Genomic DNA, 59,631 nt, shown 5'->3' with positions numbered 1-59,631 from the left:
TGGGTGGTTATCTTCCTACTCCAAACAAGCCAGATCACCCCAAAAAGCGAGCAGCCTATCCAGGCTGCTGCATGTATCTGGTTATAAAGCTGGTGATTGAAGAATTTCAGCCAGTTCGATTGCTGAATAGTTTCCCAGGGAGTTCCAGAGATCCATTTCCGCTATCTTGCGTTTCCACTGCAAGTTAGGTATCAAATTATCTTCAATCGAAAACGTGAACACAGTTCGGTATCAGTTGGCGTCAATACCCCTCGTATTTTTTTAATGGTCTTGCAGGATTCCCATATGTCCTATCTGCATTTGCATCTCCTGGATGGTAAGAGGGGTCTGCGATTCAGGAGGTACTCCAACGAAGCTGATGGAGTGGTTCTCATACATTCAAATGCAGCTATACTTGCAAGGAGTTACAGACTTTGAAGTGGTTTTTTTACTTTGTTTTCAGTTTTTTGTAAAAGATACTTATTTTTTATTTCTCAAATAAGGTATAGCGTAAGGTTTTGTAGTAATTTTCATTTAAATAACTAATTTCTTCTAACAAATAAACCATGTTTTAATTTATTACAAAGCTGGCAATGTGCACTTAAAGATACATACTATATTTCCAAAACTACATACCTAAGATTTTTTTTCGTATTTTTTACATGATTTTTACTCGTCCTAAATCCAATATTTACAGTGTAAATCATAAATATTAACCAAAACCGGCTTTGCCAAGTATAGGGTTAAGGCTCGCAAAACAAGTTACAGTCATATTTAGGCACAGATAATAAATAATCCATAGATTAATCTAAACCGCAACTCTTAACATGTATGCACAGAATGAATTGAAAATTATGAAATAAAGAGGGTAAGTAGTGTTAGTTTAACTTATTTTATGCTTAGTATTTAATGTTATTAAGTGTTATTTAAAGTTTTGTTTTGTTAGGAGTGAAAATAGTGGAAAAATATATTGAATAGTGAAACAGATTGTGATAGATATTGATTAACAAATAGAGCGCCTGGTTATAGAGCCTTTGTTAGAACTCACGCAATGTAGTACTGATTTCGCACATTTTCTGCAGATAAACTCTTACCCTATTTGGTTACGTCGGAGAGCGCATGACATTAATATCTATTAACGTATGAAAGTGCCCCACCCACGTTGCCTATCTTAATCACTAAAGAGAACCGCGGGTTAAGGGTTCACGGCGATACTGGGTCTTATTCCAGGGGGTTAAGGTCGATTATGCTAGCTGCGCACGAGTGGAGGCGATAGGTTAACATCGTATGATGCGCTGGAGTTATAGGCAGCTATTAATACGGCGATAAACACTGGGAAATGGCGATACTGCCAGCATTGTAGTTCTTCTTTATCGATACTGTAAGGCTGCACTCACAAACTTTCTACCTAGTAAGTCGGGGAAGGAAGACGCAAACTGACCCACTCTTGCGTAGCTCTATGTAACACAGTCTTATCATAAGGGGTTAATTGATTTCCTAATAGGATAAGGCCAATCTTTAAATTTGACTGATTTCTCTTTAGATACTATAATTTTCTTTCATTTTGGAGTTTTTAAATTAGAACTTTAACTTTTTGATATAAGTTGTATATATGTTTTAAAAATGGCTTTAGTAATGAAATGGTTTCATTTAATACTCATAGTGGGTATCTACTATGTAAGTTAGTAGTAGGTAAGTTTCGTCGAAATGACAAGTTGATAAATTAAAGAAACAAATTTTAAAATCAAGAATATATTTTATAAATTGTTAATAAATTCTAGTATTACAATACCATTTTATCTAAACTGCCAAACTAAACAATAAATACTATTCTATAATAACAATACTACATTTGTTACATAACTTAGGCTGTGTCTATAATACAGCTAATAATTTAATAACAATATAAAAAATTTACTTCGTAAATCCTTAACACTGTTAATTTACTACATTACAAATGAATACTACAAGTTACGATTAAGTACAGATTACTTCTGTTAGGCGGCGGCCTAATATAGGCCAAGAATACCGAGTCGATACTCGAATAAATAGGAATATTAGTTTCCACAAAAATTAATAGAACGGCTAAGTCCAGTCCTTGTGGTAAATAGGCGTTAGACGTCCGAAGGGTTAACACGGTGACATCTGCGCGAGCCGCTCCAAACAGTTGATGTCCTTTTGTGTGCGCGAATGTTGAAGTATTTAACCCGTCACGGCTATGGGACCCAAACTGCCCCCTCACTGTCGGATCCTGCTGCGTAGCCTCTGCACGCGGTGCGGGTACGTGAGGCTGCAGAGTTTCAGCAGGCATAGCGAAGAACGTTTGTTTTTGTGGGTGCCGATGTAACTCGGTTTTGGGCGAGCTTCGGCCACGAACACCAGCGCCGCCAGGAACACCACCAGAATATGCAGCAGACGCATCTTGGATCAAAAATAACTTGACTCCTTCTTCGTTAACTTGACGAAACTTAGAAGATGTGCACGTACAGAACGCCGGATTGTTTGTAAATAAACGGAAGCCCCTTCGAGTCTTTGCGGTTTATGGAACTTGTTACTTTATCGTGTGGCGTTTGTAAGTGAACTGATGATTTCGTTAAGAAATCTCGTTTTATATAGAGGCTGGGGTTATCTGGCGCGTGCATGATAACCCGCCGAATTGTGATATCGGCAGGTTCGTTGACTGCGCCTCAATGTCACACATCCACCGCTCATTGTAGTAAAATTATCATAACTAGGTGGGTTAACGTAGCACGTGGCAATAAAAACTTAGAGATACCGGCCATTTCTTTCCGTTTTAAATTAGTGGGCTGTTTGATTAGCATTGCTGTTTATTTAAGATTACAGTCAAATAAGCGAGTAGAAGTGGCTCTATCTCATTGACTTTTTTAATAATAGCATCATATGATGATGCAAAGTTGGTCGGCGTTGTATAATTCTTTAAACTGTTGAGATTGTGACCGCTGACCTATCCCAATTTCAATTATAGCTTAGTATTTCTTTGATTTTGGATCAGATATTAACGTGTTATCATATCACGTAATAGCTACACGCATCTACGTGTGAAGCATACGCCGATGCAAACACCGGGTTTGCTATCATTAAATCGGTAGTAAGTCACCCGTAACAGCGATGGAAGCTTATCTCCGACATATTCATATCGGGAGCGAGTTAAAACTTCTTAATGTCATTCAGAATTGCGACTTACAAAAATCATTCACGTTTTCAGCAAGTGTTATCTGGCAATTTTAAAATTAATTCAGTTCCAATTCGGATGTCTCTTTACAGACATACGATAAACTTTGACGGTAGACAGCGTTTATTTCATAGCACTTATCATTTATTTATATCGTTACCTAACAGTATTAAAGACATCTCTTCTATTAATAACGTGTGGTTAAATCTATAATCGATTACTTTACAGCCAATCTATGATCATGATTAAATTAGTCATCAATAAAATTATGCTCATCGTCCATTATCATGCCTGTCTGGCCGGCTGATCTAACTTGTATCATTAACCTGCTGCCAGACACCTAATTATGCTTATCTCCTCATAATATTGACAAATGTGAGCTAGGTTCGGTACCTCGACCTCCATGCTTGATATCTCACTCACCTAATGGATCCCACAATTAGGTCAATGAAATTTAAAAACCTTGGATCGTTTTACTATAAATAACTCGAGCACGTAAAGATTCCTAGTGTGTTTATCTATCTAGGTTAAATAACGGTACGAGCACAGCCGTATCAGTGAGTTAAGTCTAAGAAATGATTTGCCCTGGGTGGGTCAGATTGACCACCCAACCAGTTTCCGGTTAACAGCCGAATGTAACCTCAATATTGTTCATATCGCTCGATTAGTAAAATTTATCATACCTCTTAGTATCTAGGAATACAATAAACTTATGAAAAATAATGTTAAAAATGTATTTTTAACAAAAAATTCGGTAGTTAAGTAAAACTAAAACTAATGTAAACTACTTGAATTATCCTAGTTAGGTTTTGGAATGCTTTGGTAAAGAAGATAATTACTTACGCATTTTCAAATTATCTACTTCAAATATTAGTTAGTGATGAAATTTCTGTAAAGCTTACACATGTTGCATCTTCGCTTAGTAATAAAAATAAAGTAAACTTCCATTCCCTTGAAACTAGGCCACCAAACGGCGGAGAGCTTGTAAGCTTTATTTGGCTACAGTGACGTAGGTACACGCGGTTTTCCATTGATTTAATAAAATGTGAATCATCGCTACCGTTAATTAATTTAAATTCAATCAAATTATTTAGGGTCATTTTCAAATAGCAGACTTTAAAGAGCAGAATGACGTAAGTAAATGGAGCTTCCAATAGCATTTGTTTGCCTCTTCAATTTAAACTTTCCATCCCTTCCTCCTACCCTCTGAGTTGCAGAGCCATATCAGAATGCATTTTAGTGTATCAATGTGTCATGTTATAAACTTAGGACTTTCTAAGCAAGAGAATGCAACTGTTACAAATTCCACTAGAGCCTGAAGGTGTCAAGCTCTACTTTACTTCTTGAAATGCCTGCTTGCATTCATTTCTATACTAACTCTACCTACTCGTTTTGACTGAGACAAAGAAATGTTTTGATGATTTAATCTACCGCTCAAAGGACAAGTAAGTTACCTACCTACTATTAGAAGGTTTAGATAAAACAACAACAAACACCTGGCACCTGGCACCTGCTCAGTTTAACGTTATACGATTTAGATAAAGGAGATATTTATGATTCATGGATTATCATAAGTATAAGACTATAATCTAAGCACAACTAACCGATCAGTTAAAATACCTGCGTTAGGTCTTCATCTTTCTTTCGTTCGTTTCAGCCAAATAACGTCCACTGCTGGACAAACACATCCCCTAAACATTGTACAGTCGCGGAATGAAAAGGTTCGTCACCTTAGTGTCGGTTTTCGCTTGCACTAGGTACTGTAAGAGTCAAACCTGCCAACATAACAGTGCAAGAAACAGTGCTGCTAACATTTAAATAAATATGACGTTTGCTAACGAATAAGGTTTTGCTTGTTTATTTTTCTATCCCATCAGTGCAATGCAATGATGACATTGACCAATTGACAATAGTTTTTTTTATTTTATAAGAAATAATAATGGCAGGTTGAACCAACAAGAAGGTTTTAGTTTATCAATCATAATAATCTTCTTGACAAGATAAATCGTCAAACAACTTTGATCTGAATAATTTTGAACTTTACTGACGAACAGTTAAAGATATTTTCTCTAACTCGAGATTATTCTGTAACATAGTTTCAAAAGGTAATATGTGCTCGCGATTCGTTGAAGGAATCAATTTGAAAACTGACGAACCTTTTCATTCCGTGACTGTACAACGATACATCCATTGACTCTACATAAATTAGATAATTACTATGTACTTCCAGAGTGAAAAAAGATAAGTACTCGTACCTAGATACTTCTTCAAAAATCATGAGGTAAAAATAATTTTAGTTGGCTGTTCTATTCTAAATATCCACAATTGTCTTTTTTTAAATGAGAGGTCAGAGCTAATTTAATCATTCATAATTGATAAAAAATCGTATATCGTAAAGGAAAAAAACCGTTTCTGCGTCGTAGTATGTCACTTAAAATAAACCCGAAGCCAGACGCGGATTTATTAATACCTACTTTTTTCCAAGATAGCTGACGCAACGACGTCGAGACGTGTGATCAGTGGTGACCCCCCAATCGGTAGATAGTGTAACGCACGCTAGATTAGAATGAACGTGACTAAGCCCATGCACTGTTAGGTAAACCTTAGCCAAAATTCATGAAACCACCACCACTATCAGCAAGGTATTTGCTAACGCCGACGGTTGATAAATGGAATATTATACTAGGATACTGGAATATTATACTAGGATACCTTTTAAGGTTGTTTAAAAATTTATTAGTCTAGACAATGAAGAATGTTCACTAATTTTGTTTTTTAACTTTCTGTATTCTCTGTTAAAAATAAAAAATACACGTGAAAGAATTATTTCGATACGTCAATTAGTTTCCAAGATATTGAATTTTAAAAGTGCGGGCGGCGGCCTGCCCGCCATTTTATGCGCGTGACGTCATATTACAATGACTGGCTCATATTTGTATGGGTGGAATCTTGCAAGCTGAATTAAGACCCACTTCCAGGCAACCGATTAAGCTGAAATTTCGCAAACACATGTGATTTGGATGACCATTCAATATTATGATGACATGGAGCTGATCTGATGATAGAGCTGGAAGGTGGCCATAGGAACTCTATAATAAAACGACTTAAATGCATCGAGTTTGGGCTCGTTCGTTTTGTATTGATGAGTATTTTAATTCTATATAGTAATCGGGGTCTAATGATGGAGCTGGAAGGTAATTCGCAATAAAACGACACAATCGCATCAAGTTTGGGTTTGGTTCAATTTTAATTTCTGTGATGGGTCTGGATGTTAATATGTATAATAAGTGTGTATTTACAAAAAAAAAAATATTTAAGTATGTTTATATCCGTTTTCTAGTGAGCGGACGCTGTGAATGTACGTCACGCGGGGTCACGTGACCGTCGGCGGGACTTAATATTTAAGCGAACTTTGAATGCCTATAAAATCATAACTACTGGGTATTTTTGAATGAAATAAAAACTAATGTATTTGTAAATGTAAAAGCTTAACTGTAACATAGGTTTTAAGTGATTTTGCATACCTAGTAACATTCTCAATTACTCATCAATGCCAAATAAGTATTTTTTGCGGAGCTGAAAAAGCTTTTCATTTTGTTGAGAAATGCTTTTTAGTTTAAATATTACAGAATTTGAACAATAATAAAAAAAATAGTTTTCATAGTGTACCTACATTTTGAGGATTATTTTAAATGAAAATGTGTTATTTTTATAGCAGAATTTCCGTCTATAATTTAGGTTTTGATTCAAGAGGTCAGGACATTAAATCATCTAAGTTTCGACTTCCATTTTCTTAGCAATCCCGCGAAATATTTCATCATTTAAAAATGAATTCTTCAATAAAATAACTAAGTATCTAACGACTAAAGGATTATAATTAATTATTGATTTTTGTTGATTGATAACAAACATTTGCTTAAATTGATCGATGATTACTTAATTGGTTTATCAATTTGAAAATCAGTATAAATATTTACTGCGCAGTACAGTTTTGTGATTATCGCATTGTTAACATAATCCTTTCCAATCAAAGTGACAGTTCCTATATAATGGTGACATCACTCTTTAATTTGATAGATATTAATCAGCTTAAGACGATTAGCATGTCATGCCATGGATTACTTTTTAAGCCACAAGTCCACCGGCGCCCAAGAGTGCCGCTTGTCGTCTTTGTAGAGTCGCGTAAAAATGTTGTTTTATTTTTTGCTACCGAATAAATGTTTTTTCTTTCTTTATTTCTTTCTTTCAACGTGTAAGTATAATTCAAACTGATGTCATAATTTAATAGAATGTAGAGGTCGAATTTATTAATCATCATACTTTTAGTAACGTCTATTTATTATTATCAACATTTCCATACCACCTGACGCTTAGAGCGACTCTACCTTACCTTTACTTAGTGTCAGAAATGTATAAAATACAAACAGTTTGACAAAGCTTTTCTTTCTTTTAAGCTCTTAAATCTTTAACTATAAAAGCGAAAGGTCCCTGATTGACTGACTCACTCATCACAAAATCTCAAAAACTACAAGTGCTAGTAGTTTCAAAATTTGCATGGACCCGGGTTGCTTTTAGAATGTAGGCTCACTAAGACGGGATTTTGCAAAACTCCACCTCTAAGTAAAGGGGTAAAGCCGGATCCACGCGTACGAAGTCGCGAGCGCCAGTTATCTATATTCTGCTCTTGATCATGACATAATTCCTTAATAAGTTGTGATTTTTATGTTTATTATGCAAGTTTTTACTGTTTGTACATAATGAAGTGTGCTTATCTGAGCCCAAGGCACGCCTCCGCCGCGTTGTGGAATCTCTAACAGAGGAATCACTCACATTACTCATGCAAGGTAATTAATTTGTGGGCCGTTATCGAGTAGCCTACATCCGAAGATCCGGTGTCAACCAGTTAGTGTATTTGGGAATTTAGCCAACGATATTTACCCTCTAATATGGTTTCTTAACCTTTTGGACAAACTAGGGAACTTTATGCATACTTTTCTATTTTAGATTTTATTGATGAACCACTTTTTCTGAACTTAGTTTTGCCTAGGATGGGAAATAATTTACTGGTTTAAAAATTGGCCGACTTTGACTAACTCTTTCTCCGCAACCTATTAACTCTTAACTCGGGTTATACTCTTTTTTAGAACCACACTTCTCGAGGGCCGAAGTAAGTTATTTTAAAAGCCAAGGAAACATTAGTACAATGGCAAGTTCTGCGTATAATTAAACTTGTAGCTTTTACAGCACCCACAACTTTTCCACTTCTCTTTCTATGAAAACGTTATGTTTTAACCTAAATGTTTTTATGAAGTGTGGTAGAAGATCCTCGATATAATCTACTCATGATTATACATTTAATTTTAATTTTTCTATTAGGTAGTCAATTCCGGATTATCTTTTAATCTGCCGTTCTCTACCGAGCGTAACATTTGTGGTGAGAATAACGCAAAGAACTATTTTCCCACATCATAAACTTGTAAAATTTAGACGGATCTTGCAGCGGAGTCGTCAACCTCGCTGGCTGACGAAACATCCGCAAACATTGTATCATTTTGCGAGCCATCTGCTAACAGCAGGTAGCTAAAATTAGCGCACGCGCCGCTCGGGTGATATGAGGACTCGTGCGATTACGAGATTGGCAACTAGGGTTGCTAACCCTGCTTTGTTAACCTACTAGATATTATTACGGTTCAAAACACTATTTCTATAAAAGGTTATGCTTTTTCTCTACCATATTCTATCCTAATTGTAAGACGCGTTTGCGCGATTCGATAGGCTTTGATTTATTATTGAGCTTAATGTGGTTCATAATGCAAAGGCGACGGGTTACAGTTTCAAAAGTATTGTATTTTTTTGTGAATTGACAGCCCTGTTGGTATTTTATTTGATATGATAGGGCGTGAGTCGAACTTTAAACGTCTAGACCCCGAGAAGGTTGTTATAGTAATTTGGCTGCTAATCTTCAACACCGTTATCCGAGCCTCGCATCCGCTCGTGCCACTATTTTAGGACTTTGAACGTCTAGATCACGGGAAGGTGGCGCTTATATTGATATTTTCGTTATTTCTTTTTTTGTAATCTTAAAAGTTAGGTCGCAATTTAATGGGGCAGGTCAGCTAGTCAACTACTCTATTGGAGTATAGCCCATTGGATTGCTCTTTTCCAGACAATCTCTTTGGCTTATTCATTGGACAATGACAGTTTGAACTTCCAGGGCAAAGTACTTCCCCTCATGGCAAAGTGGAATTCGTGGCAGATTGAATATGGTCTTTTAGTCAACTCACATAAAATTTTGTTATTTTTAAATTATTATGTTTTTTAAACAACATTCCCTACCAAAATTGCGACCTCAATCCCAATGGGAATGTCCAGGGGCCCTAGCCAGCTTTCCCTATGTGCAGGAATAGGACAACAAGCAGCTTTCCGTAGTCTTCAGTAGATGAACCATGGTCTGAAGCCTTCAGTCCCCGTGGTTTATGTTGACTCTACAAAGTGTCAACGACCAACTTCGGAGTAGATTTTTTAACTATGCATAAAATTGATTATTTTTATGGTATTCTACATACATAAACAGGAACGGAAGTTAGCTAATAAAAGTAAATAAGACCTTATCTGAAAGTCAGGTGATCTTTACTTTATAGCATCCTCTGTCAAAAAATTACAATGTTGCACAATCTTTTTTTTTATCAAATGATGTGTCATAATCATAATTCATAATAAATGTTTTAAAATAGAAATAAAATAACAACCTTTTCTTGCAACAAATTAGTATGTTGCAACACAATCACACCACTAACTGGCCACGAGGGGGCGTGCTGGGCTGATAGGAAGGCTCATCAACAATGCCACTTAATTATAAAAAAATATAGGTAATTTTAAATTAAGTATATTTTCTCATTAGTCGTATCATGATAATTAACCTAGCTAGTTAAAATTATTCGCAAATGAGTAGATATCATTTGTTTTAAATAATTAAAATTTCTCTAGATACAAAGTATGGCTTGTGCTACACATGATTCTTTTAATAAAATTACACTGACTCACTTCTTTTTAATGTTTAATAGAGGATAGGAGAGTGGTAGGAGCGTGACAAAACTTCATGAGGGGAATTTCTGAAGTGTTCATAAATTAGTCAAATATCCATATTAACTATCCATAAGACCTATCGATGATAGAAGTGGCGGATTTAGAGATTTGCCTCCCGGTGTTGTTGGATCTCATTTGACTTTTATCTTCTGAAATCGAGTAGGTAAGCGTCCTCTGAAATCTGCCGCCCCTAGGACGCTGCCGCCTCTAGACCGCGGCCTATTACGGCCTATTGATAAATCCAGGACTGGATGATAGCTAAGCTAAGAGAGTAGAGAGTTTAGGTCCGCTCCGAAGAGTGACTTGACTCTAACGATCCATGGGTCCACAGGTCGCAATTTCCAGTGAAAGACTGATGGTGATCTATAATGAAACCTGTTCTGATCCTGATAATCTTTGCCTAGAGCATTCATAACAGCATTGTAGTCTTTGCTTTGAATAAACAGTTAAATTCGCTTACACGAGTACATTTCGCAAGTTTTATCATGACCTTCGATAAATAAGTTCGTAACGGATCGTTCGTTATATCGTTTAACGAATCGTTACGGACGAAGTGCGTAGGAAAATAATCACTTGATACGCGAGTGAGTGAATAATAATAATTTTGATAAATAATTGCATCACATATGTACCTATAATGTTCATTTAAAGACACCTACCTGTCCCAAACAAAGAAGTAGAGAATAATGTGATTGAATAAGAATACATACATACTCGAGATTCAAATAAATATTTGTCTCAGAAACTGGGGGGTAATGCAACTTGCTACATAATGAAACTTCGAACTGCCTATTTAAATCATTTAGAAATTATGAATACCTACCTACCTAACTACATAAAGCAGCAAATCTTAAGTACCTAGGACTGTTTCCTTATAGTAATAAATGGATAAACACGTGGTAACGTCAGCCGATCGCCAATCGACTCTTGCGCATCTGTTCGATAAAATCTAGATTACGCTAGCATTACCAGCGATAGCTTATCGTGTTTCTATTGTGATGACTCGTAACGCCAATGTCAATAAACATCATTAATACAAGTACCGACAGAAGGAGAAATATCCTTATTTTGACAGGCTTTGTCCTACTTTTTACCATACTAAACTAAAAAAGCCATTTCCATATTGGATATCTTTTGATTTTTTAGATTCTCAGTCTCCTACTTGGAATTTTTAAAGATTTTCCTTTAATTTTGTTGCTGTCTGTACCAAAATGGCGTTATTATCGCTACATATTCAACATGAACACGTGTAACTCATCTCATCGACCCCTCGACCTTCCGATCAAGCCTTAGTTACAGTGGAACCTTCTAGAACAGTGATATCCTATCTGCTGTACACGGAACGCTTCGACTACAAAGAAACGGGATGGAGGTCAAATTGTGCCAATCTTACATCCAGATTCACAATTTTATGCAACAAAGCAACTGCATTTCCACCGCTTATGGTTCAAATTAAGAATCTAGGTAATTTGTAGGTATTTGTATCTCTCTCGTCCACTTGGAAATATCGCCTGATAGTAGTGGCCTGTGCCCGGAATACAATTACTTAGATACGACTTATCGAGAGTTATTCGTGCTAGGGTTACTGTAAGGCTAGCACAAAAATCTTTCGAGTTCGAATCGTTTGCGTATTCGAATCGCCATTTAGTACGAAAAATACAACAGCGCCCTTGTGAACGTGTCGTAAAGTGAACTTAGTATGAGAAATGGTTGCATGAAACTTATTTCGAGGATCAAAATTGTCACGTTATCGTTTAATTCGAAGGTTAAGTATCGAATTTTGTCGAATACGCAAACGATTCGAAGACGAAAGTTGTTCATGCTAGAGGTATTGATCCTGAAACAATGTGCTTTTACCAACATGTCGACTGCGCTTCAGTCTGCACTCAAGAACAGATTGAATTATGTTTTGCTAAATAGCTAATTACAACTACCTATGTAAAGTTTATCGACTCATGCCGTTAGAACTCCGAATAACTCTAGTTAACAATCAGAGGTTACAGTAGTAGATACTTCGGTTTGTCATCGTGGTACAGTAATTCGTTTCACGGCTTCTGCCGCTACTCGCGGGGAGGGCCCGAGCAAAGGAGTCGCTCTACGGGCTCTTGTGGCGGAGTTTTGGGCTGACACTGTGTAGGTTTGTTGTCGACACGAAAAGAAGAAGAAGAAGTAGTAGATACTGCTTCGTCGCTGCTGATATTCATTGTTAATAAGTAGTCGTTATACCAAGACAGGTAACAATATCCTAGTTGTCTGAAAATGAAGTTTAAAAGCTCTACATACAGACACGTTGTTGCATACTTACATACGCCCAATACCCCCATACGCCTTGTGTATGTCGCAGTCGGATTGTATTGTATAAGCCTTAGTACATACATGACATACCTCATAAAGTTAAGTTGAGATCGCTGCTTTATCATCGTCTCTACATCTTATCGGATAATACTTACCACAAAAATGGTATTCAACTTTATCAAAAGTTACTAATTATCAGTGGTACTAAGGTACCACAGAATATTAATAGGTACCTACGGTATTACTTATCGTTATTATTGTAGCTCTTCCTAGACTGAGTCATTCAAAAAGTTCGAAATACACTAGGTCTTTGTAACTATTTATCTACCACCTGAATGATAAAATCAAAATCTCTTTATTACCTGCAACTGGTAAGATAACGATAGCCTACTTACTTAGTTGTTTTGAATAAACTTATCTAACTGTAAATTACTTACGGTCTTATTCATAATAAAATGCTAATATAGGTTTAAAACCTACATTAGCTAAAACGTTTGATAGGCTTAAAACACTCTTATAAACCTCTGATAAAAAACGTTATTCATAATCGTTTATAAACCTTTGATAGCTAAAACAGAGTTTAATATTTTCTTTCCACAGACTATACAAAAAGAATGAACGAAAACAGCTTTTTTGGTGATTTAACTTGATGGACCATGTAAAATCATAGACAAATCGCAGAAAAAAAAAACAAAAAATTGGCAGCTGTGACGTTTTACTTACTGACATTGACATTTGGCACGAAAATTTAATAAAGTTTTCGGTTTTTTCGATCAACTCCCAAGTTTTATCAAACTTTTATAAAACTTGGGATTGTATGTTCTGGATTCTGTACCTCTTACCCTGTACTCTGCAATAAGCTCTTACGACGACCCGGCTAGTTACATCGGATACTAATTATGTCCATGACGAAGGAGAACAGACCGCCTAAAAGGCAACGATCAGAAAACTGGTTGGAGGAAGATAAGGTAGTACTTATTTTTAGCCTGATAAAGTGCCTACTAATTTTTGTAGCATGGTTTTATTTATGTTTGACGCCTAGTGTTTGCTTTTCAGTATTTGCTGAAAGAGTTGGTGAAAGAAAGAGTAAATGCAATCGAAAATAAAAATACAGACACTAACACGAATAAACGGAAGGTTGCGGCTTGGGCTGATTTACAAACAACGTTGGTACATCTTTTGATTTCTGCCTTCAATATAAAATTTTGCCTTTACCTGTAATTCAAAATCCTGTCATTTCTTTTTCAGGTTTAATTCAATGTGCGCTGGTATGAACCGCTCCATTACCCAGTTAAAATCGCAATGGAGCCTCATAAAAATCAGTGCGAAGAAAGACAAGACCATTGCTAGGCAGGCTCAAATTAAAACTGGCGGTGGTCCACCATTATCAGTGCCTGACGATAGGGCTGATGATATAGCATCTTGGTTGCCCAATGAATTTGTAGTCGATGTTAACAGATTTGACTCGGACTCAAATAAAAGTGAATTAATTAACATTCAAGAGGAGGAATCAACTCAAAATACGCAAGATCAGGAATTGATAAATAATGAAGAAATCCAATATGAATTGGTGGTACTTGATGAAGAAATAGAAGATACACATGCTTGTACTACTAGAGGCATATTGGAAGATAAAGAAAATAAAAAAGTAGAGGCAAAAGAAAATAAAGCAAAACCTAATTTTAAAGCACCAGCAATCAAAAAAAAAAGGAAACTGTTAAACAAAGAAGGCTTAATTGATTTAAGCAAAGTTAGGATTTCCGAAATTGCAGAAACAGAATCAAAATGCCGGATTGAACTGCATGAAGTTCAAATGGAAAACGAACGGAAGAAAGGGAGAAACTTGGATCTTGAGCATCAATTATTACAGGAAAAACTTAAATATTACACTCACATTAATAAAGAATAATAAGTCTTTTGATGTTAAAGTTTTTCAAGTACTAACAGATTCTAAATAATAAGTTAGTTCCTCCCTTACTTCTGTTTGTTTTTAATTTGTATTTTATGCAGTTCCAATCCGCATTTTGATTGTGTTTCTGCAATATATTTAGACGGCTATGAATATGTTTACTAGTCATAACTTAATAAGAGTTTGAGATTACTATTAACTAGCTGTTGCCCACGACTCCGCCTGCGTAGACTACTATTTCTGTAACCTACAGGATCTGTGCATTTTTCCAGGATAAAAAGAAGCCTATATGTTATTCGAGACTATATAATCTATCTGTTTTAGCAATTTATTTGTTTATAAGAATTGAACTGTGATTTTTAGTAAGTAAGTTTAATAATTGTACTTAAATTAGTGATATAAAGTAAATACACATATGCCTAGTCACAAACATTCGCCTTTATAATAATAGTGTAAATTATGGTTATTTTGTTTTAAATGTAGAAGGTTGATAACCTCCGAATAGAAACGTTTATACTTAAGCAATTTCTTTGTTTTAAAGAATTGAACTGTGATTTTTAATAAGTAAGTTTGTTGAAACTAATTGTACTTAAATTAGTGATATAAAGTAATTTGTTTTGAATTTTTGCAGAATAATTGCTTTTTTAAAGAGAACTACAGGTTTTGTTTTTGTGATAGTAACAAATTGGACTGAAAATTGAAATACAGGTATTTTTCAATCAAATATTCTTTTTATTTTCATTAAGATGCCAGGAACAGTATCTGAAAAATTAAAATACAACATTTTCATGAACTCAAATGACATTACATAAAAGTAAATCGTTGGAATTTATCAAAATGTATTTTAGTACCATTCAAAAATGTTGATTTATAAAATTTTGTAGTATCAACTGCGACCTACGCCTCAACAATGAAGGTCGGTTGTCGTGAACACTGTTCTCCGTCGAAAGTTGCGGAGTTACAGGGACCTGCTCCATATGTTGTTCTGAAAAATATTATGAATTTGTCAACATTTTGTCATAAAGATTTGTATTCCTTATGTACAGTCAAATTGATAACATTTACCTAACAATGTGTCATTCATATCAATGGCTATATTATGTAATACAGCCAATGCTATGATCACAGCTTTTCCATTTTGGAGGCTTACTGGTAAGCCATGGAGTAGGCATTGGAACCGCTGCTTCCACACCCCAAAACACCTTTCAACAGTGTTCCTAGTTGAGATGTGAGCATTATTGTATGCTTCTTCTTCTGGACGACTAGGCCTTAAAATAGGTGTAAATAGATATGGCAGAAGAGGGTAGCCCGAATCGCCAATAAGGCGTCCTCTAAACTGCCTATCCTCAAATCGTTGTTTTATATTGCTCTCCATAAAAATTCGACTGTCATGTGTACTGCCTCGCCATCTAGCCACTATATCCATTATTTTGAGGTCAGCATCACAGACAACCTAAAATAAAAAAAACAGTATCCTGTAGGTAATCCATCCAATAATATAGTGTTGAATGTTGCTAAAATTTAGATCATACAAAGTAAAAATTATAGACATTATTAAAACAAATCTTTCTCTGTTGTAAACTGTATAAAATCAAAATATATTTTACCTGAACATTCAGGGAATAATAGCCTTTTCTATTAATATAGTACTGGGCCATGTCACCTCCGGTTTTTTTAATTTTAATGTGGGTGCAATCTATGGCTCCTATCACCCCAGGAAAATTTTTAATTGCTCTAAATTTGGCACTAATTCTTTCCTGCTCTCCTATAGTGATAGGCATTTTGATGAAGGAATTTGCCTTATTCGCGATTGCATGCGCGACTCTGGCGCATATCCGGCTCACTGTCGGCTGACTTAGGCCATGGAGGTCACCAGCATCATCTTGTACCTGAAAATGTATGAAAATAATTATAGCAGCCACGACAAAGGGATAAAATAAAACACTTTTTTGTGCTTACCTCACGACGTCCCCAACATCTTATGGCCACTAAAACTTGCAGTTCAGGACACGTGCCACCACCTCTAGCGCTCTGAACCAGATCATCTTCCACCAAATCTATGATGGTGCGCACTGTGTCCTTATTGAACCTATATTTTATTTTAAAATTTAGGTCCCGCAAATCGAATGGGTTGCTTCGTTGGCGGTAGAGCTTTCTACGTCGCGCTGGGTCGGCATTATTGGCTAAATGCACAATTGCATTTATAGCATTCATTTTCACAAGCAAGGATCACAGCAAGGATATTTTGAATAAATAAACCAACGAAGTGACATTCATATGAAATGACATTTATAAAAGTTAGGTTAAAATAGGTTTATTAGAGCTTTAAACAAGGCCCGAGCTCTCGATAACTTATCACACAGTTATAAGAGGATTTTAGCGCTAAATGACGATTATGAATAACAATTTTTATCAAACGTTTTATAAACCTCTAATAAGCATTTGATAAAATGTGAAAAATGATTATGAATAAGACCGTTAAATTATAGTTTTTTATCGTAAAGTGATTTGCGTATTTTTCTACTAGTCACATTTTCGCCAACATGGTCTGAAACTAATGTATCATCACGTGGCGTAATACACATGTAATATTTTTAAATAAATACACGTTTATTATCAACAAAATGAACGCAGCATTTCTAGTGATTTCGCATGTATTCGTAACATACACACGCCAACCAAATACTTCTCTCTTAACGCGTTAAGTACAGCGCTATGAAGCAGCAGCACAATAGAATATTGATTGATCGATTTTAACTTGAGAATTTAAATATAAATATTCCGGGACCATAATTTAAAGTAGTAATAATAGCCCTTCCTTACTCTATACTTAGCGAATCATTTTATTTAATTCAAACTGCTCTATCATAATAAAAGTTCTAAACGCCCATTTGTTGATCACTATAAAATCAATAAAAAAAATTAAACATTCAGATAAGTTTTCAGATTAGTGCTACCAAATCTTCGGGCTGTGTTTACGTCAAAGAAAAACAGGCTGATAGAGCCGCAATACATAATAATACCCAAGATGTTTTGCGGAATACCCACTGGCTTATGAATGAAAACTTTAGTCAAAATATGTTATTAATACTTTTATAAACTTTATGTTGTAAACATTATCGGGTAGGGTCAGTGCGTAATTACTTAGTTGAACGTAAACTAAGAGTATTTATATTTACTAGACTTTTCCATACAATCTAAAGATTAAGTTCTTCATTTGTTTTTGTGATTTTCAGTGGAAATATAAAATGGCGCGAAACGTATAGAGTACTGAAAGGTTATCTTAAAATTGGGAAGCACACTTCAGCAATTGTTCTTCAAGAGGTCAGTCACCCGCGCCATGATACGATTGGCATCGTAACGATAACATTAACGTCAATTCTTAACCATTGACAATTCGAGTAGCCACATTATTAACTGAAACAGATAAGGATGGAAAAGAGAAACTAGACTGGAGCGGTTAAGGGCGGTATGAAAACAAACTTTATATAAAACTTTTCGCTGTGATAATATAATAAAATGCGTGCAGATAAACGCAGTGCCAGTCACTCATCTCAGATAGCTGTTCAGAACCTTACCCGAAAACCTAACAACCTAATTCGCTATTATTTTTCAGGAAAATAACGAAAATAACTTATCATTTTCTTAATGCTACAATCTACTTTTACGTGACGTCGCCCGCCTTTCCTTTCAGCGCGGGTATACGAACACAAACAGCATGAAAGAGTTAACTGCCTACCCTCTAACAACAATCTTGTATTTTCAGCTATCATCCCACCTAGTGTGATTTTATTTTAAGTTATTATCTAGAAATTAAAGCAATAGAAAATTTTAAAAAACCTTTACTTCGGTTATATTTCTCAGGAAACTGAAAATACTATTTTATGTCAGCGCCATCTTGTGTACGAATCAATGCAATTCGTCCACGTGTTGTGTTTACTCGCGCGTCATACTTTTACAACCGTTGACGTAATATTCTATTGTGCTTAAAATAAAACAAATAGTGGAAAATAACGACAAATGTCGTAGGTATAATAATGCATATTGTTTATAAAAGATTCGTATCAATATCGACCTTTTGCGGCTATATCTATGATGTTAAACATAATACAAGCAAACAGTAAGTTATTTTATCAATCACTCTGATTTATCTTATGTTGGCTGTTCGCGATATTTACTAAACTTTCTGGATATTATTACATTGTTTACAATGTCAATGTTTAGTTGATCTTAACACATTATGGTACCTATAGCATGTGGTATCTACCTGCTTTAAGAATAACTTAAATCAAGAGTATGATATCATGATTTATTGTTATTTTATGTCACGGCATAGATTCGCTCAATGTGAGGATCTTTAGGTGTGAAACCCCCTAAGAACTTTATCGACATCACCATAGCGTGCTGACGTTTTTAGAAGTAGGACTCAACTTTTTAACTGTTCAGTGAACATTACCGAGTTTGTGGGATAAATAAAATGCATTTGTAAGTCCTTATTATAATTTATTGCAGACACAAACAGTCCAGTCCAGTGACCCCGCCGAACTGCCCTCGGTGCACCACCCACTCTATAAACCTAACGTATTTACATCCAACTAAAACCCGGTCTCTGAGCACGTAGAATTGTGTCCAATGACCCCAAGCTACCCATCCCTATCGCTCGCGCGTAATTATGTTGCTGTCGCGCTCGCACACTCACTGCGGGCGCCCGTCGCACAGACGCGACAGCAATATAAGGTGTTATTTTTTGTACTGATCATACTTTACCAACGCATCTAATAAAATCATACAAATACAACCCAAGTGTTTTTAAAAAAAAATTCAGGCTAGTTTTTGTTTTTACTTTTCCTAACAAAAAAAAGATATTATTTTTACAACCATCCTGTCTTCACTCACTGCCTCTCTCTCTTTCTTTACTCATTTCATTCATACGAGTACGAACAATGGCCGCGCGCATTCATTCAACGTTCACACACATAAAGGTTAGATTACACTAAACCTACGTTACCAAAAATTATCACTCGTGAGTATGTACGATGTTACGTCATGTTAATAGGTACTACGCGCTGGGAGAAACAAAATCTAGCTACATAAGTAGGTAAATAAGTGTATTTTCATTAGTGTAATAGCGGGGGACTTTTCCAACGAACCGAGGCGAATCATCCGCGTTAAACTAGAAATTTAAAAAAGAATAGAAATTGGTTCAATATCTACGGTTTCGTAATGCCTACGCAATTTATTTAGAGACGTAATAAAAAATTGATAGGTACATACCTATTACTACTTCGCTTCGCTTCAGTGGAAATGCACCCTAATATTGAATATGAATAGGTGTTGTAAATAAAACTCACTGATCAATTTTCCTGGTTTTAATTCCTAAATTATGATTTGCCATCACACTTTAGATTCATTGATTTTACTTATTCACACATTTACCTATTTTGAATGTTGTTATTTAAAGTTCCTAGGTTATTATTACACTAATCACAATACATTTTGAACGTCAAGCCTTTGTTGAATGTTCATGTAAACACTGTCTTGCACTGTCTAATCTAGCCACGATCGAATTGAGGTAATGCTTTCGGGCTGCACACTTGCTTGCTGTTCACTAGACACCACGTCGGATGTTGTATTCACAATTCGCGCACTAACTTTTTTACGGAAAAAGTCCCTTTCGCGTAAACAAGCACTCATCTGTCCAAATCACACTGTAGGTATGTACCTAGGTAGACTTCCGCAATAACCAACGATAGAACTAGGTCGCGGTCGTGGCCCTCTGGCAACAACTCCTTGATAAGGCATTCCGTATTTTTACACAAAAGCCGCCGTCTGCGGCGCTCGCATCTGGGTACCGCCAGCACTGTGCCGGTGATTGAAATTGAAATCCAGAACTTCGTCCTCGAAGCGCACGGAATCTCGTCAAGTCAGGATACGGCTGCGCTCCCTGAAGCGCTGCGCGGCTCCAAACAAGCAAGGTATGAAGGTTTTCGACTCGTCAATGTTTCTCGTCGGCCAGTTAGTGTGCCCGAAACATAATTTCACCTGCGTTTTGTTATTGATCAAGCGCGGCATTGTAATAAATCACACATACACTGCAATACGTTTGGGCGCATTGGACGGACTGGGACGATTATTTATGTTGTTGCGCTCCCGCATGCCGATCGGCGGCTCGGCGCGGGCTGTGGGCGCGGAGCGACTGGCAGCGATATCAATATGGCCGACTCACGCGGCGCGGCACGTGGCAGTGGTCGTTGCCCTCGGCCGGCTACTACGATAGTGCGTACAAACGAATACTCACCGCGCTCAAAGGATGATTTATTTTTTATTTTTTTCGAAACATTCTTTGTCGTTTTACTCGAAAACTAGCCTGAATTTTTTTTTAAAAACACTTGGGTTGTATTTGTATGATTTTATTAGATGCGTTGGTAAAGTATGATCAGTACAAAAAATAACACCTTATATAATTACGCGCGAGCGATAAGGATGGGTAGCTTGGGGTCATTGGACAAAATTCTACGTGCTCACGGACCAGACTATACCCGCCGACGCTTGCCCAAACACCTGAATGAAATTGATCGGTGATGTTGTGATATAGGAATATGTCTTGAAATTAATTGTGAATGGCTCTTTGGATTTAATACAAAATAGTTTTTAACATTAGTAACAATAAATTAATTATAATAAACTTTCCTTGTGCGTGTAAAATGGGGTCTAATCTAACTAAGTTATATGTCCATACATTCCATATAGGTAGTCCATTCAGTCCAAATAGTTAAGGATATGTCCATCCCTCGCTCAAATCGAGAATATGCTGATATACCTATTCTCTATTTGAGCGAGGGATGGGCATACTTTCGGATACGTTACATGAATTAGACCCACCGATTCTGAAGTTCTGAACCACAGCAGTAGTGCGTGGCAATAGAGTTCACAATAATTTAGAAATCAATTTCACGGGTGTCCGAACAAGCAGTGGTGAGCTTAAAAAAATAAATAACCAAATTCCTTCTATTACCAATTAAGACGTTACATCTAAAGGGGATTAAAATTAAATTATAACTTGTTAACATCTTCATGTCACTTTAAAAATATACGAGATCATTTTTATGTGTAAAAAATACATGAATACAATATTATTATATGAACACAGCTGGTGTGATTCACATAGCGCTCAACAAAGTGTTACACATAGTCTGGCTGTAAGCACATAAACTTTATACCAAGCAACCATGTACAATATGTTTCAGATTTTGAAAATACTCAACAAGCTTTATAGCCACAAAGAGTCATTGGTTTTTATCATACTGACATCGGACGAGTTGGGCAAGAATAAGTAAGTTTTATAAAATCTTCTATTTTCAAACAAACACATGTGGAATGTTATACAGCCAAACGTGCTTTTATATTAAACATATTTTATAGTAAACAAAACCACAGATATTGACTATAGGTACTGAGTTTCTGTCGCTACTACTTCTCAGCACTGGCTCACATGTCAAACAGTAGCAGCATACAAATTATGCTTTTTCCACTACAACAATTTGATACGGAGTAACTCCGTACCTCGATCTCCCGGCGACCATTTTATACCATTCTACACCTCCCTCGTCCAATATCGTATGCTCACATACATTTGTATTTAATTTATTAAACAACAATGTTATAACAAAATGGTACATTGCACTATTTGTTTGGGTATATCGAAAAGTTATATAATAAAATAACAGAAATGCTGTATTCGCAACTTCACACATCTATCTGCAGTTGGGTTGACATTTAGTAAGGCTAAGTTTTACTAAAAACACTTGTGATGAAACATAGCAATCGTTTAGGCGGAATCGATAATGCCTCATAGCTTATTTAGTTAGATCAGCGGTAAGAACTCTACTGCTAAAGTTAAACATGCCCTAACGATATTAATTAACATAAAGTTATGTCTATTCGGGTCATTCCATAAAAATCTGTATATTTTCGACGTCATTTTGTCCTAAACTTTTTTAAGATGCTTTTGAATACTTTATTAGTGTAAATTATAGTTTATTTATTAATTATGTTATGTCTAAAAGGGCCAGTCACTTTATGCTTTATTTTAGGAGAAATTATAATTTTCAATTTTTTCATACTACATTACTCCTATATGACTTTTAATAAAGTATAAAACTTATAACCTTAACATTTATAGATAAGTTAATATACATAATGTAGTTTTGTTATTATCACTATATAAAAAACGTCATTCCCTAACTAGTAACTTAGTCCCTAGCGCCGTTTTAAGCTAGGGCCTGACGGTCTAGGGACTGACGATTTGGAGTAAAACTTAACACAAATGCAGATTAACTTTATATTATAAGATGCTTAATACAATGTGCCGAAAATAGCCGAAAAACCACACGTAAATACTATTAAATAATATACAATTTCCTTTTGTAATCAATTAAGCTACTCAACTAGGGACTGACGAAGTGACTGGATCAACACATGTTTCCGAAACAACTGGCACGCTTGCACTAATTCAAAAAACGGCTGCCGCAAAGTCAGTAATGGTCTGAGGATAACTTCCTATCGTACTTTAAACTCAACTAAATGTCATTCACTCTAAATACATATTAAAGCGCAAAATTATAAAATCAGTGCGTGGCGAGGGAATGACGCTAAAAGCTGTGGACTCTTTTTCAACTAAAGAAAATCAAATTATAGTTAATTGAAACCGCAAAATATTAATAGAATTTGGTGTAATATACATTTAAATAGATTATTCGTTAATTAAAACAAAGGATCAAGTTGATGTTTCTATAAATATGGGTTCCAAAACACAAACTTTTGGAGTACGGACATGCCTAGGGAATGACGTTTTGGGTCATTTAAAAGGAATTTAAGATGTTTTAAAAATAGTTTTAAAAATATAAATGGGTGATGAATAAAACACATTGCGAGCTGTTATTTAACAATTTTGGAATAAAATATTAACAAATATTCCATGTGAAATGTGGCGCGGACTAAGAGTTGACATATTTTTGTGGAATGACCCATTCAAGTCGGTAAATTGACTTTGTCACAAAAATGATTATAAAAAAATCCATAAGAAAAGTTAGAAGATATGATTATTCGTTACAAACACACCATGCAAAGTCGTCATTGTCAAAAAATTACAAAATCAAGGTCAAACCATTTGCAAATAGATTCATCAAGTCGGCGAGTAACATCAACCACGTCAAATTTACAGAGCAGCCAAAAAAACTTACATAAATAATTTAAGTGAAATTAAGTTTAACAATAAAAAAAATATAAATAAATTATTCTAATGAATTAAGAGCTATTTACAATCAAGTGCTTAACGTTAAAGTAATATACTTCAGAAATTAAACTAATCGATTTTAAATCATAGTCGTTTGCAAAAAGTGACTAGTATAAGGTCTGTATTTTCATTTACAAGTAAGTGTAAGTATCCAAAAGATACTGACATCTTTTGGATAAGGAGAATGCGATGTCTAATAAAAAACCTTGTCTTTATATTAAAAACGTAAACGTCATTTGAATTTGAACAGAAAAAGACGTTAAACTAGATGTGATATGCTTTATGATTTCTTTATTAGCTTCAGAGTGAATATTGGAAAAAAATTGAATACGATCAACAGCTAAATAACATCTACGACTCAATTTTGTTTGCGCCTGCGCAACTCAATACGTCATTAAGTAGTTACTTTATAGATAGTAAAAGGGTTCAATTATAATCAATTTATGATCTATTCTGTTATTTTTCCCAATACAGTTCATTGACACTGGTAACGTGACAAAAATAAGTCACGCGACCTGACGCAATATCAAACAAACGATCCTATTACATAACTCAATTAATAAAATATTATCGAACATACTTATTTATAGCCAACGATAATAAGTACCTTCAATATTAGTCACTTTTTGCGTAGCACAACTACACTCCGCCAATAGTGTTGTATGAGATGATTACGTATCAACTTAAAGTTTGTGACATACAAAAGTAAGAATATTAAAGTATCAGAATTATTCTAAAGCGGGGTACCTATACCGAAATGCCCATTGTAATTTGACTAATATACTCGTTACTGTTTTACTGCGGGGTTCATTCTGTCCTATATGCATACACAAGGGTACAACTAAATCGTCATGATATAATAATATTATATTGCACAATTGGACAATAACATGTGCCAATAAATAAAACCCGTTCACAAAGCATCCCAGTCTTTGAATCCAAAATCTACCTACAATACGAGTACTACAAAATGTAGTACGCTGCTGTCTGCACATCGATTTGAGAACAGAACCAACCCCGCAGTGCGGCAGCCATTGCTCCGAAATGCTTCGTCTCTCCACTTTTTACACACTTGGTCCTGTATATTTACACAATAGAATTTTAATTTACCTATTATTTACAGAGTATGCACAATATGCGGACGTTGCTTGCGAATAATTCACCACTTTTGTTTATAACTAAGTTCCTTGTTATAACACCCACTCTTTTGCCTTGATCACACGTACCGAATAAACGGGCGAGACAGTGCTCTCGGCCGAGTACTCGGTGTGTGAACATTACGCCGAGTGCTCGGCCGAGCGCTAGAGTATGTGACTCGCTCACCCAACTGTCTCGACCGAGTAAACATTTTACTGTCTCGCCAGTTTACTCGGTACGTGTGATCAAGGCTTTTAGTTTTGTGGTCATCCATATTTGAACAAATATGGGGTGACACGAGACTGGATACACCTGCGTTCATCAGACGTGGATTAAAATTCTTAAGATATAAAAAATACTTAAATGAATGAACTTGATCACATTAAAAATACTCACGTCTGACAAACGCAATTATTTCGGAGTCTAATTACAAAATAATATCATCACGGTAAGAAGAAATCCATAAAAGCGCAATATTTATTATAAATAAAATTATTGTGTGAAATCATTTGAATGTATTCAATTACAGGCATTTTCTATGCGTGTCGTAATTACGTCAAATCTTTGTCAGTTTTAAAATAGCCGTAAATTATTCTTTGAATATCGTGTGTTGTTCAAGTAAAATTAATGAAAAGGAACGTTTTAATGGATTTCCTCAAAATGTCTCACTGTTGAACAATTTACAATGTGCTCCAAACACAAACAGCAGTTACATTGAACGCATCAAACAGTTTTTCAAAAGCTGGCGCGAATAGATAGATAAGAGAGTTCTGATTAGCAAAGGATTATAAACCATAGACAAACATGTTGATTGAACTGACATAAAGATGGTGCTGTGCAATAATTCGCAAGTTAATTTTGTTCGATATATTCCCGCCAATTTAGTTTAAATACTAATCTAGCTAACCGCGAGAGTATGTGGCAGTGTTCTTACACCAACTATACCGCTGGTATTCATTGTACGATCGACCATGACCACCATCACTAGATCTACGATACGTCTTGACATTTGTTCAGAGCCCTTATTTATTATAGTGATGGGACTGATATTATAATGTATAGACAAACGTACAGTCAACGTTTGAATAAAACCACTTTATTATTTACATTTTAGAGTAGTTGTACTGGCTCAATTTCGAAACTATAAATTCATAATTTTATTATTTTCGTGGACTGTACGTATCTGAGACTCTTTTACAGTGTGTAGGTGGTATATTCGTGAACTCTGCAGCTTCACGCCGAGATTCTAACCGCAACATTGCCAATACGAGGCCTAAATTAAAGATATTCAACGTGACGTAGATGTCTATAAGTAGAACTATATTTACAAAGGTAGACTATTGCTTTTCAGTGATTCACAACCGCGGTCGGAAGAATAAAAAATCACATTTAAGCAACATTTACGGGAACGGACCGTGTGTTCGTTACGCAGTCGCTATTTAATTGAAACTGTATCTATTATATGTACTTCCACCCCTCTATAGGCTGGCTGAAACAACAAAATAATAATGGTAGAAAAATACTGTATAACATTAAAACTTAAGAATGCCACCGAAACGTCAACGTTATTTTATTTCGGACGTTTAGTCCAGTCAGGACTATGACATCCCTAATGATCAAAATGACATTTCGACGATTCTTATTGGCTGTTGTCTGATAAAATGTCAATTAACCGACTCAATGTTTTAAAACGAAAACCAGACAAGCGTTAGGGCGCTGTAACACGCGATGGCTTCACGAACTAGAAGTAAATGTAACAAATTACTATTTAAAATATCTATCGAGCTGTAGTCACAACAATTTTAATGGCACTTCGGCATCATGTGCCGCGCAACGAACACGCGGCCCGAAGCTAACGCTACTCGTCTACTCACAACCGAGGTACCTAAACATATTTTGTACGCGAGCGCCTACTCCATGCAAAAGAGTCGTCGAGCTGCGCCAGCGCCGATGGAGCTTGCCGTCAGTACGCCAGAACACCATCCACATTCGTACAAAAAAGAGCTTTAAAACAAGCACCGTTACAATGATTATGGATTTGGCATTTTTATTATGAGGACACTAACATACTTTAAGTAATCCTATCTATGTACATATCTACAGGATGAATTAGAAATCAGTCGACAATTACCCTACTCGTTCGATGGAAGATCGGTTGTGAATAACGCAATATAAAAATCACAACAAATTCCACTCGGGTAAAACGAATATAGAGATTTAGCGTACTAACGACAATCCACCGAGACTTTAAAGCTAGTCAGTCGAACGCAAGCACAACACAAACCACGCGGTAGTCGCCAGAATAATAGGAATACAATACAAACAACATCGAACCTTGCGCACACGGAATAAGGTTCTAAGGTTACTTAAGTAGTCCGTTACTTACACTGCCTCAATTTGAGACAGACGATAAGATCCATATCAATTAAAGTAAATCTAAATCGATCAGTCGTTTATCAATATTAAGTTTTACAGCATTCATCAATTTCAATCATGTAATCTGCCGATACGCATCTGTCTTAAATTACATATTAATCTTTTATCGGTACTTAAAATAAACGTACAATTAATTCGCTAAGAGTCGTAAACTATCCGTCCGTAATGTGACCTCATAATATAATCTTTATAGGCACTTCAAATTCCGTGTGCTCACAAACAAAATGACACGTTACGATCACAAGGGTGAATATAAGATTAAAATTGGTTTCTAACTACGTGCGTCGGGACTACGCCTCGGTGGCGACGGGTTCCCGCGCGTGGTGGATTTTAAGGTGTTTGTTGTGGTTGGATTTGTTGCTGGAGGTTTTTCCGCAGATGTTGCAGGCGAAGGGTCTGGCTCCGCTGTGGACCTTCATATGTTCGGAGAGGTAGTAGCTCCGGTGGAACGACTTACCGCACTCGGGGACTTTGCACACGTACTTTTTGGCGGTCTCGTGTTCTCTGACGTGTCGCTGGCAGTTGTACTTGCGGATGAACTGGCAGCCGCAGTAGTTGCACGTGTAGGGCCGGAACGACTTGTGCGCGTTCATGTGGGATATGTACTCCGCCTGAGATGGGCAAATCAATGTTTTCGCTATTTGATTGCAGTTTAAAATGGGTGTTATATTGATGTTACATTTTAAACCTTATTGCCGGATGTTAAGGTTAATTAATAGACAATGATAACTTGAAGTTGCCATGCCTTTTAAAGTAGGGGGTATGTAAAATGTCATTGTAAGGACTAGGGTATTTGACACTACCTAACCAATAACCACTTTTATTGCAGATTGTGGTGAGGAAGCTAAGGAAAATTTCTGACAATATTGTCAATGATAAATCAATCATAGGTATAGTCTGGTCTGCGAGCACGTAGAATTTTGTCCAATGACCCTAAGCTACCGCGTAATTATGTTGCTATCGCACAGTCGCGACAGCAATATAATTACGCGCGAGCGATAAAGATGGGTAGCTTGGGGTCATTGGACTAAATTCTACGTGCTCACAGACCGGGCTTTAGCGTACCTGTCCGATAAAGGCGTCTTTGCATAGGCTACAGGGTTGTTAGTGGGGCGCGTCATGTATCTTGTGCAAAGTCAAAGAAAATTTCTGGCAATATTGCTAAACATACCTGTCTGATGAAAGCTCCCTTGCACAGGTTACACTTAAATGGTTTAGCAGATCTTGACATGTGTGTCCACCTGTGCAGCTTTAGGTTCCACTTCGTGCTGAAGGACTTGTTGCAGATCACGCATAGATGTGGTCGCTTGCCGCTGTGAGTTAGTAAATGGGCGCGCAGGTTAGACCGGAGGTACATCTGGAAAGAATAAGGGAACTTTTAGATAATAGGCTAGTTTCCTAAAAAAATTTTTTTAGTCCGTCATGTTTAATATCAAAAATATTGGACACATATACTTTTATTTGTCAATCTAACAAATAATTACACAGTTATGGTGCGTTGAAGGTCCGCGCGACGTCACAAAGTGTGGCACTTTTATGCACTCATTGACGTCACAGGCCTCTTCTTATGAACTTTGGCGCGCTTTATCTCTTTAAATTTTCATTAGTTTGAAAAAGTGAAAAATACGTGTAGAGTATTTTTAGATAAGTTAAATGACGGACTAATTAAAACTCTTGCTTTTTGACCCAGGAAACATCCCTATTCTTGAGGTTTGCCAAGGCCAAGCGAAAAGTTCTCTAGGTTGAGCTGGCTATGTTCTACAAGTAGGAATGAGCCATTCCCAAGGTCTGGAATGTTGCCGGTACCGTTCCTCAATATCCCCACACAATGAGAACTAAATGGGAATGCTAGTAATGGAATTGTCACTAATGAGGGCTGCACTGCTGGCGATTGAAATAACCCTCCTCTACAGTAGTGACGTATTCTTGGTGAGTACAAATGCGATAGTCCACCAAACGCTTCAGCGCTTACCAATTGGCGCCATCGTTTTCGCCACTAGCAAAATGACAGTGACCTTACACAACAATGGAACCAATTATTGAGTGCTTAAACGTCGTGCGTCTCCTGGTGCCAGTGCAGCTTGGCCCGCGAGTGGGTTTGGCCGACACTGGTGGGCCAATTTTGGCCGAAATTTTCGCCGACATTGGCCGAATCTTCGCCGACATTGGCCGACATTTTCGCCAACATTGGCCGACATTTTCGCCGACATTGGCCGACTTAGGCCGGCGATTTTGGCCGACAGTTTGGCCGACTAGAAAACTATTTCTACCGGTACAATCAAGCCTTATCTACCACCAACCTGCTTGCAAACAGGACACGGCACGTTCTCTTTCGCCTTGCTCCGGTCGGACAGGAAGAATATGTTGTGCGTGCGTCGTATGTGTCGCGTGAGCGAAGCCGCGTGCACAAACTTGTCGGAGCAGTAGAGGCAGGCCTTGGGCTTGCCGTCGTGCGTCTCCTGGTGCCAGTGCAGCTTGGCTCTGAGTGGGCTTGGCCGACATTTTCGCCGACATTGGCCGACATCTTCGCCGAAATTGGCCGACATCTTCGCCGACAAGTTGGCAGACTAATCAACCGACTGAAAAACTATTTCTACTGGTACATTCAATCTTAATCTACCACCAACCTGCTTGCAAACAGGGCACGGCACGTTCTCCTTCGCCTTGCTCCGGTCGGACAGGAAGAAGATGTTGTGCGTGCGTCGTATGTGTCGCGTGAGCGAAGCCGCGTGCACGAACTTGTCGGAGCAGTAGAGGCAGGCCTTGGGCTTGCCGTCGTGCGTCTCCTGGTGCCAGTGCAGCTTGGCGCGCGAGTGGAACACGGCTCCGCAGTGGCAAACAAAGTCGCGCACTTTGGCCTTCTTTTGGAAGTGGTGGCGGTCCCTGGAAGATGAAGTGACGTTTTTAGTTTTTAACCTATTAATGTATTTTTTAGACTGTAATGCCTTGATCACACGCACCGAGCAAACGGGCGAGACAGAGCTCTCGGCCGAGTACTCGGTGTGTATGAACATTACGCCGAGTGCTCGGCTGAGCGCTCGAGTATGTGACTCGCTCACCCAACTGTCTCGATCGAGTAAACATTTTACTGTCTCGCCCATTTACTCGGTACGTGTGATCAAGGCTTAAGTATAGTAAGTACGTATACGAGCATAACGGAAGCAAGTGAAAAATGGGACAGAACGCACAAGCGTTTTTAAATAGTATGAGCGTGGATGTTTGTTAGGCCCGGTTTCCACCAAGACGAAGCAGAACGGAGAAATTATTTGAATAACCAATAGATTTCATTATTTCCATTTCTCCGCACAGCTACGCTCCGCGCCGCGCTGCTGCCGCTGTCAAATTCTGTAGAAACATTTGACAAAGTAACCACCTGCTCCAAATTAGACCTTACGTCCATTACTATAGAGTCGACAACTCACCGGTGCTGCACCATATATGTAGAATAGCGGCGGAAGGTGTCATCGCAGATGGTGCACTTGACAGTTGATCACGCACAAGTAGCCACTCCAAAGTAGACCTTATGTGCATCGCTACAGGGTCGACACTCACCGGTGCTGCACCATGTTGGAGTAGCGGCGGAAGGTGTCGTCGCAGATGGTGCACTTGACAGTTGATCACGCACAAGTGACCGTAAAAAACGAAAATTTAGTTTTTAATGTTGAGTGTAAGCAACCATCTACTTAACAAATGTTATAATACCCCTTTTTTGTTGTTCACTCATTTTCGCACAAAAAAAATAATTTCACAAACGCGTGAGCAGCGTCACTCAAGCGAACGCAGTCGCGCCTCGCATTCGTCCGAGACAGTCTTGATAACGCGTACGTGAGCGGTGTCTATGTGTGCGTGTCTCGAGCGCGCTTAGTATGGAGTTTACCTTCTGTTATATTTTGTGACCTTATGTGCCTCGCTACAGGGTCGACACTCACCGGTGCTGCACCATGTTGGAGTAGCGGCGGAAGGTGTCGTCGCAGATGGTGCACTTGACAGTTGATCACGCACAAGTGACCGCTCCAAAGTAGACCTTATGTGCATCGCTACAGGGTCGACACTCACCGGTGCTGCACCATGTTGGAGTAGCGGCGGAAGGTGTCGTCGCAGATGGTGCACTTGACAGTTGATCACGCACAAGTGGCCACTCCAAAGTAGACCTTATGTGCCTCGCTACAGAGTCGACACTCACCGGTGCTGCACCATGTTGGAGTAGCGGCGGAAGGTGTCGTCGCAGATGGTGCACTTGACAGTTGATCGCGCACAAGTGACCACTCCAAAGTAGACCTTATGTGCATCGCTACAGAGTCAACACTCACCGAGTAACGGCGGAAGGTGTCGTAGCAGATGGTGCACTTGACAGTTGATCACGCACAAGTGACCGCTCCAAAGTAGACCTTATGTGCCTCGCTACAGGGTCGACACTCACCGGTGCTGCACCATGTTGGAGTAGCGGCGGAAGGTGTCGTCGCAGATGGTGCACTTGACAGTTGATCACGCACAAGTGGCCGCTCCAAAGTAGACCTTATGTGCCTCGCTACAGGGTCGACACTCACCGGTGCTGCACCATGTTGGAGTAGCGGCGGAAGGTGTCGTCGCAGATGGTGCACTTGACAGTTGATCACGCACAAGTGGCCGCTCCAAAGTAGACCTTATGTGCCTCGCTACAGGGTCGACACTCACCGGTGCTGCACCATGTTGGAGTAGCGGCGGAAGGTGTCGTCGCAGATGGTGCACTTGACAGTTGATCACGCACAAGTGACCGCTCCAAAGTAGACCTTATGTGCCTCGCTACAGGGTCGACACTCACCGGTGCTGCACCATGTTGGAGTAGCGGCGGAAGGTGTCGTCGCAGATGGTGCACTTGACAGTTGATCACGCACAAGTGACCGCTCCAAAGTAGACCTTATGTGCCTCGCTACAGGGTCGACACTCACCGGTGCTGCACCATGTTGGAGTAGCGGCGGAAGGTGTCGTCGCAGATGGTGCACTTGACAGTTGATCGCGTACAAGTGACCGCTCCAAAGTAGACCTTATGTGCATCGCTACAGGGTCGACACTCACCGGTGCTGCACCATGTTGGAGTAGCGGCGGAAGGTGTCGTCGCAGATGGTGCACTTGACTGGTGTGCGGCCGGTGTGCACGTTCTGATGCTCAATCAGTTTCTGTCGAGTGATGAACCGCTTTTCGCATACCTCGCACCTGTAGAAGACATTAGTGAGTGGCAGTATTATCAATACTACGCTTAATCAATTTTTTATCATCATCATTATCATCATCTGGGCCATAGGACGTACACGTGCTGAACATAGGGCTCCCCCAATGCTTTTCATGCAGTTACCCGGCACAAAACCAGCCAGGTTATTGTCTATCAATTTTTAACCCATTTTATTGCCAATAAAGTCGGAAAACAGTACAACCTATCTAAATCTTATTTGAACAGTCTGCTTGTGACCACGGCTGCAGCATAGCAGCCGAAACGTCAAGCCGTAAGTTCATATAAAAATGTTCACGTTAAGTCCATTTTCCTCTATTTTAGTTGAATTTGAACCCTATTCTGATGCATATAAGTAAAAAATCCATCTTATCCATTTTGAATCCTATTCCAACGTCCATAAAGTTCAAAATCTATCGCTTACTTATGGTTCCTGATGCCCAGATGCATCTTGATGTGCAGCTGAAGGTTGGAGCGGCGGAAGAAGCACTTGCCGCACGTCAGGCACTCTAGCGGGTGGATCTTAAGGTGCGCCTGGAACGCCACCTCGGTTAGCTGGTCCTCCTGCAAACATCAACCAAGCAGTTAAGTGCCTGATACCAGAGAAATAATATAGACTACGTACAGAACCGCCAGTCTGCTTGTGACCACGGCTAGCGGCTGCAGCATCGCAGCCGAAACGTCGAGCCGTGAGTACATAATGTAACTCATTAATAAACGTCGCGTTAAGACCCGTGTCTTACTATTTTAACTACGTACAGACTACAGAGTTTTCTTCGCGAAGGTATTTTAAAAAAAATCTACTCAATGTCATCAACAATATGGTGTAATTTTGGCTTTGAAAGACACGGATCTTTTCACAATAAATGTCGGGTTTAAACCCGTGTCTTTCTATTTAAGTCGAAATGAAACGCGAAAACAATGATGGGTACTGTGCCGATGCGATAGAGCTGACTGCTACAAGAAGCTACTGTCGCCATCTAGCGCACCACACGCATATTTTTCTTCTTTCCATAGCGAATATTTTTTTTACAATGGGTGAAGAAAACCTAGCGCGTAATGTCCGTTTTTACCATCAATCCCTATTTTTTTAAGTGACCCCTATGGAAACAAAATGCCTGTTATGTGTTATCATAGGGGTCACTTAAAAATTAGGGATTGATGGTGAAAACGGGCATAAGTCTCTCTCATTGCACACTCGTAAAACCCTTGTGGATTACGCCACGCGTGATTTTTCTTCGATGCCTACTCGGGCAGATGAACAGGCCTGCTGCTAATACCATCATGACACGAAAAGTTAGCTTACGAAATCTTCAATAACAGGCCTCGACCGCCAGATATGGGTGATCTGGTGCCCTGGTGGTGACTAGAAGCGCTTGACCCGCGCACCGCTCGTTGTCAAAGAAACTCTGTCTCCTTTCACTTGCTGAGGCTGCACTGAGCGGTCGAGCAAGGAACGCGGACAAATGCTAGAGGCTATTGCTGATGGTGATGTCTCGCGTTCCCGACTAAATAATGCTTACGGAGGTCACCGTCACAGGTTTTTAGTGGGTAGGCCCTACCTTTCTGGTAGGCATTGAGTGCGAGTCCAGCGGAGCCCGGGCTCGCCTGGGGAAGGTGTCTCACCTTGCACGTGGGGCAGACGAAGTCCCTCTTGCGGCGCGCCTTGGCCTCCTGCTTGATGAGCGCCTCGAGCTTGGGCTTTTTTTTTTTTTTTATGCTAGCCAAGGCAGGTATTTGACCGCAATCGCACCTGGTGTTAAGTGAGATGCAGTCTAGGATGGTACATATCTGCCTCTCCTAGTGCGTCGTACTGAAGCATACTGCTCGCGAGCGCCTTCTTCTTGCAGAATGCTGCTCGCGAGCGCCTCCTTCGAGTCTAGCGGAGCCTGGGGTCGCCTGGGGAAGGTGCCTCACCTTGCACGTGGGGCAGACGAAGTCCCTCTTGCGGCGCGCCTTGGCCTCCTGCTTGATGAGCGCCTCGAGCTTGGGCTTGGCCTCTCCTAGAGCGTCGTACTGAAGCATACTGCTCGCGAGCACCTCTTTCGAGTCTAGCGGCATTCCGGCAGTGCCTGGCGAAAGTATTGAATAGATAATTACCAAGTTTGACCTTTTAAAAAACCCAAAAAAAGTCGTTTGACAGACCGACGCGCATGTATAAGAAAAATAAATAACACTGCCAATAGCAGTTTGGTCAGCCATATACTGACTGTTGGTCAGGTCCATCCATGGTCGCGGCTTCAAGCAGTCGGTCTCAACTGCTTGAAGCAGTCCGTGTATAGCTGGCCTTTGTGTCGACTCATCATTTCAGGACAAGACGTCCATTGCTGAACATAGGCCGCCTCCCCAAGATTTCCAGATTGACCGGTCGGTAACGGCCTGCATCTATGGTCTCGACTACTGCAAGAAAATAATATCAACTGTATCTATAGTCTGGTCTTTGAGCACGTAGAATTTTGTCCAATGACCCCAAGCTACCCATCCTTATCGCTCGCGCGTAATTATGTTGCTGTCGCGACTGTGCGACGGGCGCCCGCAGTGAGTGTGTGTGTCATTGGACAAAATTCTACGTGCTCACAGACCGGGCTTTACATGTACCAGGAACTCCAGTGGCTTCATCCGGTTTTTCCTCTTTCTTGATAATCCTCGCGGTCAGCATCCTGCTGTATGACGTGCGCGCCGTTTCGGGGGGCTGCAGCGAGTGGGGGGGCAGAACGAACTGCGGAGGGTGGGGCGAAAGGTGGGGGGGCAGCTGGGCCGAAAGGTGGGGGGACAGCTGGGACGCTAGGGCGGGCGCGACGAGCGGCGCGTGAACCGTCAAAGGCGCATGCGCCGCCGATTTGTGCGCACGCATCTCGTACAACGAGGGAAACTTAGAGCCGCATATCGAGCACGTGAAAATACGCCCTTTTTGCGCGAAATGGATCTCTTCCTCCCTGAAAACATACGCGACGTTAAAATTATCTAAACCAAAATTCATAAAATACACTCAACATCAAATAAATCACACTTTCCGCGATGCGAACTTTAAAATTTTCTTCTGACACAATCATGGTGCCCCAACAATATTGGTGTTATTTGAAAGCCCAATAAATATCCTTAAATAAAAACACATATAATAATCTAAATAAATGATTAACATATACCATAAATGTGACTTGAAAACAGACCTCACTTTGGGCTCTCCTCTGGGATCAATTAGAACAATTTTTATGGTTGTAAAACCAAATAATGATCTCACATGTCCTCTTTAACAGATGGATAACGATTAATCCCAACTTAACAGTTTTATAGCCATAAAAGTTAGCTCAAGCGTAACTACCTATTTTTTGAAGATTATTTCTCGCGGGAGGTGCGATTTATTTGATATCGAGTGTATTAAAAAATCGGAGTCATATTTCGCTATAAATAAATGAATCTAAATTATACTTTACTCACAAATTTTCCCGCTTCTCATTGGTATCTATCTCGGAGCCGTCCGACACCCAACTCTCGCGCGCGATCAAATCGTAGGGCTCCGAAGGCGGTACGTCGGTGTACATCTGAAATACGAGCGGGCGTTGCTAAGAATACATTTTTAAAACAAATTTTTATATGCTCTTAAAACCTTACCTTAACGTTAAGAGCCAAAGTTCGCTCAACGTTCACATCAATGATAACTTCTTTGTACTCGAGATCGTTTATTATGATTCGGGTTCGCTGCTGATCGATACTTATAATAGGATAATGATAGGATTAATACATGACAAATATTGCTACACTACGAAGCCGTTCACATTAGTTTCCACACCGTACGTTACACTTAATTACAATGTTAGTTTGCGATTAATGCTGTGGTGCCAAAAAGGTTCTTACTCCGTTCCACGGCGACTCCGTGTCCCCGTTGCTCTCCTGGCCGCTGAGCTCGCCGCGCGGCGGCATCCGCTCGTCGGCGCAGATGTTCAGCGGCGCCTCGCCCGCGGCCTCGCCCAGCACGTCCGCCTTGCTGTCCCGCTCGCACACGTCCACCTCCACATCTACCCGCACCGCTCTGCTCCCCATTTCAGCGTAATCCACCGCGCTACTCTCCGCTATCTTATAACTCTCGTGTATAAAGTTCGGCAGCACGAACTCGCTCTCCTTGTGGTGCGACGACTCGCCCCACAGGTACATATCCTTCGGATTCTCTTTCGCGAACGACGGCGCCTCCCGGGCCGCGTCGAACGCCTCCACGCGGTCCGGCGTGAAGTAGTCCGCGTAGATGTTGTCCCCGAAGTAGTTCTCGTTCATCATGCTGACGAACTGCTTGTTTTTCGACGCAGCCTCCAGCTCGAGAAGCTCGCGATGGTTCGACTCCTCGTCGAACTCCCCCGGCGGCATGTTGCCGTACGATATCACGTTGATCGGCCGCAGACCGTCCAAAGGTTCCATCTCGCGATTGGAATTACTGTTCTCGTTGCTGAAAGGATCCTCGTTGCTCGTGTTCACCTCCTCTTTGACCTGCACCACGTCTATGCTGGTCGTGAACTGCTCCGAAGTGTTCAGGCTGGAGGACGCGACGGGCTCGATGTCCATCGATTGCTCCTCCGTGTCGGCGTCGAAATCGTTATGATCTTGGTCTTCTTCGTCTTTCTCGATCATCTTCTCTTCTGGCATCGATTCTAAAGGGCTCTTTTCGTCTAAACATTCAGACTTTTCGGAGCAAATCATTTTAGTTATTGAAAAATTTTCGGGTGTTCGGCACGAGGACGATGACGCTCGAGAAAAATTTCCAGGTGATTTACATGATGACGAAGCGCGGGTAAAAATTTCCGGCGACTTGCACGAAGATGATGACGCTCGAGAAAAATTATCCGGCGACTTGCACAAGGATGACGCTGGAGAGAATTTTTCGACCGACTTACACGAAGCCGGTGAGGCTTGAGAGAATTTTTCGACCGACTTAAATGAAGCCGGTGACGCTCGAGATAATTTTTCGACCGACTTACACGAAGCCGGTGAGGCTTGAGAGAATTTTTCGACCGACTTAAATGAAGCCGGCGAGGCCCGTGAGAATTTATCGACCGACTTACACGAAGCCGGTGACGCTGGAGAGAACTTTTCGACCGACTTGAATGAAGCCGGTGACGCTCGAGAGAATTTTTCGACCGATTTACATGAAGCTGGTGACGCTGGGGAGAACTTTTCGACCGACTTAAATGAAGCAGGTGATGCTTGAGAGAATTTTTCGACCGACTTAAATGAAGCCGGTGAGCCTCTAGGAAAATTTTCAGGCGAGTTACAAAAGGATGACGACGCTTGTGGCTCTACTTCTGTGTGATCCAACTGACTACTGGACTGCTTTGCATTTTTTATTTGTAATATTTTTTTGTGCTTTTTCACAAATATATTATTTAATCGTAGTGCATTGTGTCTGTATGGTTTTATTGCCGATTGGGGCTTCTTATCAGTATTACTATCTAAACTAATTGATTGGTTTATTTGAGGTTTAGGCGATTCCGAGTTACATACTGAAGCACGATCAGCAGAGTTATCTCCAACCTCTGATAATTCGCTGCAAGGTGATATAGATGGTTTCTCATTACATATTAAATCTGGGACTGGGCAGCTGTCAGAAAATTCTGCATCGATTTTACTATCTATACTTGATTTGATGGAAGATTCTTTATAAGATGGTGGGTTACCAACATTTTTTATCACAGAAAAGGCATGTGAGACTGCACTGTCACTGCTAGATATTGATGGTTGGGTGCAATCATCAGACATATGATTGTGATCATCTAAATCAGGTAGAATTTTCTCAGGTGTCTCTGACCTCTCAGGATCCTCAGGGTCTGTGGTTCCAGTCAGATCCATCACAGTGTTCAGCATATTCTTGTTGTGTTGAACTGGAACTTCCACTTTAATGTTACTGAGGATTTTCAAGCCTTTACTAGACCCTGGCGTGTCACATTTTTCAACAGACTGAACATCCGTTTTTTTAGGGATAGATATATCTACTTCAGTTTGGGTGGTGGTCGAACTCGTGTTGGTTCCAGCAGGAAGGGCCAATGGATCAACAAGGGCAGTTACTTCATTAACAAGAGTTTTATTGCGATCATCTGAAGAAGGACCAGCTTTATGTTCATTTGAATTGGTACCGCTAGGTGCCTCCGTACCATTATTAGGATAGACAGTTGTGGTACAGGGCTTTGGTATAATGGGCTGCGGTGCTGTGTACATGCATGGTGCATTTCCAAGTTGATCCACTAACATTAAATTCTGATACATAGATGTCCCCGGTGCAACATTACGAACATTCTCATGACCGAGCACTGAAGGCACACATGAAACGAAACGCTTACCATCCATATTCTGAACCATTTCTCTATAAATAATCTGAGAATTTTGTACTACTGTTGTACCTGGTGTGAAGGTACTGCTGGTCATTTGATTGAAATGGTTTGTGGGTATTGTTGGGGCCAATGTCTTTGACTCCACCATTGTGCTTACAGGTAAACCACTGGCCATAATCATGTTGCTTTGTACATTTTTTTGGACAAATGTTGGAGGAGTGGGCACCATCAAATGCATCGGCTTCAACCCTGGAGTGATATACTGTAATCCACCCATATTAGTCTTTACAAGTATATTATTTGGTTTTGGTAACATTTTTACTATATTCTCATTACTTCTTCGAGTAACTGTTGGAAGCAATGTAGCCTGTATTTTGACATTGGTAGTTGTTGGAGTGTTATGAGCGAAAACTGGGGTACTGGTATCCAAAGGATTGTATTCTGGGCTGCGGGAATACTTTATTTCTCTATCATCATTGGTGTCCTGGTAATATGCATAGGGCGGTTCCAATTCGCCAGTCGGTGTATTCGGATACTGTTGAGTTTTGTCTGCTTTCAGAGGATAAGATGGAGCAGAAAATTGATTAGCACTATTGTTGTCAAAGCTCATATCACTCATTCTAATGTCTGGTGTTCCATTGCGAGAAGCATTTAATGCCTGACTTGATTTGGAAGTTCTGCTCGGTGTTCTTCGCCAGTATCTATCCGTTTCACTACTTCTGTGGGACCATCTGTCGTCCACTGCTGGAGTCCGAGACCTGCTTCTGTACGAGCGGTCACAGTGCATCGGTGTGGATGTTCTGCTCGCATAGCTACTACTGGCCTTCGTGGTTAGGTTGCACAATGCTTTTATTACCTGGTCTTTGGGATGGGTATCAAGGTGAGATTCTAGTGTGATCCCATTGTGCAGGTAGAGCGTGCACACAGGGCACTGCACCATTTGATCCATCCTGCCTCACTTTCGTCTACAATTCCGTAAAAACACTTTTGACGTCTTGATATTCGCTGTCGTCGCGAAGGTCAGTGTCTCTCCTTGACGAAATGCGCACTCAGAACGAAGCACCAGTCCGCACTACGTCCGTGACGCGCATATCTCTTATTGACATGCGAGTGCGAGGCTACCACACGACCCACAACAATACATATCTTCGTTGTAAGTCGTCTTCTTATCGATCTGTCGGACAAAATAAATCTATATAAATACACATCGCGATATCTGAGACTTCAAATTATACAAACTTGTTTGAATGTCGAAATCGAGGACAAAAGAAACAAAACTCGTGAGATAAAGGCCATTGAGACAAAAAAGTCCAACGTTGTGCTTGTACTAGGAAGGAATTAGCAGAGTACCACTTTATCCACCACGAACTTACCTATTTGTAGTATTTGTCATGTGTAATCCATGACATCAATAACGTTTTTATAGCTTTTACAATTAATTACAGCTATGATTATCTAAAAATATTTCCAAATAGTCAGACATATTGCAGACGTCTCGTTCACTACACAAAACTTTGTATTCCGATCAGTGATGCCATATCTACCAACTTTTTGGTAGATCTACCACTTTTCACTTCAGTCTACCTATCTACCACCCTAGACCTAAAATCTACCTATTTTTTTAATTTTCACATATCACCACAATGTCGCATCTATAACCCGACAATAATTAGCCACCCTGTTCTCTTCTTACTACTTAGTATGTGGCCCAAACGTGAGAAGCCAAGTTTATAAAAAAGTCTGTGGTAGTTATTTATTTCTCTCTCATCTGTGATGATCTGTGTGTCGTTTGGATTTGGATTGTGTGTGTTATGCTTGTTATGTTGCGAAATAGAGTGATTTTAATGAATATTTTCTTTGCTCCTCGAAAACTCCGTTTAAACGGTGCTTGCATTAATTAGCGGTTGCGTGGCATGTATTTCTTTTTAATAATGGATTCTGATAGTAAAGAAAATAATAATAATAATAAAGTCCTATAATGCTTCTTCAAAATAGTTATTCTAGTTACAATAATATTCTAGTTACAGTAATGTTGATTGATTGACATAATATTATAAGGAAGCATTTGGAGGCACTAAATAGGCACCATGACCAAAAATATTCAAAATTATGGGAGAAAGATAAGGAATTTGCAGGTTGGCTTCAAGAAAGTACTAAGGGTGAAGGATATTTTTATTGTAAACCATGTAGGTGTGATCTAAAGTGTGCCGGTGGAAGATTTATTTTAAATAAACATGAAAATAGTTTAAAGCATGTAGCATGTGTGAAAGGTGACTTTCTATTCCATGGTTTTATGAATCTTAATTTTTTTTCTAAGTTGAGGTGGTAGATCTACCAATTTTGCATTTTACATTCTACCAACTTCTACCAACAATTGGCACATAATCTACCAATTTTCTAAAATTTGGGTTGGCATCACTGATTCCGATGCACGGACCAAAATGTCGATATCTGCTTCGTGGCATTGAGCCATACAGTGTTCTATTCAATTTGTAGGTGTTTTTGTCGCAAATAAAAAATATATCGAGCGATACGTGCGTATAACGGAAAAACCATAGACTAATGTCAATGACCATAAATCAAACTTTTTTATTTTTAATCAGATTATTGCCACTGTGGGGCAGCATTTTGGCTTGAAATATAGCTCATGATGATGAGCTAACTCATTAAAAGTTTTGTAAAATGGCAACAAATCATTTTACTGTCATTTTGTATATCATTCAAAGGGAAGCACTACTATCGGCAATAACATGTCGATAAAAGTAAAGTTCAAAATCCTACTAATATTATAAACGGCTTCACCTGCCGTGACATTTCGTTTGTCACAAGCAAAATTTCACGCGGGTGAAGCCGCAGGCAAAAGCTAGTACAAAATTAAATGAATTAAGTTTATAGTCAAAAAACTCATAATGGGTCAAAACAACTTTTGCCTGATTTTTCCAATCAAGTGATTTTCATTGGAACGCTTGACCAAGGTCGTTGTAGATTGGAAAAATCAGTCAAAAGTGGTTTGAACCGATATGAGTTTTGACTGTAACTTCTTAACCAGGGTGTTAGCGGAACAATGTAGATAATTTAGTCAGGCCGAGTAGACTAGGACCACTCTCACTCTTCGCGTACATTTCGTAAGAGACAACTTAAGGAGAAATAACTACATTAGGCCTGGTTTCCACCAAGGTGGAGCGGAGCAGAGAAATGTTTTTGAATAACCAGATTTCATTATTTCCACTTCTCTGCTCCGCCTTGGTAGGAACTGTGCCTTAAGAAATTCAGGCCTCCCCAACTTGTCTGGTGAGGGAAGTGTAGATCAAATCCCTCATTCCCTCTATTAGTTCGATTGTTATAAGATCGAAGAACAGTCGATAATAATTATCTAATGAATAATAGTGACAACACTAGTGTCAAGTAAGCACGTCGTGTTTGTGCTGGCCAAAGAGCATAAAAGAGTAAGAGACGGCACTCCATAGATATTTTTTGAGCTCACGCACACATATGCATTTTAGAGAACGACCCGCAAATCTTTACCAACCGCACAAACTACAGGCGGAGCTACCAACATAATGCATTATTTTCTGACAGTATTAGTGACGTTCGTAATAACTTATCGATTATCGATACTTTGCTAGGGTTGTAATTGCATATCGATATCTAGTATAGGAACTTTCAATATTTTAATGCTATTTTTATTTTATATTATGTGTAAGCAAAACGAAGTTTTGTAACGTAAATTATTTATTTCGAAATAAAATAGGTATATTACAATAAGTATTGAACATGACATAGCAGTTGTAGGCATGAGGAATTATTGAATATTATAACAAAGTACAGAAATGATAATTTTGTAAACTTTTATTTTCACAACTTTTTCTAAGAAAAAATAGGATTTTTATCTATAAACATCTTTAATTTTCTTATCAGCTGATCGAACCTCAGCCTCAAGATTACTTTTCAATGCTTTGTTGCTGTGCTTTTTTACTTTTGTCAGCAAAATTGTTTTCACTTTTTATGAAGCTGTCATTAATGATTTTACAACTTTTTCTTAGAAAAAGGTAACTTAATATTTTAAACATCTTATCATAAATTTCTTTATTATGTTGTTGACATTTAAACCAACTAAAATTACAATTTGTACTCAACATTAAGAAAATGAATTTTCCAACATTTTCCATATATATCTGGTCGGCAATATGGTCATGATAAAATTGTTTAGCTTCATTTACGGTGGTACATAATTGAATTGTTGGATAAACGAGACTTTTTTTATCATGCCACCATTCGCGAAGAGATATATATGCATACAAATCATTGTCAACAGGAGTTTTCACGCTCAAACACTCTTCACAAATTAAACAAGAACTGTTCTGTAATAGTTTGGCAGCTAAATACCCGCTTACATATACTACTGGTTGGTTTTCAAGGCTACACAAATTTTCAATGGGCTGTTCTAAGTTTTCAGGGTCCGGGATAGACAACACAGGATAAAATTCAGTGTCTGTGGAATCTTGAACATTAATTTTTATTTCTGTTGCTTTTAAATTAGTTTTTAAAATGTCTTTATATTCCAGCATATGTTTATTGTTGTCTGCTTCACAATTAGCACTTCTGCTATGAGGCACTTTCAGCCCAGTAACCATGCTTGTTTTAAGCGCTGCAGTAAAGTGCGTGATAGTGGGATTTCTATTGGTTACACTGTGTTGCCTAATGATTCCAAATAAGTTTTCCAGAGAGTCTTGGTTAAACTGTCTAAGGTTCATATATTTAAACCCTTCATTCTTTAACTTTTCCCAAATATCGTTTAAAGATTTGATAGATATTTGATATCCCTTTACGCATTTAACATTTTTTAGTATCGTGTTTTCTGCTGTTATAAATTTTATAGTTTTTAACTTATCAGTATAAAAGGTCCAAGACTCAATGTGATTACTTGATGTGGAAACATTTTCCCGGATCCCTTTCTTTACGTCATTTAAAGATGATGGACCATTTGTACAATCAAATAGTTTATCTAACTGTTCAATCACAAATGCTGTATCATTGCAATCAGAAACTTCTTTCCATGCCATCATTTTTAAAATAGCTGCCACGGTATTACTCAGAGCATGCGCAGCATACTTCACCCTCATCTTAGTTTTGAATGTTGGATTTACAATGGTACTATTCAGTTTTTTAAAATTTAAAAAATTTCTGTTGTGTTCTTCTGCAACTACCAAATGCCTCCATTGTGCAATTTTTCCATCGAAAGACATATTTCCACTTTTAAAGAAATTGTTTCGTAATGATTTGAACAAGTGAGGGATGTCATAGATTATAAAAATTTTGTCATTATTTACAGAGAAAAAGTTGCTATCTATGCCTTGTCCACAGTTTCTTTTTAACATGTTAAGAGCTCCTATATTTGTAGATCCCTGATCACAAACTGTTGTTAGAACCACAAATCCGATTTCTTTTAATTTTTTGATGATGTCCGATATAATTTTTGCCAGTTTTGCTGTTGATATTGTGCCTTCCACAAAATAGTGCGCAATATATTGTTTGTATTTATGTTTAGCACCCTGTATCATAAACACTAACGCATGGTCTGCAATTTTATTTTCTCGTCCCATGTTCTCGCCCTCTCCATAATCCACGTAGCCATCCACTTTATCAGCAATTTCGTTATAAATTATCCGTTTCTTTAACGCCATCTCGTCAAATATTAACGAGCAATATTTATTTTCCTTTGGCATACTTGATGCTTTTGCCTCTAACATATCAATTATATTTTTATTTATACCAGGCTCCATTGGTATATTTTTTAAAATCCTTTGGAGCGTTTTAGTGCTTGGTAGCGTAAACAGCTTTTGCATATAGCGGTATGCTTTAGGGGACCGTTTAAATATAGCCAAAGCATATATTTTGTTGGCTAAAGTCCACCTTTTTCCTTGTGACTTTTTTTTGTTATTCTGCACTACATCCTTTACTAACGATGTCAGCACTTCCGAATCTAACTTGTCTAAATTCACTCTTGACTTCGCTATATTCCTTATTGTTTTTTTTTGCATTTTGTAACTGTCGCCAAAGCCTCTTCTCTTTAATTGTAAATGTTGATGAAGTGTCTGTAATAAAAACATTTCCATTAGTAAAAAAACAACATTAAAGCAAATTGAATTGAATATTGGTTAATTAATCAGCAATTTTACTTAGTTTTCAACCGACTTCTTCTTCTTCTTCTTTGGTTTATGGCGATGAACTTGCGTTTTTTCGCCACTGAGGGCACACTATTCCGCCAATGTCACGTGCGCAGCTTTTACACAGTGGTTGTTGTTATAAAAATAGAAAATTTTGTAGCTGCAATCTAAGCAAACTTATATACCTAAAACAAACAGACATCACAAATAAGACAACACAATACGTGAAAATAAAATATAAAAAGAACAAACAATTATGGGAGACAAAAAAAGGGATGTTGTTGTTGCAGTGCAGGTGACAAATTAGGGAAAAAAAAAGTTACTTGTCACTCAGAGGGATAATTTAAAAACGTTTGCCAAACAGTACCATTCACCTACAAATTAATTTTGTTTGAGTTAATGAATTTAACAAGGGATTTTAAAGTGGAAGGGTTATTACAATTAAGGACACACTTAATGTTAGTGGGGAGTGGGAATTTTTTGGGAAGAAAATCAAACAAGGAAGAGCCAATTTTCGGACAATTGAAAAATATGTGGTTGGTTGATCCCTCGTCTAAGCCGCACTCACATAGGGAATTATCTTTAATCCGCATTTTTGCAAGGTGAACCGGGGTACAAGCATGACCAAGACGCAAGCGACAGATAATGGAAACAGTCCTTTTAGATAAGTGGTGATATTTAAAGAACCAGGGTCTTGTGGGAATGCTCTGTTGGATGTCTGCATAATATCTACCAGCCAATCGTTTAGACTTTTCCCAGTGAGTATTCCACGATTTGTAAAGGTGACTGCGTGGCAGGGAGGAAGCGTCATGCGCATATAACTTGTAATGTTCCAACGAGCCAGTGGTTATAGCAATTTTGGCGGATGAGTCTACTGTTTCATTACCAGGAATTCCTCGATGACTTGGGATCCAGGCCAAAACGACTTTTAAATTCAGCTGATTACACTGATATAGGGCTTCTCGAATTTTGAAAATTATTGGAAATTTGGATTTGGATTTGAAGGGATTGGCTAAAATGGATTGAAGACAGCTTAGAGAATCGGTGAAAATCAGAGTGTTATTGAGTTGATGAGAGATTATATAGCGAATAGCTTCAAGTATAGCAACAGATTCTCCGGTGAACACTGATGTAACAGGAGGACACTTAAAATTCAATGTTATTTTGTATGCTGGGATCCATACTGCAGCACCTGTGCATCCACCTTCGTCCAGCTTAGAAGCATCAGTATATATCTTGAGCCAGCCTTGCCAGTGTTCGGAGACAATATTGATAAATTCTTGGCCTGCAGAACATGAATCTTTCGTTATACCAAAGTTTAAAATAATGGGGGGATGGTAAAGTAGTGATTCAAAGCTGTTGGAGAAAAGGGGATTCAATGTAATTTTTTCAATTGGAGTGGGGAGACGGTTAAATTTCTGGTAACTTAACAAGATACATGGCAAACTCCGGGAGGGGTCGTTGTTGATCAGTGAAGAGAGGAGGATTAATTTGTCATTTAATGGGTGAGTTGAATTTTGAGAAACTTTTAAATAAAATCTGTCACTGAGGTATTGTCTACGCAAATAGAGGGGAGGTTCCACGCTTTCAACCTGTAAACCGTTGATAGGCGAGGATTTCATAGCTCCCAGTATTATGCGAAGACATTTAGATTGGGTTTTAGTAATTTTATCGAGGACGGATTTGTTACAAGGGTCTAACAGAAATGAAGCATAGTCAAAATGGCTACGAACGATAGCATTATATAGTAGCTTTTGGGAATAAGGATGAGCACCCCACCAGGCACCCGAGAGGGCTCGAAGAATATTTAACCCTTTTTCTGCCTTTCCAAGGATATAGTTGAAATGCGGGATACCTGACAACCGGGTGTCAAGAACTAATCCCAAAAATTGTACTTGATTGTTGCAGGGAATGCTATCGCCGTTCAATGATATATCTAAATTTGGAATGGAACGTTTTCTGGTGAAGACAACGCAACTACATTTTTGAACAGAAATTGAGAGTCCATGGTCTGTCATCCAAGAGTTAAGGTAATCTAATGCTGAGTTTAGACGAGAGCTTGCTTCGTTTATAGATTTGGAGGAGTAATACAGAGATATATCATCCGCGTACTGCAGTATGCTGCAGAAAGAGTCAACTGTTCTGTTTAGGTCGTATGTATAAACGCTATAGAGTAGGGGACTAAGCACAGACCCTTGAGGGAGGCCTTTCCATATCAAACGAGGAACAGAAGAGTCTTGACATCTCACCGTTATTGATCTAGACATCAATGTGTTACAGATGAGACGTACCAGTTTCTCCGGGATACTCAGCAAGTGCAATTTTTGCCTGAGCAATGGGAGCAACACGTTATCATACGCGGAGGCTATGTCCAGGAAAACACCAACAAGGAACTCTTTGTTTTGGAAAGCTACTCGGATATCGGTTGTCAAGATGCTCAAACTATCAAGAGTGCTCAGCCCTTTACGGAAGCCAAATTGGGACTTAGGCAAGATGTTGCTGGATTCTAAGAACCATTCTAGGCGGTTTTTAACCATGTGCTCCATTATTTTGAGAAGGACGGAAGAGAGAGCTATAGGACGGTAGGAATTGTGGTCTGAAGGTTCTTTTCCTGGTTTGGGGATTGGAATAACTATCTGTTGTTTCCAAGATTCCGGAAGAGAACCTAGATCAAGAAAAGAGTTAATGGTGTCGAGAAAGTAATGTTTGGCTTTTTCGGGGGATTTTAATATAAAAGAGTATGGGATTCCATCTACCCCTGGGGAAGAATCCTTTAAACCGTCAAGAGCCAATGACAGTTCTTCAAATGAAAAGGGCCTATCGAGGTTGTTTGTATGAGGAAGAAAACTACTGGGAGAAGGGAAGCTATCCATGAAAGGAACAAAAGGAGGAGCCAATTTGTCAGCGAAAGAATTTAACCATGTTGAGGGATCATTTGAAGGAGCATTCATTGGTAATAAAGACCTGCGGTATCTTTTGATATGCTTCCAAACTATTGAGGAAGGAGTTCTTGGAGACATAGTCTCGCAGAACTTAATCCAGCCCTTTCTCTTCTTTTTGGCCAGAAATTTTCTGGTTTGCGCAGCAGTTTTTTGGTAGAAGATGTAATTCTCCATGGTCATTGAACGATTGTATCTTTTTTCAGCCTCTTTACGATTTTGGACACTAGCAGTACACTCTGCATCCCACCAGGGAGGTGATACCTTCCTAGATGGGTTTTTTGTTGGGATATGAGCATCAGCTGATGTCAGCAGGGTATTCACAAACTCCGAGTACACGTCAAGAGCGTTCTCGTTAGTGACATTAGGTAGGTCCTTCAGTTTCTCTCTAACCGACGCATAATAGCCTGACCAATCAGCGTTATTTAATTTATATTTTAAGAGGGGAGGAGGGCGATTTATTGGAGAATTATTATTCGGTAGAGAAATTAAAATTGGAAAATGGTCACTACCGAACGTGCTTTTAAGAACGCTCCAGGAAAGAATTGAGCTCAAATTAGGTGAACAAAACGAAACATCCACGGCAGACGCTGGGTTTTGAGACGGCGCGCATCTTCTCGTTGGACAGCCATTGTTCAAAATGCAGAGGTCCAAATCATCCAAAAGATCCAAAAGCAATGATCCAGGGGAGTCAGAGTGATATGAGCCCCATGAGACGTGATGGGCATTTAAGTCACCCATAATGAGGACAGGAGGAGGAAGGGATATAATGGCAGAGCGTAATTCATTAATAGAGGAAGAGTTAGGACGAGGAATATAAGCGGATAGAAAGGATATGTCAAATACTCGCACGGCCACGACATTAATGTCTTGACTGTGCGAGGGGAGAGGGAGTTGGGTATAGCGGAGAGAGCGCCTTACAAGTAAGGCACTTCCCGCGTAACCATCGGTTCTATCATCCCGGAGGCACGAGTAACCTGATACACGAAAGTGTGAACCAGGCACCAGCCATGTCTCCGAGATGGCTAGGACCGATGGAGAATATTTATTAATCAAAAATGTTAATTCGTGTTTTTTACGTCTAATGCTTTTGCAGTTCCATTGGACTACCTCTGTCGACATTATTATTGCAAGTTAACTGCGAGATTTGGGAAAGCTTTTGCGCAACGTTGGACGGTAAGGTGTTTTTACGGCCAGAAACAATTTGGAGGATAAGAGAGAGAACCAGGTCCAGAAGGTTCTCCTCTCCTAAGGAGGAAAAAGAGTCATCGCCTAAAGCGCAGCCATTGGGGAGGGTGGAGGCACAGTTGCCTATTATGGCTAGGTGTGCCTGTTTGTCATACCCTTTATTCAATGGCGTATGAGGACGGGATGGGCGTGGGATGGACTTTCTGTAAGAGCTGGATTGAGTGGAGGGAGTGGATTGGGGGTAGGAAGATTGAGGAGTGGGGTTGGATTTTTGGGGTGATGGGGATTTAGCAATGTCTGCATATGACCTACGAACTGGCGCAAATTGGGAGGAGGCCTGGGAGTAGGAGATATTGTCCTGAGACATGGTGATCTTGATTGCCTTCTGCCGAGAGTGCTCTGGGCAGGACCTGTTTAATGCAAAATGGGGGCCCTGACAGTTAATACAAGTAGCTTTGTCTTCCGTAACTTGGCATTCCTCAGCGGAGTGTGGTTGAGTGCATCGGTAGCATCTTGGCTTGGACCGGCATTGAGACTTGACGTGGCCGAAACGACAGCAGTTCATGCATTGGATAGTTGGGAGCTGGTACGTCTCAACTGGTAATGAGTTGTGGAAGCAAAAGACTCTTTCCGGGAGAACTTGACCCTTAAATGTGACTACGACTGTTTGTGTGGGGACCCAGGAAGTTTGATTATCTTGAACTAGTTTCCTATTGAGACGGCGCGCCTTCAAAAGGATACCGCAGCCGTCTGGGGTAGTCAAGGATTCAGCGAGTTCGTCCATGGTCCAGTCTGTAGGGATATTTCGAATGAGGCCCATGCGGGTCACGTTATAAGTTGGGATGGAAGCTACATATTTGTACATGGACAAAATTTCATTACTAAGGAAATTGTTAGCAGCAGTGGATGAAAGAAATTCGACAGAAATCCTGTTTCTGCCAATTTTTTTGACTCCGTCTAAAATAATTCCCTGTATCTTGTTAGTCACAAGAAATTTGCCAAATCTCATGGGTTGTATATAAGCTGGGGAAGAAGGTTCATTTTCTACATGGGAAACGTGAACGATAAAGGGGCCTTTGTCCTGGTCGCTGTAGATTTTAGGAGCAATCACAAGTGAGGGATGTGTGTACACCGATTGATGATTTTGTGAAGATCCGTCTGTGTTTGTCCTCTTGGCGGGCTCGGAGTCAACCTCCGTATCTAGGCGGCGTTTAGTTGCCGTTTGGGAGAATAAGGGTTGGGAGACCTCCATTGTATCCGTCTGATCTGGAGGATCAGGCGGGTCGGGAGGACTAGGGTCCATTTTTGTTAAAACTTACCGAGAATAAATAAACTTATGTACCACCACCCTTGTTTTAGTAATAATTTAGCTTAAAATTGATTTTCTGTAAAAGATTACACTAGTAATTACACCAAAACTAATTGTTTTCCTGAAACACGTGTAGCCACTGACACTCGCGAGACGGAAAAACTCAACCGACTTCAAAAAAAAAAAAAAAAAGGAGGAGGTTCTCAATTCGACCCGTATGTTTTTTTTTTTCTATGTTTGTTACGCGATAACTCCGCCAATTATGAACCGATTTGAACAATGCTTTTTTCGGCGTATAGGTAATACCTCAAGGGTGGTCCCATTTAAATTTAATAATAGAAAAAACAACCCCCAAGGGTGGAAAATTGGGGATGAACTTTTTTATACGCAATATCTCCGCCGATTATAAATCAATTTGAACGATTATTTTTTTGTTGAATAGGTATTATCAAAAGGGTGGTTTCATGCGAATTTGAAGAAAATATTTCACCCCCAAGGGTGGAAAATTGGGGATGAACTTTTTTATACGCAATATTTTTAATTTTTAGTTTTTTTTTTGTGTTCACGCATTTGAAGTCGGTTTTATTTTTTAAAAAAGTTAATTATTTAAATTAGGTATGTTTTATCTTACCTTTCATTTCAATGTTTTTCTTAGGTCTTTTATAACTGTGGACTAATATTTCTGCCTGTGCATCTTGATGGCAAATGTTTTTATCATCTGAAATATTATAAATATGCTATTTAGTTTAAAATTTATTTAGTTGTTTTATGAAACATATTATTTCCAAATCAATCAATCATTATCAAGTTTTAAAAAAATGCAAAGACAGGATAATGATAGCTCTTCTCATAAAATATGAAGCGTGGGCCCACCTTCAATAACAATGACATAATATTAAATTAAAGGCATTTAGAGGTTTTAATGTTCTGCATTCTGGATGCGGTCTGCGGGTATGTCAAGACAATCTGTAAGTGGTCGTGATAAGGCAATCAGTCACGTGTGCTTTGCGTTCTTTGTTCGTATCCGCACGGTCAAATCGCATTAATATAAAATGTACAGAGACCTAGAATGTTGTACATATAAGTTCATTTTGACCTGACTGCAGACTGCAGAACGCATCCAGGGTGGCATTCTTTAGTTTGAGGGAAGGCATATTTTAGAAGGTAAATAATTAGTTTGTACACTTACCATGAGTAATTGGTTTATAGGTCATATGTTCTGGTGCATTGGAAGTAGAAGGAAGAGGTTCAAAAGTTGTTTTCGCAGAAATACCAGAATCTGGTATATCCACAGCTCCCAAACATGTTGAATTTAGTTGTTTGGTTGTAGTTGTAAGGGGAACTGAAAGCAGAAAATGAAATGTGAATTGGGTAATAAAATGTCATGTTCTTACCCAACTTTAGGGTACAATCAGTCTAGTACATGTCTTGCTCACATTAAAAATTACTAGCTTAAAAATATTATTAAACTAGCTGACCTGGCTAATTAATGTAGATTGCCTAAAATTTTTCAAATTGGTCCGGTAGTTTTTTTGAAGAATTTGTATTACACAAATTACTAAAGTCCCTCTAACTCAACACCTCATTCTAAGCTAAATTGTGTTACGAGTGGGTTTACTACAATATTCAAGCTGTGGGGTTCTAACCCGCACTTTAGGCTATCTTGGCTTCGAGTTACGGAGCCGATCAAATACAAACAAACAATTAAATATTTCCTTTTTATATTATTAGTATAATTTTAGATAAACATACCTCGTTCAACTGGATTTGACTTCTTTGGAATGCAATATGAATGATCATAAAGAACTGTAACAAAGTATAGATATAATTAATAATTGAAATTATATATTATTTATTGATAAGCATACAACACATGTTTGTGTTTACAAAGAAAGAACCTTGTTAAATTGCATTCGGTTGGTTTGTTTTGGAAACCAAAGAAAATTAATTAAGACATCTAAATAATTCAGAAAAATTAATAGATAGTAAATTACATTTTAAAAAAATAATTGAAGTCATCATCATACCTGTCTTGAGGTTTTCTTTATTGGAGTCTTTTACATGAAGAGGAAACTCTGTCAAAACTTCATCTGGCAAGATGGGATTGCTCAATTCCAGTGTTGGAATAGCTGAGTTCTTCAGCCGAGTTCCTTTGGCATTGAAGGATTCAGGAGTGAAGTGCCCACCACAAACAAACTTAAGTTGGTGTAACTTTTCAATAGGTACATATGCTAAGTCTTCTATGCCAGCATTTTTAACCCACATTCGACAACTGAAATAAGAAATACCTATTAGAAAAGAAAAAGAATAACAAACTGAAATTTATTCATCAACTAATTTCTTTTAGTATTGTTATGCAATGCATTTACAGAGTACGAAACAAAATACTGAAATTAAAAATTGGTTATGGTTATTTACTGTATGATTAAAAATATTAATCCCAGCCTTTAAGTTTACACAATCAGTAAAATTATCTTGTAATAAATGAGTGTTATTAGAAACTTACCGGACAGAATCCAGAGGAAACCTACTCAAAAGTAAGGGTGATCCACCACGACTTCGCCTCTTATTACAAATAACGCACTTCTTGTTGTTTCTACTCTCCATTATCAGTAGAAGCCTAAAATGAAATAGGTATTAATTAAAAAAAGCCTATAATTTCTCTCCAACCAGTGTCAATGCCCTGGTTCATGCATTTACCAGTTTTGAAAGTACATTTACATTTTCATCACATAGGGTTGTTTTTAATGAAAAATAGATTTGTAATAGATCTAATATTTCAAGTAAGTAGATAACATACCCATTAAACAGAAAAGTAAATAAGAGTTTAAACTTCTGTAGAAGTTGAAACACAGCTTATTTAAAAGAGTCTCTATCTCACAAAAAACAAAACACTGAACAGCAAACTTTATCACGCCCGATACGGAGGAACTTAATCAACTCAACGTAAACGACAGAAAAGTTTATTTACAGTAATATTGCACCAAATCTGAGAAAATAACTTCACACGAATCAATTCGCCGGTTAGGATTGGGTAAAAAATATCGATATATCAAAATATCGATATTTTTTCAGAAAAATATCGATATAAATTAGCGATATTTTTTCCGGCGATATATCAATTTTCGATATTTATTTTCAGATATCAAAATCGATATATTTTAATATTTTTAAAGCTCTGCTATTGCTCTTAAATGGTTCTCTCGGATATATGCTCTTAAATATTTGATATGTCAGGCATCTTCAGTGTCATCTGAAAGGGTAGCTTCAGTGGTAAATTTGGCTGTGCCAAATGATAGGAGCAGACTTACAGGAGAACACATCAAACAAAGAGTGCTCCTGATGTCAATATCAGACAAATACTGGTTTGAATAATGTTTTTTTGTCAATGTTTAATTGCTCATTCGAAAAAATAAATTGAAATATTACAACTTGAGTTGAAACAGCGACATGTGTTTTCTTTAAAATTTAGATAATTTTGGCCATTTTTATAAATAATTGCAAATTGGGCAAAAAATATCGATATATCGAAATATCGATATTTTTTAGGCGATATATATCGATATATTTGAAAAATATCGATACGATAAATATCGATATTTTTTTTCCGTTTGCCCATCCCTATCGCCGGTTAAAAACTCAAACTCAATTGCGCTCAATTGACACACATTTTTTTTTTCATTTGTCAAACTAACAATACTACCAACATTAAGGACACTAACAATTATTTTTAGTATGGTGGTATTGATCCGCGGGTTCCCCTGCTATAGTGAAATCAATCCAAAATGCACTTTATTGCTTATGAGATAAGGTTGTATATCAATTGCTACATATAGAGACTAGTTTTTGTATGAGAAGTGTCTACCCACTGGTGCTGGCTCTGCTGTCAGTGTCAAAATCCGATTGAACCTGCTGTGGATTGAACTTATTTTATTAAATAATTTTGTGAAGTCATAATATACATTATTGTTAATATATCATTATTTCATTAGATAATTAAAATGGCAGACAACTACAGCGAACTTACTATTAGTGGTTTGTATTTTCATTACTTGGAACGTCTAGCATCCAATTTACTATTTTCCCTTCTTTCATAATAATATTTATTGCTCCATCATTATAACAGTCTTGAATTTAGAATATTAAACTATACGGAACCCTATGTACATTTTATTTGTAGTTATTTCGTTAATTTTTCCTATAACTCGATAGTTCCTGTTACGGGAACGTACCTACGCCTATGTCGCCTCATACTGATGTCCTCTGAACTCAGTTGCACCAAATGTATTATAGTAAAATAATACTGTAATCAAATATATGGTATACCAACACTGTTTCATGTAAATAAATAAATATCTATCAAATTTAGTTTAAGGTCCATGACTAAAAGCAGTCACAGGTTATGTTTAAGCATAATCAGGTAGCATTAATTAAAAAATAAATATTGTACTTACAGAGGCAAAAGACTTGTTGCGCCAGTGGAGAGACAATAATGAAAGAAAAAGTGATGAAGTCCTCAAAGTGTGGTCTGTAATATTTGGTGGTCATAAGAATGGTGTGAAAAATCTAGGAAATGAAAGTAAGTATTTAAAGTAAGAACATTTTTTATCATATCTTTTTTCAATAGAGTGGTTCTCTGCACACTATCTTAGGCTGCGTTGCACCACCTTATTTGAACTGTGACTATAAACATAACCGGTGTTTTTGTATGAAGTTTAACAGACTTTTGATGTTTGTTAAAGTTAAAGTAAGATGGTGCAACCCAGCCTTAGTAGATTAGTGTAACATGTCTATCTTACTTTTAAAAATTCTTGTTAAAATAAAAAAAAAAAAAAAAAAAAACGTTTATTGCTTTTTACACATAAAAGGAATTACAAGGAACAAAATTACATTATAAGCTTAAAATAACTTATATGCTAAAAGAAAAAGCAAATGGAGGTGGCTCAGCATGTGCCGCCAAGGACTACCTGCCCTAGACAGCGCTGGTTTTCAGCCACCACCATTTCTCTTGAGGTGTTGTAATAATAATAAAATTAAATTATATTTTCTGTTGTGTAACTAAAATTACTTGAATTCTAATGATCTTCTTTTCAGAACATCTGATTCTGGAGCAAGTGTTCTATGCTGCACTGGATTGCCACTACTACACCATGGCATCATACTGCAGTATGACGCTGCAAGAAGAGTTCCCTGACAGCTACCGTGCTGCCAAGCTCACAGCAACACTGTACGAGGCTCAGGAAAAGTAAGCTATGAAATAGATATCTATGCTTCATTAAAATAGTCAACATGTATAATATAAATATCCTTGGACATTTTACACTGTGCTTCTAGTCCCAAACTAAGCAAAGCTTGTACTATAGGTACTAGACAATGGATATAAACATACTTAAATACTTTTTTTTGCTATTTAGGCTGCTAGTAAGACTGCTGAACAGTGCTGGTTAATCCAGCCTTGTTTCAATACCACTATGAGAAGTAAACCAGTTCAATCTGTTGCTGTTTACCAACATTGATCTCTTCAATATGTACTTCGATTCGGCTTTTTGAGCATTATGAAATATATAATATCTCATGTTTGATTAGTACCATATTTGATCCTTTTGTATATACCTGGTATCCATAAAGCCACAGCAGGCTTGGACTGAGTCAATTTCGGTGCTTAAAGTCTAAACTCTATTCAATTGATTTTTGTTTATAATTGATTTGACTAGTGTATAATTACCCTAACATTGCAAAAAGAAATGCTGTGTATACCTGTAATTGAGGTCATATACGTATCATGTGTTAAACCATGTTAAAATGTATAACTGTATTATGTATGTGACTTTGTTGGTGTACCTAATAAATAAATAAATTTCTTTCTAGTATTTGTAGCTGTTTGTCCTAGTGGACATAATTTAACTTGGGGGCCACAGCTTTCCCCCCTGGGTACGCCCATGGATTCATGTATTATTTTATTATTCCAGTTACGAGGATGCCCTGGCTATGCTGGACAACATCATAAGGCTGGACGAAACGAACGCGGCGGCTCGTAAGCGCGTGGTCGCCATTCTGAAGGCGCAGGGACTGATCCAGTCGGCCATCAAGGAACTGGTCGACTATTTGAAGAAGTAAGACTTCTTCTTCTTCTTTTCGTGTCGACAACAAACCTACACAGTGTCAGCCCAAAACTCGAAAGAAGTAAGACTGATCCTATAGACTGGTCTGTGAGCACGTAGAATTTTGTCCAATGACCCCAAGCTACCCATCCTTATCGCTAGCGCGTAATTATATTGCTGTCGCGACTGTGCGACGCGCGCCCGCATGAGTGTGCGAGCGCGACAGCAACATAATTACGCGCGAGCGATAAGGATGGGTAGCTTGGGGTCATTGGACAAAATTCTATGTGCTTAAAGACCAGGCTTTAGTTATGTTATTTAAAATTTTTACTTACTAATATTGATGTTTGCATTTTTCATACTATGAAAGGGCTATTAGACCATACGAAATATAGTTTTCGTTGATGTATACTAGACGGCAAAGGTGAAGGAATTCGAAACACAATGGAGCTAAATATCTTACCTCTTAACTTCCGAAACACAACAAGCCAGCTCATTTGGGCGATTTTCCAGTCGCGTTTTATATTTCTTTCCTGTTAGCTTTAGCTACTCCCTAACAGTTCTTGTGCTAAGAGCGTAACCTATATGTATGAAAACTCTGGTTTTACCGCAAGTTTACTAAGAGTTTTGCCACTCCAGGTTCATGTCAGACGTGGAGGCGTGGCAGGAGTTATCAGAGCTGTACCTGCAAGCTCAAGAGTACTCGCGCGCCGCCTTCTGCTGCGAGGAAATCCTGCTGCACCAGCCGCACAACCATCTGGCGCACCAGCGGCTGGCCGACGTGCGGTACACCATGGTATGTGCACCATAGGGGTAACAACAGCGCACCTACGGGGAACATTTATGATCCGGCTCGAAGGACCATATGTTCCCCGTAGGTATAAGTTATGCCTACTGCGAGCCCTACCCATGGTATGTGCACCATAAGGGTAATAACAGCGCACCTACGGGGAACATTTATGATCCGGCTCGAAGGACCATATGTTCCCCGTAGGTCTAAGTTAAACCTACTGCGAGCCCTACCCATGGTATGTGGACCATAAGGGTAATAACAGCGCACCTACGGGGAACATTTATGATCCGGCTCGAAGGACCATATGTTCCCCGTAGGTCTAAGTTTAGCCTACTGCGAGCCCGACCCATGGTATGTGGACCATAAGGGTAGTGATGACAAGAGGGAGCACCTACGGGAAACATACGATCCGGCTCAAAGGACCATATGTTCCCCGTAGGTCTAAGTTAAGCCTGACTGCGAACCCTACAGGAGTTTTGTAATTAAAAGACTTAGTGGAGGCCCTAACATCACGTAGCAAATTATTTTGTTAATTATGACTCCAAAAATTATATTGATGCCTTCAGGCACCGATCCAGCCTAAAGATTGTTGTCGGTCACATTACACGAAAATCTATTCTCGACGACCTCATATTGATTACTAGAAACTTAGTAGAAACTAGTCATAAAACATTAATGTTTTTGTTGTTTTGTGATTATAGGGTGGTGTAGAAAATATGGAGTTGGCAAAGACATACTACTGCTCTGCTCTGAAATTGAACCCAGACAACATGCGAGCACTTCTTGGCTTGTTTTTGGTAAGTTTGTACTGGATACCATTAACTATGGCCGTTGGGGCAGGAAAGTTCTCGAGTGGCGACCACGGGCTGGAAGACGTAGCGTGGGCAGGCCTCCTACTAGGTGGACCGACGATCTGGTGAAGGTCGCGGGAAGAGCCTGGATGCGGGCAGCGCAGGACCGTTCATTGTGGAAAACCTTGAGGGAGGCCTTTGTCCAGCAGTGGACGTCATTTGGCTGAAACGAACGAACCATTAACTAAGTTGTTGTTAGATACAACTTCCTAATTCTCAGTATTCTCAGTAGCTACTTTTTCAATTTTAGGTTTCACTAAAAACTGTTTTAGTGAAATATTTTTTTAAAGTCAACCGCCCAAAACTATAATGTATTTATTCTGAACTTGAAATGTATTGTACTCGTGCCCCAGACGACCAACAACCTGCTCTCGCACTACAAGTCGGCAGGGCAGAGCGGCAAGCGCAAGGAGGCGTGGCGCGTGTGCCGCTGGGCGCAGGCGCGCGCCGCCCCCCCGCGCGCCCCCGGCGCCAACCTCGCCGCCATGATGTTACAGCTTGCCATCGCCGACTAGTTAAGACTAGCGGCCGCCCGCGACTTCGTACGCGTAGATCCCGTTTTACCCCCTTCATCTATCTTACGCGGTTTAAATTTTTTCATACAAATGTTTTTTCCCGCTTACTCCCGTTCCCGTGGGAATTTTGCAATATCCTGTTGTAACTAAGCTTTAAGTTTACTAAGGTATCTGCATGCCAAATTTCAAGCGTCTAACTTAAGCGGTTTAGATTTTTCATACAAAAGGATTTTCCCGCTAATTCCCGTTCCTGTGGGAATTTCGGGAATTCCTTTCTTAGTGCACCTCTACGATACCTAAGCTACGTCCCTTCCAAATTTCAAGTGCCTACGTTTAGCCGTTTAGGCTGTGCGTTGATATGTCAGTCAGTCAGTCAGTTTCTCCTTTTATATATTTAGATATTCTGAACTTGAAATGTATTGTACTCGTGCCCCAGACGACCAACAACCTGCTCTCGCACTACAAGTCGGCAGGACAGAGCGGCAAGCGCAAGGAGGCGTGGCGCGTGTGCCGCTGGGCGCAGGCGCGCGCCGCCCCCCCGCGCGCCCCAGGCGCCAACCTCGCCGCCATGATGCTGCAGCTTGCCATCGCCGACTAAAGCCCGGTTGCCGACCACGTAGAATTGGTATATTCCACTTTGATCACCTGGCTTTGATGACCCAGGTGATCAAAGTCTACTTCCAGCGACAATTTAGTGTCCTTTGATCACCCACGGATACAATGCCCTGGGTAATCAAAGTGGACTCCAGTTAAATTATTATTTTAGTGTCCTTTGATCACCTACATACAAATCACACCTCCTCTTAATAGACACGTCCGCGTCATGTCCAATTGTTGTAAGTACAAAAATTTTCTTAATATAGGCAATTTTTTACAGCATAAAATATTTTTTTACTTACCTAAACAATGTTTGTCCGT

The 59,631-nt window shown here is 38.9% G+C and overlaps 3 protein-coding genes and 1 long non-coding RNA gene across 5 annotated transcripts; 1 reads left to right on the top strand and 3 right to left on the bottom strand.

The window, feature by feature from the left end:
• Positions 1–15,173: 15,173 nt before the first annotated feature.
• On the bottom strand, positions 15,174–16,939 carry LOC135076593 (putative nuclease HARBI1). Of its 2 annotated transcripts, XM_063971020.1 has the most exons (5): positions 16,422–16,939; positions 16,070–16,351; positions 15,528–15,915; positions 15,314–15,447; positions 15,174–15,224 (listed from the first exon to the last, which is right to left on the bottom strand). In XM_063971020.1, exons 1-4 carry the CDS (start codon positions 16,674–16,676, stop codon positions 15,317–15,319), a joined length of 1,056 nt encoding a protein of 351 aa, XP_063827090.1. In that variant the 5' UTR covers positions 16,677–16,939; the 3' UTR covers positions 15,174–15,224; positions 15,314–15,316. The 2 variants fall into 2 exon arrangements, with proteins under 2 accessions (XP_063827090.1, XP_063827089.1); XM_063971019.1 differs by having other exon boundaries at positions 15,174–15,447.
• A 9,734-nt stretch (positions 16,940–26,673) lies between these two features.
• Positions 26,674–40,370, bottom strand: LOC135077022 (uncharacterized). The gene is made up of 11 exons (XM_063971614.1): positions 40,224–40,370; positions 36,512–40,024; positions 35,975–36,078; positions 35,352–35,472; positions 35,135–35,228; positions 34,454–34,608; positions 32,961–33,100; positions 32,386–32,523; positions 29,958–30,213; positions 28,502–28,687; positions 26,674–27,941 (listed from the first exon to the last, which is right to left on the bottom strand). The coding sequence occupies exons 2-11, from the start codon at positions 39,797–39,799 to the stop codon at positions 27,621–27,623; spliced, it is 4,803 nt and encodes a 1,600-aa protein (XP_063827684.1). The 5' UTR covers positions 39,800–40,024; positions 40,224–40,370; the 3' UTR covers positions 26,674–27,620.
• Positions 40,371–45,044: 4,674 nt separating this feature from the next.
• LOC135077021 (uncharacterized) lies at positions 45,045–50,610 on the bottom strand. The gene is made up of 3 exons (XR_010258367.1): positions 50,464–50,610; positions 45,385–46,302; positions 45,045–45,202 (listed from the first exon to the last, which is right to left on the bottom strand). It is a non-coding gene; the product is annotated as an uncharacterized LOC135077021 (long non-coding RNA).
• A 3,740-nt stretch (positions 50,611–54,350) lies between these two features.
• Positions 54,351–59,214, top strand: LOC135076592 (ER membrane protein complex subunit 2-like). Its single transcript, XM_063971018.1, has 7 exons — positions 54,351–54,488; positions 54,910–55,032; positions 55,548–55,698; positions 56,423–56,566; positions 57,194–57,350; positions 58,049–58,144; positions 58,552–59,214. The coding sequence occupies exons 1-7, from the start codon at positions 54,455–54,457 to the stop codon at positions 58,711–58,713; spliced, it is 867 nt and encodes a 288-aa protein (XP_063827088.1). The 5' UTR covers positions 54,351–54,454; the 3' UTR covers positions 58,714–59,214.
• Positions 59,215–59,631: the final 417 nt, after the last annotated feature.

The sequence above is a fragment of the Ostrinia nubilalis genome, chromosome 12, assembly GCF_963855985.1.
Source record: "Ostrinia nubilalis chromosome 12, ilOstNubi1.1, whole genome shotgun sequence".
In the NCBI taxonomy this organism is placed as follows: Eukaryota; Metazoa; Arthropoda; class Insecta; order Lepidoptera; family Crambidae; genus Ostrinia; species Ostrinia nubilalis.
The sequence above is the reverse complement of the archived record's forward strand: the minus strand, read 5'-3'. Positions and strand labels throughout refer to the sequence as shown.

Coding starts and splice junctions, on each gene's coding strand:
- LOC135076593 (XM_063971019.1), bottom strand. CDS start 16,676: ATGAATGCTATAAATGCAATTGTGCATTTAGCCAATAATGCCGACCCA. Junction 15,916..16,069: donor ATTATTCCCTGAATGTTCAG/GTAAAATATATT, acceptor TTTTTATTTTAG/GTTGTCTGTGATGCTGACCT. Junction 15,448..15,527: donor TATGAATGACACATTGTTAG/GTAAATGTTATC, acceptor AATATTTTTCAG/AACAACATATGGAGCAGGTC.
- LOC135077022 (XM_063971614.1), bottom strand. CDS start 39,799: ATGGATCAAATGGTGCAGTGCCCTGTGTGCACGCTCTACCTGCACAAT. Junction 33,101..34,453: donor TCGTCTGCCCCACGTGCAAG/GTGAGGCACCTT, acceptor TGATGTTTGCAG/GAGGACCAGCTAACCGAGGT. Junction 30,214..32,385: donor TCCAACATGGTGCAGCACCG/GTGAGTGTCGAC, acceptor TTCATCTTCCAG/GGACCGCCACCACTTCCAAA.
- LOC135076592 (XM_063971018.1), top strand. CDS start 54,455: ATGGCAGACAACTACAGCGAACTTACTATTAGTG. Junction 56,567..57,193: donor CTGGTCGACTATTTGAAGAA/GTAAGACTTCTT, acceptor TTGCCACTCCAG/GTTCATGTCAGACGTGGAGG. Junction 57,351..58,048: donor CCGACGTGCGGTACACCATG/GTATGTGCACCA, acceptor TTGTGATTATAG/GGTGGTGTAGAAAATATGGA.